Raw genomic sequence first — 72,089 nt, forward strand, 5'->3', positions numbered from 1 at the left:
CAGCTAAGCTCCTACTGCAACATGGCGCCTAAGCTGTAGGTGTATGTGGCCTGGAGGCTGGCTGTACTAACCATTGCCTGTAGACAATACCCACCAAACTGAAAATGAGTGCTGACATCGTGTGCTATTTAAAACCTCGGCACTAAAATAAAAAAAGGTGAATGTTCAAAGGGGGACTATATCTTACAGCCAATCTAGCTGAATTCATTTTCACAGCTGTTGGGAAAGCTACTCAGACCCAGTCAGTTGGCACACATAGACGTCTAACTGCTCAAGCGGACTTTCTGTAATACCATGCGCGAGGCCCCAATCAACTGGGAGTTGCTTTTAACAGAAAGTTCGAAAATGACTAACTTCTTAATTATGTGCAATAGGATCCGCAAAACAGATGCGGGATGGGAGCAGTAGTAATGCGTCATAGAGCAGTATTTTATTCTTCCGAGACCTTTTCAAATTTCAACGTAAATAAAACTATTTCAGTTTCACAAGAAGTGCATAGATTGCACATTCGTTATCATCTCTGAGTTGACTTGGGCGCCTCGCATTTGTTCTTAAAATCTATGGTCTACTACTACTATTCTATTGTACCGTGTCGAGAACGAATTGAGAAGAGCAGCTATTGTAAAAATATTTTTACTTTTGTTCTGAAATAACAATTGACATTTTAATTTCAGGGGTGTCATTAATTTTTAACTTGTCACTTGTAGCCAATGTGTCAGTTGACTTAAATGTTCAATTGAATTCGAAGTGTGTTTTAGCAGACTGTAATTTAGTTAAAAGCCTGTTTGATGTTGCGAGCGCATCATCACTGATAATTCGCCTCGGAGGCACTAATGTAACTCTGTTAATCGAACCTACTACCTGTTACGTAAGTGTATTCTGAAATATAAAGCTCGATTACTATTCCGTGAGCTCAGTTTCTGACTTGTGACTATTTTATATTCCTTAGATAACGCAACATCAAGCTGCTTCAGCCGGTTGCTATACTTCATGACGTCTATTGATTTTGTTCACAGAGCAAATAAAATTATCCGGTAGCTTACGCCTTAATGTGTACTGTTTGTTGCGGCGCGTACTAAATTTTCCCTCGCCTCTACTCTCATTGCCACCCCAGAAAACATAGCATCATCACACAGAGTCAGCGCTTTGTAGCATCGTTCCCAGCACCGATCGCTGTATTCTGCTTTGGAATCGCGTGGAAGGCTTAAACCAAAGACTCAGACGATTGTTTGACGATCTTGGATGCAGCTTCTTTGACCTCTACTATCGAGCGGAGAATTATAGGACTCCCTACTCCACTTGTATTCACACCTGGGTTTCTTAGGACAGTGTAATCCCTCCACAGGCTCGTTGAGACAAGTTGCGATTTCAGACAGGGAAGAATACTATCCTCATTAATTAAAGAGAGTAGCAATAGCCATGGCACATAGGAGAAAGAAAATGTTAATATACACTCCTGGAAATTGAAATAAGAACACCGTGAATTCATTGTCCCAGGAAGGGGAAACTTTATTGACACATTCCTGGGGTCCGATACATCACATGATCACACTGACAGAACCACAGGCACATAGACACAGGCAACAGAGCATGCACAATGTCGGCACTAGTACAGTGTATATCCACCTTTCGCAGCAATGCAGGCTGCTATTCTCCCATGGAGACGATCGTAGAGATGCTGGATGTAGTCCTGTGGAACGGCTTGCCATGCCATTTCCACCTGGCGCCTCAGTTGGACCAGCGTTCGTGCTGGACGTGCAGACCGCGTGAGACGACGCTTCATCCAGTCCCAAACATGCTCAATGGGGGACAGATCCGGTGATCTTGCTGGCCAGGGTAGTTGACTTACACCTTCTAGAGCACGTTGGGTGGCACGGGATACATGCGGACGTGCATTGTCCTGTTGGAACAGCAAGTTCCCTTGCCGGTCTAGGAATGGGAGAACGATGGGTTCGATGACGGTTTGGATGTACCGTGCACTATTCAGTGTCCCCTCGACAATCACCAGTGGTGTACGGCCAGTGTAGGAGATCGCTCTCCACACCATGATGCCGGGTGTTGGCCCTGTGTGCCTCGGTCGTATGCAGTCCTGATTGTGGCGCTCACCTGCACGGCGCCAAACACGCATACGACCATCATTGGCACCAAGGCAGAAGCGAGTCTCATCGCTGAAGACGACACGTCTCCATTCGTCCCTCCATTCACGCCTGTCGCGACACCACTGGAGGCGGGCTGCACGATGTTGGGGCGGGAGCGGAAGCCGGCCTAACGGTGTGCGGGACCGTAGCCCAACTTCATGGAGACGGTTGCGAATGGTCCTCGCCGATACCCCAGGAGCAACAGTGTCCCTAATTTGCTGGGAAGTGGCGGTGCGGTACCCTACGGCACTGCGTAGGATCCTACGGTCTTGGCGTGCATCCGTGCGTCGCTGCGGTCCGGTCCCAGGTCGACGGGCACGTGCACCTTCCGCCGACCACTGGCGACAACATCGATGTACTGTGGAGATCTCACGCCCCACGTGTTGAGCAATTCGGCGGTACGTCCACCCGGCCTCCCGCATGCCCACTATACGCCCTCGCTCAAAGTCCGTCAACTGCACATACGGTTCACGTCCACGCTGTCGCGGCATGCTACCAGTGTTAAAGACTGCGATGGAGCTCCGTATGCCACGGCAAACTGGCTGACACTGACGGCGGCGGTGCACAAATGCTGCGCAGCTAGCGCCATTCGACGGCCAACACCGCGGTTCCTGGTGTGTCCGCTGTGCCGTGCGTGTGATCATTGCTTGTACAGCCCTCTCGCAGTGTCCGGAGCAAGTATGGTGGGTCTGACACACCGGTGTCAATGTGTTCTTTTTTCCATTTCCAGGAGTGTAGTATTAGTTAACGGCAGGAGCGCATGTGGAAAGGTTCGAAAACTAGTTTCGTTTATATACGGTAAAATGCCACGTAGTAACAGGACAGAGATCAGGCTGAAGTCAGACGTTAATAGCAATGAAATTTTAAACTCCGATTCCAGAATGAGATTTTCACTCTGCAGCGGAGTGTGCGCTGATATGAAACTTCCTGGCAGATTAAAACTGTGTATGCCGGACCGAGACTCGAACTCGGGACCTTTGCCTTTCGCGGCAAGTGCTCTACCATCTTTTTTTTTCGATATAGTTCGTTGCGTTTGGTCTGGGCGGACGTCACCAGACATCCAACCAAGTTGATCGATCGTTGATTTCTTGACTCAGTGTTTTTTATTACAGAGAGCACGCAGTCCTCTGACCGAACACGCTGAGCTACCGTGGCGGCTCTTCTGAGCTACCCAAGCACGACTCACGCGCTGTCCTCACAGCCTTACGTCTGCCAGTACCTCGTCTCCTGAAGGAGAGCTTCTGTGAAGTTTGGAAGGCAGGAGACGAGGTACTGGCAGAAGTTAGGCTGTGAGGACGGCGCCTGAGTCGTGCTTGGGAAGCTCAGTTGGTGGAGCACTTGCCCTCGAAAGGCAAAGGTCCCGAGTTCGAGTCTCGGTCCGGCACACAGTTTTAATCTGCCAGGAAGTTAAACTCGGATTGTTTGTATGTCGCATAGATATATTAAAAGCGGATGGTGGAGGCGTGTTTATAACCGTACAAAAATACAATAATATACTCTAAGACAAAAAAAGAAACGAAGTATCACGAAGGAATTATCCGAACGGGACGGAAACAGGTAGATGTGATGTACATGTACAGACAAACGAATTATTACAATTTCAGAATAATTAGATCACTTATTCAAGAGACATAGCATCACAAACTGAGCGTGTCGATAACGCATTGGTCTACCTCTGGTTCTTATGCAAGCAGTTATACGGTTTGGCATACATTGACAGAGTTGTTGGGCGTGCTTTGAGGGATATCGTGCCAAATTCTGTCCAATTGGCACCCTAGGTCGTCAAAATTCGGAGATGGCCGGAAGTTGGGGAGAGATCCGGCGATCTTGCTGGCTATAATTGGGTTTGGCAAGCCTGAAGACAAGCAATAAAAACTCTCGCCGCGTGTGCGCGGGCATTTTCTTGCTGAAATGCTAACCCAGAACGGGTTACCAGGAAGGGTAACAAAACTGGGCGCATAACATCATCGACGTACCGCTGTGCTCTAGGTGTGTCGTGGATGACAACCTCAAAGGGATCCTGCTGCGAAAAGAAATTGCACCCCAGATCATCACTCCTGGCTGTCGTGTCGTATGACGGGCAACAGTCAGTTTGGAATCCCATCACAATCCAGGGCGTCTCTAGATACGTTGTCGCTGGTTATCGCGGCTACATTCGAGCTGAGACTCATTACTGAAGAGAGTCCTATTCCAGTCAATGTGATTCCAAGCCGGAGATATGTCTGGAGACACCCCAGTCGGCAGTGGGGTAACGACCTGACTGTCGCCGGTCAAACGGCCCTAAAACCAAGACTGAAGGTCTGGGGCGCCATTTCTTTTCGTAGGATGACGCCTTGGGTTATAATCCGCGGAACCCTCACAGCACAGCGATAAGTCGACGACTTTTTATGTCCCATTTTGTTTCCCTTCATTGAAACCCATGCTGGGCTTACATTTCAGCTAGAAAATGCCCGCCCCAAGCGGCGATTGTTTGTACTGCTTGTCTTCGTCCTTGTAAAACGCTACCTTGGCCAGCAAGTTTGCCTGATCTCTCCCCAACTGAGAACGTTTTGACCATTATGGGCAGACCACCCAAACCATCTCGAGATTCTGACTATCTAATGCCCCAATAGGACAGAATTTGGCGCGATATCCATCAGAAGGGCCTCCAACAACTTAGTCAATCAATACGAAGTCGAATAACTGGTTGAATAAGAGCCATAGGTGGGTTAACGTGTTACTGACTTGCTAATTTGTGAAGATCTTTGTCTTAAACAAATCATTCAATGTATCTGAAATTGTAATCATTTTTCTGTACATGTACAGTCCGCTCCGATAGCTGAGTGGTCAGCGTGACGGATTGCCGTCCTACGGGCCCGGGTTCGATTCCCGGCTGGGTCGGGGATTTTCTCTGCTTAGGGACTGGGTGTTATGTTGCCTTCAGCATCATTTCATCCCCATCCGGCGCCCAACGTAGAGTCGAATGTAATAAGACCTGCACCGAGGCGGCCGGAGCTGTCCCGCAAGGGGCCTCCCGGCCAATGGCACCAAACGCTCATCTCCATTTTTTTTTTTTTTTTTTTTTGTACATGTACACCAATCTGCCTGTTTCCGTCCATTCGGATAATTTCTTCTTGGTGCGTCGTGTTTTTTGTCTTACATTGTATCTTGTTAGGTTAGTACAGATTACAAATGCAAAATAATTTGGCTGAAGATAAGTGTTCGAGGTGGAGCGAACATGGTCATAGAATGTTTTTATAGATCCCCTGCCTCAGGAGCTGTAGTGGAACAAAATTTGAGGGGAAATTTAAGAAACGTTTCGCGTATAAACTTCTGATCATGTTGTAGTATTACGTCGAGATTTCAATTTAACAGCTGTAGACTCGGAGAGTCAAGTGATAACGGTGGGTAATAGGGATAGAGAATCATTTGAAACTGTTCTAAATGATTTATCCGAAAATTGCCTGGAGCAGCTCATCAGAGAACAAAGGTAACTTTTCGACTCAATTAGCTTAGAACAGGGAATCCGTGGTCATAAGGCCATTACTACATTACTGAATACGGCTGTGAATGGGACTGTAAATAAAGGTAGGGCGATACTGCTGTTTACCAAGAGCAACAACTGATAGAGCTCAGATTACGTGAGCAATCAACATAAAAGTTTGATCTCCAGGACCGAATGCGTTGAGCTTTGGTGGACGAAGTTCAAGAGAGTTGAACAATACACTTAAGACCTGTATGTGTCGAGCAAAGTTGTAAGTGATAGAAAAGACGCATCGTGATTCAACAGTTGCGTTAGAATGTTGTTTACGAAAGGAAAGAGAGTTTATCTTCAAATTTAAACGTACCTAAAGCCTCAGAGACAAACACAAAGTGTACGAAACCGAAATTAGCGTAAGGACAGCCAACTACTTCGCAAGTAAAACTCTATCTGCCGACCAGACAGAAAATAATAAAACCTTTGTTCATAATTTAAATCAGTAAACAATTCGAAGGCATCTGTCCAGACACTCAGTAACCTTAATGAATCGAAAAAAGAGAGAAAGCGGAAATCCTAAACGTCTTTTTCCAAAATTGTTTCACTGAGGAAGATCGCACTGTGATTCCTCCTTTAAATCATCGCACGAAAGTCAAAATAACAGATGTCGAAATAAGTGACCACGGAATAGAAAAGCCTCAGAAAACTCACAAAGCAAAGGTACTGGACGTGATGGGATAGCAGTACGATTCTCTTCAGAGCATGCGAAGGAACTTGTTCATCTACTAGCAGCAGTGTGTACCGTAAGTCGCTGGACGAGCGAATCTTTGCAAGTGACAGGAAAAAAGTGCAAGTCATTTCCGTTTTCAAGAAGGATCGTCGAATAGACGCATCAAACTTTAGGGCCATATCCCTGACCTCAGTCTGTTGTAGAATTTTGGAACACGTTTTATTCTCGCGCATTATGACATTTCTGGGGACCTAAAAACTCCTCTGTTGGAATCAACATGGTTTCCAAAAACAACGCTGGTGTGAAACACAATTCGCTCTGTTCTTCCGCGAGATCCAGAAGGCTGTAGACACAGGCACTCGGGTAGATCCCGTGTTCGTTCACTTTCGGAATGTGATCGATATAGCTCCACACTGCCACATAACGAACAAAATACGAGAGTATGGAATATCAGACCAGCTTTTCTAGCAAACAGAACACAGCAAGTCATTGTAAACGGAGAAGAATCTTCAGTCGTAAAAGTAACTTCGTGCATACCCCAAGAGAGCGTTTTAGGACGATTACCTTTCATAACATAAAATATCAATTACTTACTGCATAACGTTGGAAGTTCCATGAGGGTGCTGTCGTACACAAAGAAGTTGGAGCGCTATAAAATTGTAGCGAAACACATGAAGACCGGCGGAAGACTGACTCTTGGTACAGGGATTGTCAATTGACCTTCAACAAACACAGTTGTAGCGCACTGCATACATATGTGAGGGGGAGTCAAATTGAAACTGAACACCCACCACAAAGGGATAATGGAATGGTTCCATTCAAAAATAATCACCACACGCATTAACACATTTAGCCCACGGGCGGACGAGACGATAAATTCCTATTTCGTAGAAAGCGGTCGGCCGCTGACGGATCCACAATCTCACTCACACTTGCACTTCCTCGTCCGAATGAAACCTACGTCCACGAACGTCATTCTTCATGTTGCCAAAGATGTGAAAATCACACGGTGACAGATTCTGGTCGTATGGAGGACGTTGCAGTGTTTCCCATCGAATTCACTGAAGCGTAGCCTGCGGTGTGGGGGCGTGTGTTGTAGTGCAACAGGATGCTTCCGTACGATGGCATTACCGGGCGTTTTCACTTTATGGCGCGTCGCAGTTTCTAGAAAATGTCTCCATAGGGCTGCGCATTGATTGTGGCTCCACGCTCGAGGAGCTCGACGAACAGTGGGCCCCTGCAGTCGAAGAGGAAAGTCATCATGACCATACCGGGACTTGTGTGCACAGCTTTGGATTTCATTGGCGGGAAGATGTGGGATGTTTCCATTTTTGGGTTCGCTGTTTGCCTTCGGGCTGCCGGAATACTGTCGGACAGAATCGTCCTGTTGCATGATAAAGCCGTCCCCCACATTGCCAATCAGAAGAAGCCTGCGCTTCAGCCATTTGTTTGGAAAACACTGCAACATCCTCTGTACAGTTCGGATCTTTCAACGTGTGATTTTGACATCTCTTAAGACCTGAAGAAAGACATACGGGGATGTCGGATTCAGTCGGATGAGGAAGTACAAGAGTGAGTGCGATTGTGGATCCACGTTCTACGAAACAGTGAGATAAAGGTCTTAAGACGTATGTTGATTATTTTTTAATGAAACCATTCCACGGTCCCTTTGTGGCGAATGTTGGGGTTTTATTTGACTGCTCCTCATATTTCACTGTATTCAGGACCAGACCAAACTAAAGGCCGGTCGTTGTGGTCGAGCGGTTCTAGGCGCTCCAGTCTGGAACCACGCAGCTTCTACGATCGCGGGTTTGAATCCTGCCTTGGGCATGGTTGTGTGTGATGTCATTAGGTTAGTTAGGTTTAAGTAGTTCTAAGTGTAGGAAACTGATGACCTCAGATGTTAATGAAGTCCCATAGTGCTTAGAGCCATTTGAACCATTTGAATCAAATTAAAGACAGATCAGTGCGATACAAGATTAACTAATGCCACACACTATCTTCATACTACAGTTAAATATTTGTAAAGTCCCTATAAAAAATTACTGTCATTTGTTGCTAGCCAGCCGCAGCGGCCGAGCGTTTCTAGGCGCTTCAGTCTGGAGCCGCGCGACCGCTACGGTCGCAGGTTCGAATCCTGCCTTGAGCATGGATGTGGGTGATGTCCTTAGGTTAGTTAGGTTTAAGTAGTTCTAAGATCTAGGGAACCGATGACCCAAGATGTTAAGCCATTTGAACCATTTGTTGCTAACATGTGTTACTATCATTTTGCCGTAGCTATTGCTTAACCCTGTTTGGCCGTGTGGAGAGACTGTAGAGTTAGAGCATGCAAACACATCACCTAATAGGCCTAACAGCAACTACAGTCTGTGGTAATGGGGTCTCTTCCTGACATATATATACGTTTGGCACCAAGAGAATTTGTTGAATACAAGAAGAACAAAAACTGGAAGCAGCAACTCCCAGAAAATATTTAGGAGTATACGAATGGCGCGATTTAAAGTGGAACGGCCACACAAAACGAATCGAAGGTGAGGCAGTTACCAGACATATTCACTACAAGAATCCTTAGAAAGTGTATTCCACCCACAAAGAAAGTAGCTCGCAAAACCCTCATTCAACTAATATTTGAATGTTGCTGGTCGGTATGGGTTCCCTAATAGATCGGTATGGGACCCCTAATAAATAGGATTGAGAGAGGAAATATAAAATATTCAAAGAAAAGCAGCGCGTTTCGTTACAGTTTTGTTGCGTAAGCGTGAAAACGCCATGGTGATACTCGGTGATCTCTAGTGGCCGACGCTGCAAGAATGGCGTTCTGCTTCACAGCGTAGTTTAGTGCTGAAGTTCTGATAACATACGTTCCCAGAAGGGTCAACCAATACATTGCTTCCTTCTACATACGCCTTGCAAAAAGGCTTGAAGATAAAATTAGAGAGATTCGAGCTCACACAGACGCTTGCAAACAATCGTTCTCACGCGAACAATTCGACATTGGAACAGGAAAAGAAGGAAGTTACAGTGGTACGCCAAGTACCCTCCGCCACACACGCTACAGTGACTTGCGGAGCATAGATGTAGCTGTAGATGTAGAAGAACCCTTCCATACCTGCTTGTTATCATTAATTATTTAGTATCCTCGTCTGCCCTCGCACCAAATAAAATTAATAATAAAAATTAATCGGTCATTGACAACGTGTTCTTATACGCATCTGAAACAGCACTGAGTTCTAAAGTTCTGAATATGTATTTGTTGTTCGTTTTAATCCTGTCAACGTTCACTAGACTTTTTTTGATTCTCCTCTCTGTCTAGGAAATTTTACGTGATACAGAAAAGCTGGTTTTATCAATGAATTCAGTACCAGAAGATTAGGTAAATCCAACGATTTACAAACCAGATGCAGACTTAAAGTTTAAATTTGTTGACTAGTGTTGTTAATTACGTAATATTTACACATCATGTTTTCCTCACGCATACGTATACAATAAAATACTCTACACTAACTTTCATGAGGTATTTCGTTGAATAGTAGGAGTGTTACTTACCGATCTGCACCACGTTTGGTTCATTTTTCCGATGTGTACTATGACGTCCTCAAATATTTAGTACATTGATGCTTTCCGGTGTGGGGTTCCCAAGTGCAAGAAATCCACGGCATTAAAAATTGTAGCGAGCAGATTTTGTTCACCCAGTTGTCGACTTCATAATGAGAAAGAAAGTAAAAGATATCTAACATTCTGCTACCATCTTATCAAAATTTGTAATACGCCTGGTAAATTATTTGAATCAACATACTAATTCAGTTTAAAATCGTAAACAGTGCAGCTAGTATAAATTTGATTACACCGTCCAGCGACAGATTGTCAGCAATTTCCAAAAAGGATCCTACGACTGTAGTGGCAACACCTGCCCAAAAACAGTGTTTTGGAAGAAACAAAATAGCCGTTTATGTGCGTACATCGTCTTGCGCTGTGTCTGAATTTCGTCTGTCAAAGCAAATCGGGTATTCCCGACTAAAACTTTCCCGAAGAAGACGAGAAGCGCAGCAGAAACTGTACAAGGATACTCTGAAGATTAATCGGAATAAATAACAAATCGGTGTTGAAGACCATGAGAATATTGTTTCTTATTTCCCTCTTAAAACTCGTAAAGATAGATTGACGCGTGAAAAACAGTTGCTGAGTGATGGAACAGGCACAATAACAGGGAAAAAGCCTTTCATTAACATTTTGAAAAATGCAGGGTGTAACAGGTGTTAAGTGCAAATATATTTATAAGCAATACCTTAATAAGTATACATATCAGTGTTTTGGTTGTTTTTTTGTGTGTGTGTGTATCTAAGAGTCTTCCTGCAAACAACCCACAAATCAAACTTTACGACCTGACGTTTTCTGGACGGTCGCAACTGCATCACAAAGTGGACTATCCCTGTCAGTACAGACTACCCATTGGCATCTACCCGTGCACACTTCAACACCTGACGGGTCGTCCAGGGACAAAATAAGCATCAACGGCTTGCTCTTGCCACATGCACTTTGAGGCACTAATCAATCTAAAACCAGACTACTCGTAATGGGTATAACTATTAGTGTGAAAATGACGTAAATACTCTCGTAATGTTGTTCAGTGCACTGCCTGCCTTCACTCACCAATAAAAACACTTATACTCATTACATCCTGTACATTACATGTCAGCATCGATGAGTATACGAGATGCTACGGAGCACACGTGAGGGAACACGGTACGCAGCTGAACAATGTGGATGCAGCAGAGGCGCAAAACAGTCATGAAGGAGCTAACAACGTACACAGAGACGACAAAAAGTCCTGAAACAGCGATATGCACGTAAACAGGTTGTGGTAGTATCGAAAATGGTTCAAATGGCTCTGAGCACTATGGGACTTAACATCTGAGGGCATCAGTCCCCTAGAACTTAGAACTACTTAAACCTAACTAACCTAAGGACATCAAACACATCCATGCCAGAGGCAGGATTCGAACCTGCGACCGTAGCAGACGCGCGGTTCCGGACTGAAGCGCCTAGAACCGCTCGGCCACCGCGGACGGCGTGGTAGTATCGCATGCACAAAGTATAAAATGGTAGTGCACACTGGCTGAGCTGTCATTTATACTCAGGCGATTCGTGTGAAAAAGTTTGCTACATGATAATGGCCACACGACGTGAATTAACAGACTTCGAATGCGGAGTGGTAGTTCGAGCTAAACGCATGGACATTTCATTTCGGAAATCATTAGCGAATTCAATATTCCGAGATCCACAGTGTCAGGAGTGTGCCGAGAATACCAAATATCATGCATTACCTCTCACCACGGACAAGCAGTGGTCTATGGCCTTCACTTAACGGCCGAGAGCAGTGGTGTTTGGGTAGAGTTACCCGTGCTAACAGACAAGTAACACTGTGTGAAATAGCGACAGAAATCAATGTGGGACGTACGAAGAACTTGTCCGTTAGGATAGTGCAGTAAAATTTTGGGTTAATGGGCTATGGCAGCAGATGCGTGACGCTAACAGCATGACAGCTGAAGCCAATCTCCTGGGCTCTGACCATATCGGTTGGACACTAGACGACTGGAAATCTGTGGCCAGAGCAGATGAGTCTCGCTTTCAGTTGGCAAGAGCTGATGGTAGGATTCGAGTGTGGCGCAGATCCCACGAAGCCATGAACCTAAGTTGTCAACAAGGCACCGTGCAAGTTGGTGGTGGTTCCACAATAGTGTTTACGTGGAATGGGCTGGGTCCTCTGGTCCAACTGAACCGATCATTGACTGACACAGCGAACTGTGTAATTTCTGTCCTTTTGTTCGTGTCACGTAGACGTTCACATTCTTATCTGACACTAGCACTTTACTTCTTTAAATCAGTCTACACAAGTCAGTGCGTACTTCCTTAGTAGTCACTATTGTGATGAAACTTGCGGCACGTCAGGAGCTCGCAGAGAAATGGTTGACTTCTGTTCCGGGAAAGCAAAACAAGCACTTGTACATCTTCGCATTATCAGTCACGTGTTATTCGATGAATTACGTGCGACTCACTCTCACAAATTCCATCTACAAAATTTATTGCAAGCACCGGGAAACTGTGGCCTGACATGTACCAAATGTCTTTATGTTCAGTGGCCCATTACTTTCTGTACTTTGTTGTTCTTGAGAGCTGCGCACAAAGTATTCCCTCACTGCTCACTATCACACATGTTGCTTTATTCGCTGTATTCCGCTTATTGTCAGTGTTCCTGGATGGTGGTGATAAAGTATCAGCCATAAAGATGATTCAGTTGTAAGTAAAGTGCATACCGTCAACATATACACTCCTGGAAATGGAAAAAAGAACACATTGACACCGGTGTGTCAGACCCACCATACTTGCTCCGGACACTGCGAGAGGGCTGTACAAGCAATGATCACACGCACGGCACAGCGGACACACCAGGAACCGCGGTGTTGGCCGTCGAATGGCGCTAGCTGCGCAGCATTTGTGCACCGCCGCCGTCAGTGTCAGCCAGTTTGCCGTGGCATACGGAGCTCCATCGCAGTCTTTAACACTCGTAGCATGCCGCGACAGCGTGGACGTGAACCGTATGTGCAGTTGACGGACTTTGAGCGAGGGCGTATAGTGGGCATGCGGGAGGCCGGGTGGACGTACCGCCGAATTGCTCAACACGTGGGGCGGGAGGTCTCCACAGTACATCGATGTTGTCGCCAGTGGTCGGCGGAAGGTGCACGTGCCCGTCGACCTGGGACCGGACCGCAGCGACGCACGGATGCACGCCAAGACCGTAGGATCCTACGCAGTGCCGTAGGGGACCGCACCGCCACTTCCCAGCAAATTAGGGACACTGTTGCTCCTGGGGTATCGGCGAGGACCATTCGCAACCGTCTCCGTGAAGCTGGGCTACGGTCCCGCACACCGTTAGGCCGTCTTCCGCTCACGCCCCAACATCGTGCAGCCTGCCTCCAGTGGTGTCGCGACAGGCGTGAATGGAGGGACGAATGGAGACGTGTCGTCTTCAGCAATGAGAGTCGCTTCTGCCTTGGTGCCAATGATGGTCGTATGCGTGTTTGGCGCCGTGCAGGTGAGCGCCACAATCAGGACTGCATACGACCGAGGCACACAGGGCCAACACCCGGCATCATGGTGTGGGGAGCGATCTCCTACACTGGCCGTACACCACTGGTGATCGTCGAGGGGACACTGAATAGTGCACGGTACATCCAAACCGTCATCGAACCCATCGTTCTACCATTCCTAGACCGGCAAGGGAACTTGCTGTTCCAACAGGACAATGCACGTCCGCATGTATCCCGTGCCACCCAACGTGCTCTAGAAGGTGTAAGTCAACTACCCTGGCCAGCAAGATCTCCGGATCTGTCCCCCATTGAGCATGTTTGGGACTGGATGAAGCGTCGTCTCACGCGGTCTGCACGTCCAGCACGAACGCTGGTCCAACTGAGGCGCCAGGTGGAAATGGCATGGCAAGCCGTTCCACAGGACTACATCCAGCATCTCTACGATCGTCTCCATGGGAGAATAGCAGCCTGCATTGCTGCGAAAGGTGGATATACACTGTACTAGTGCCGACATTGTGCATGCTCTGTTGCCTGCGTCTATGTGCCTGTGGTTCTGTCAGTGTGATCATGTGATGTATCTGACCCCAGGAATGTGTCAATAAAGTTTCCCCTTCCTGGGACAATGAATTCACGGTGTTCTTATTTCAATTTCCAGGAGTGTATTTGATATTAACCTATATGGCTTGTATAACTCCGACTGCGGGAACAGAGACAGAACAAACAAGACAACATTAATATATAGGGTGTAACGGGTATAAGTGGCCGGCCGTTGTGACCGAGCGGTTCTAGGCGCTTCATTCCGGAACCGCGCTGCTGCTACGATCGCAGGTTCGAATCCTGCCTCGGGCATGGATGTGTGTGATGTCCTTCGGTTAGTTAGGTTTATGTAATTCTAAGTCTAGGAGACTCATGGCCTCAGATGTTAAATCCCTTACTGCTTGGAGCCATTTGAATTTGGGTTTAAGAGCAGATATTTCTATTGGTGACTGAGGACGTTACACTGAACAACATTACATTAGTATTTTCGTCAACTGCAGGGTAATAATTATAGCTATTACGAGTAGTGCGTTTTTAGGTTCGTCAATACCACCGAGTATATACGACAAGAGCAAGCCATTAACGCATATTTTCTCCTTGACAGCTGATCAGTCGGTGTTGAAGTATGGACGCAAAACGGTTAGTCTATACTGACAGGTGCAGTCCACTTACTGGTGAAGCTGCGTCCATGCAGAAAAGTCTGTGATGCGTTCACAGGATGACCGACGCACAGGAAAAAGTAACCAACAGACTGATGTGTGTACAATTTGTGGTTCCACATACAAAAAAATATCTGCACTTATACCCGTTGCACCCTGTACGTTCCACCACACGGAACGCTATATCTCAGTAAATTCTTGGCATTTGGAGTTAGTCATTTCCACCAATAACGACATCTGGCTATCTCTAACTTAAGTAGTCGGAAATGTGACCTCTCGTCTGCAACGACTTTATAAATTCTGTGGATCCCACGTATCGAAGGCTACCAACGAAAAAGACTTGTTGTTTAGTGCAGAGAAGCGAATCTCTTCATGGAACACAAACCTAGTGGCTGCGCATAATTCACTCAAGGATTTTAGAAGTCTCCCTGGACGTTAAGAGCTTTCAGTGATGGGCAAGATACCGGAATATCTCTCTATAGCCTATCACACGTTAGTCACCACTCCTGTCCACGACCGACAGTTACATCATATCATGAATGTAAAAAAAACTGATAAGATTCGACGCAGAAGACAATTATGTGGCGGCGGCTCACGTACACATTCTCCGAAAAGCAGTGAGGTGTGTTAGGGGCGCTGACGCCAAAGAGTCTCGTTCTTCACAGGAGAATCGCTGAAAACAAGTAAACATGATAAGGTGGGAGGTGCGACTCTTCGTTAAAACATTCAGCCTAAAGAAATGTTTCACAAACAGTTCCTAGGAACAACAACCTGAAATCTGCGACAGAAAACAGCTTAACTTGTAGCGGCCACTTGCCCCGGTTTGCATTAAATAATTTCAGCTTCGTATTATCAATTTTTGAAATTACAATTATTTCAGAAACTTTTAGTTTCATTAAATCCGTAATAAGCATATACAGTACATTCATCTCGAAACATGCTTCGCTGATAGCATAAAGAAGTTTGGGTTGGTGGATGCACCATAAAATATGTGTATTAACATTCAGTATATTTGGTATTCTTCACTGAGCAGTTTAACAAAATTGATTAAGTTTCATCCAGGAAACTGCTTTATAGAAGCGGGGTTGACAGATTTTGTTTTAAACATTACTCAACATTACTCATTTTCATAATGAAAAATGATAAATCTTTCTATCGACAGGCCATAACTAAATCAAAATACTAAATATTAAGGGGAGTGATGACCTCAGATGTTAAGTCCCATAATGCTCAGAGCCATTTGAACTAAATATTATAAATGTGGATGCCACCTACGACTCGAAACCATGACTTCTGTGATAATGAACAGTTTTGTATACACACTATAGTACTCGTAACTCTGACACTAAGCGCACGTAAGTGGCCAAACAAGGTAACGAAAATTGTATTTAATTAACTCATTTCTGGAATAATGAAGTAATTTCTTTAACTTCCGAAAGTTTCTACAGATTCATCAAGCGTTCTCTACTTCTGATTGGCTTAGATGTACCCAAACAGGTCTCGCAGACGACGTGACAATCTTTAAACCTGTACAAAACTGAAACAAGCTGGCAGATTAAAACAGTGTGCCAGACCGGAACTCTATCCCAGAACCTCGCCTTTCGTGGTTCACGTGTAACGCTCTCACCGACTGAGCTATCCAGCCATGGCTCACGATCCCACACTCTCACCAATCTCTCACAGCTACTGCTAGTATCTCTCTCCTATTCTTCAAATTCCACAGAAGTTTTCCTACTTATCTCGCTGGACTAGCACTCCTGGAAGGAAGGATATTGGGGATAAATGACTTACCCACAGCTTTGAGCATTGTTCACGGTGTGACTCTTTCACTTTGCAGCTGAGTGTGCTGTTTTTAAACTTACTGGTAGTTTAAAATGAGTCAGGAAGTTGGAACCGACTATAAAAAACTTTCTCTGCACAGCCGACTTACATTATTCATATCTGCTCTAATACACACTTCAATCAAAAGTAGATTCACAAACAATCCACGAAAAAAAATACTGTTTGAGAGTGGCTGCCAAAGCCCTGTGAGTCAACATTATTCCTCATAAGGAGTCAGTTTAGGAACTGCTCTCCGAAATATCATCCGTCTTTTCTCCGACCCTTCTTTCCATTTCTTCGCTTCATTTCCAACAGTTTAAATGGCAATGACAGCACTAGATTTTTAGCTGTATTTTAGAACTTGATACTGAAACAGCGAATTAAAGCCACCTTTACCCCTGAGTTTCTTTGTGGCTCTCCCTGCGGTATCCAATCTGGTCCAGTTGCGACAGATCCGCTCGCGTCCTGACTGAAGGCCATGTTGAAACCTAGTTCTCAATGTGGAGGAATGACAAAAAAACCAAAATTTCGTATACCACACTGACCCATGTCCAGAAATTTTGATTTGTTTACAAAGTTATGGCATTTCGTAAGCTGACATTTCTGTCGTGCTAGAAGCAAGAAACCAATCTCTTTATATATTTTCTAGAGCTCACGAACTTCAATAAATGCTCACTTCAGCCAAAACTCCTCAAGTCCTTTCCTACAACAAGACGCTTTCTGCAGTTTTTGCTCAGTGAGAAACAGGTCCTCTGAAAACAACTTCAATAGAGATTCCGAGAAGATTTTTGTGTTGGCCCAAAATGTGAAGGGGATAATTAGAAACGCTAATAAAAAGTTGCTTGACATAGAGTTATGGAATAGGGAGAGCGGATTGGGATATTCCAAAGTTTTATATTAATTGTTGGCGGGATTCTGGGAACTGCTTAGGCGGCCAGTTTCAAAGTGCCTCCCACAACCATATTAATGAGACGTGTTTTCTAAAAATCGAAACGTATTGTAACGTCTTGTGTGTATATCTACAGTGTACGCGTATGTCTCTATACATATTACAAGTGCAGTTGCGTGGAAGGAATGTTGGAAGGATGGAACCGAGTTTATGACATAACGCCCCGTCAATGATGAGCTCATTACAGACAGTGCACAAACTCATATTGGACAGTGGTGCTATGAGACGTTGACTGTGGTCATCTTGAAAGAGTTATCCAAGCTATCTCTTTTAGTGAATGTGCAAAACGACGGGAAATCTAAAGCACAATGGCCAAAATGGGATTTGAACTCAGTTTCTCCTGAATTCGATTCCAGTTGCTGTGACCCCATGATCGGTAGTTGCGTACATTTTTTGTATTGTTAGTGCAGACGGCAATGAGTGAAGTCACAGTACATCCCTAAGAAAAATGAGAAGCCAATGGCTGACTCACCACCAGTAATGTGATGGCTCAAATGGCTCTGAGCACTATGCGACTTAACTTCTGAGGTCATCAGTCGCCTAGAACTTAGAAATAATTAAACCTAACTAACCTAAGGACATCACACACATCCATGCCCGAGGCAGGATTCGAACCTGCGACCGTAGCGGTCGCTCGGTTCCAGACTGTAACGCCTAGAACCGCATGGCCATTCCGGCCGGCTAGTAATGTGAAATTGATTGTAAAGCTTATTATCGATTACTTAGTGGCGCGTACCTACTTATTTGTTCCACTGAAATGCACGATAGTGTGTAATTGTGTGCTAAAATTCTTCATGTATTCTTGCACAGAACAGGTATACAATATTGATGTCTTCCAACTCAGGCAAGGGAAATAATTATGATTATTAAGAACTCTTATGAAACAAAATGAGTTCTATATCATTCATTATTCATCGTATTGCAGATTCAAAAATGATTTGAGTAAAATTTCGAAATACATAAACCGTAAGTCAATACTTCTTTCAACCAGAAATAGTATACCAGTATTGTAAAAATATAATCAAGAGACAGAGATGATCAGAAGCAAAACAGAGGCAGCAGATGTCGGGTGAGTTGGCAAACGGAAGCTGCGCCCGGCCAAGCACATACGAAAGGCAGGACCACTACAAATTTAATCAATAGTTGATTCGCTAGATCCCTTGGGGCACAGAGGAAGCACCAGAAGAACTCTGAAGAGGTGGCTTGATGGCGTCAAGAAAAAAGTTGAAACCCCTTGATCCTGATGGCACAAAACCTCGTGATATGCAAAACTATGAAGGAGGCTATAACGTTGCAGTTGTGATACTGTTGTTACAAACACTGAATGTGCATTTCTTACGTTAAATAAAAATAAATATTACAGCAAACATTGCCAACAATACATTTGATGTTCGCTACTCTGCGTTTCGCCGTCTTCCTGTTTACTAATAATCGCTTCTCTCCAAAGTATGTGCTTTCGAATTTTTGAAATCATTTCCAGTTTACAGTAAGTTGCTTATTTGATTAAGTCTGAGCATCCAGCTTTGGGCAAGAGCGCGACGATTCCTTTAAACGGTACACAGTCGACTTCCTTCCTCACGCCTCTCCAGTACTGCCATGTTATCCGTCTCTAATGACCTTGTCGTCGACAGGACCCTAACCCTTCTCGTAAATCCTTCTTTACCTTACTTTTGATGAGATATTCTTGTTCACAGTTGAGGTAAGGTCGCTGAGACGTGACAGAGTAGTTTCGCACAGTAAAATCCCCAAGCTCCCCTCCGTGTCGTAAAACAAATTATACCCACGCGGGCAGACCCGAGGCTCCTGACGGCTGGTGCAACCGACAAGCGACAGCACGTGTGTACTTCACCAAGTAACCTTATTTCTGTTTCCGCAGCAATCCAGGCTAATGAAAGCAGTTCGTCATCGGTAGTCGGAGGAGCTAGTGAATTAACCAGCACTTTTCAGGTCAACTAGTGTTGGCAGTTTTGGGGCCCGTGTTACGTAGCCACAGAGGCGTGACCCACGTAATGGTCTGTGAGCTGTGCGTAGGCCTATATAAGCTCCGTGAACCTGGTGCAAGGCGTGTCGTCCATACCTTCGTGGACAACGGGAGTCCTCTTCGAGGTAAGCGCCGCAAATTATTTCTATCTCTCCCAACACTTTTCGCAGTTTTAACCGGCTGAGTATCAGTCTAGCAGCGGACATCGTTCTCAGTAGCACAGAATGTCTCTCTTTCTACTCCCACGTAAGTTATTATCGAAAACCAGTCTTTGACAGCCGAGTGAGATGGTGCAGTATGTTACGCGATTCTCATGAATTAAAAGATTAATTAAATCAAGATTAATAAAAAACATCGAGAGCAAAAAGGAGATCGATAACGACTAATAGCTATCTCGTTTTCTAACCTAAATGTACACGTAATAGAAGTTGATACTGACATAACATAATATACATTTTCGATTACTGAATGACACAACCTGATACTTCCCCTTTCTTTCAGTATCAAACATTTTAAAAATATTTAGTCTGTCATGTAAGCTCACCGGAAAAAAGTTATGACCCTAGAAAAACATTACAAGCATCATTTTGTTGCTGTTGTTGTTGTTGTGGTCTTCAATCCTGAGACTGGTTTGATGCAGCTCTCCATGCTACTCTATCCTGTGCAAGCTTCTTCATCTCCCAGTACCTACTGCAACCTACATCCTTCTGAATCTGTTTAGTGTATTCATCTCTTGGTCTCCCTCTACTATTTTTACCCTCCACACTGCCCTCCAATACTAAATTGGTGATCCCTTGACGCCTCAGAATATGCCCCACCAACCTATCCGTTCTCCTAGTCAAGTTGTGCCACAAATTTCTCTTCTCTCCAGTTCTATTCAATACCTCCTCATTAGTTATGTGATCTACCCATCTAATCTTCAGCCTTCTTCTGTAGCACCACATTTCTAAAGCTTCTATTCCCTTCTTGTCTAAACTATTTATAGTGCATGTTTCACTTCCGTACATGGCTACACTCCATACAAATACTTTCAGAAACGACTTCCTGACACTTAAATCTATACTCGATGTTAACAAATTTCTCTTCTTCAGAAACGCTTTCCTTGCCATTGCCAGTCTACATTTTATATCCTCTCTACTTCGAACATCATCAGTTATTTTTCTCCTCAAATAGCAAAACTCATTTACTACTTTAAGTGTCTCATTTCCTAACCTATTTCCCGCAGCATCACCCGATTTAATTCGACTACATTCCATTATCCTCGTTTTGCTTTTGTTGATGTTCATCTTATATCCTCCTTTCAAGACACTGTCCATTCCGTTCAACTGCTCTTCCCGGTCCTTTCCTGTCTCTGACAGAATTACAATGTTATCGGCAAATCTCAAAGTTTTAATTTCTTCTCCGTGGATTTTAATTCCTACTCCGAATATTTCTTTTGTTTCCTTTACTGCTTGCTCAATATACAGATTGAATAACATCGGGGATAGGCTACAACCCTGTCTCACTCCCTTCCCAACCACTGCTTCTCTTACGTGTCCCTCGACTCTTATAACTGCCATCTGGTTTCTGTACAAATTGTAAATAGCCTTTCGCTCCCTGTATTTTACCCCTGCCACCTTCAGAATTTGAAAGAAAGTACTCCAGTCAACATTGTCAAAAGCTTTCTCTAAGTCTACAAGTGCTAGAAACGTAGGTTTGCCTTTTCTTAATCTATTTTATAAGATAAGTCGTAGGGTCAGTATTGCCTCACGTGTTCCAACATTTCTACGGAATCCAAACTGACCTTCCCCGAGGTCGGCTTCTGCCAGTTTTTCCCATTCGTCTGTTAAGAATTCGTGTTAGTACCATGTAATACGTGTAATTCCGCCCCCGGATACAGTTAGGAAGTGGTTCCACAAAGTTGTGCTGGTACGTCGCGTGTAGGTTAAACTATTCGCTGAGGATTTGATCGTTCACTTCCACCAAATTACGGGGATGTCGATGTTTGCGTTTTACCCACCCATGTTCCACAGGTTTTCTATGGGGTCCTATTCAGATGGTTTTGCAGGCCAGTCGAGATGTAATAGCGTAGCGGAGGGTTCAGAAAACCAGTCACATATTCTTCCAGCCCGATGAGCTTTGCTTTGCTATCGTCGCCATTATATGCGTGTGTGAGCAGTGGCCTTTTTCGAGGAGACCGGTTGACCGGCTCCAAATGTTCGTTGCATGCACTCGCCATCACAATGCTTTCTCGCCAACAGGTTGGGGTGGAAATCCATTCACCTCCTGCCAGCGATTACTGTCGGGCTTGAAAGCGATTTCGATTCACAAGTTTTGAAACGCGTCTCCAGCCCCTCTCATTCAGAATCTTTTTCAGACCACTATTCTGACGTCGTTCAAAAATATGTGTGATTCCTAAGTGACCAAACTGCTAAGGTATCGGTCCCTGGACTTACACACTACTTAAACCAACTTATGCTAAGAACAACACACACACACACACACACGCATACCCGAGGGAGGACTCCAACCTCCGGCGGGAGGGGCCGCGTGATCCGTGACATGGCACCTCTAACCTCGCGGCCACTCCGCGCGGCTCTGACGTCGTGTTTCGTGGCCGTGTGTGTTACACCACTGCTTGTAGACACGTTGAACAATCCCTACTGCGAAACTCCAACAAAGCTAGTAACTTCACACACCTTATGGCCAAGGGTAGGGCCTAGGATGACTGCCTCTTTTTGCCTCTCTGTCACGTCCTTACATTTACCCATGTTTACGTACAATGTTCATTTGAGAAACATAAATGTCTCACTGATGTTACTTCCCTGTGCTCACGTAGAGGCAGAGAGCGAGCGGTTGACCACGTGACTCGATCGCTGCACCCTGTGTAAAGGCGTAAAGACTCATCTGTGTGTGCGCAGTGAGGTGATTATTTTTGTCGGGTGAGCCTAGATTTCACATTTGATTTCCATTTTGGAAATAACGTCCTATGTTACTAACATTTATGAAATTATCTGTCGGTGACTGACAGAACGTGACAATTACAGTGAAAAGGAACCACTTTCCTGGTGTTCTGAAAATGCTGTTTATTTGATCACAAACCGGTTTTCGAATTCGTCAAATGAGAACCGACGATTGCCTGGCAAGCCCAAATAGTATTGTCGCAACATCAAGAAATTTTTTCCTTTCCGATATTACTAACATTTACTGAAAGTCAGAGCGGGATAATGTGTTTGGTGAGTGATAACTGCCGTGAGCCATCACACAGAATCTTATACGGAAGCACTGCGCCAGTCCGTTTTTAAATACTTGTTACAAACAGGTTTTTTACATAATCGAAGTAACTCGATCCATGCATAAGGTTAAAATATTTCGGTTCAGATACCTAGTTTTCCGCACAAGATAGTATTTTAAGTAATATCTATTACTTAAAACACTAATATGAAAACGTCAATTACTTCTTATGTTCTTTGCCTAGATAATATAAATCCCACATTCATATCAAACAGATAAAATGCTATCATTTTATGCTTAGTGGTACAATCAAATTACTTTTTATTTTGGTAATATTATGGTAACATTTTCTGTTTTATGTTTCTAGTTCTACCATCCTTATTTCAACTTATTTCAGTTACTGTCTCACACACACGATATGCATGATTAAAAGGACAGGTACGCTTTGAGGAACTCTCTTTTATATCATTAATTACTGAACTATACAGTAAATTGGTCTTCAGCCTAAATTAACAGTAAATCAAATATTAAATGACTCTTAAGGCATTGCGTCATTGCGACACTAGAACAGAAACGTCACGAACTCCAGATCATGAGAGCCTAATTCAGCTGCCGAAGGCTGACATGATGTATGCGACGCTTAGCACTGGTGTATCTGCCAGCGTGTGTGTATTACATACAAGTTACAACACAAATATCAACCATATTGGATTTTTCATTCGGTGTCAGCACTGAAGTTTGCTTTTATTTTGAAGCCATAAATGAACAAATCTACGGCTTGATGTGATGTACCTCATTTTATTCATTGGCCTTTTGGTGAAACAAATCCCCAAACCTGCAGAGAAATTCACGATCTTTCAACTGAGGATGAGCATAAGTAGTAAAAGATACGTTTACTGTTCAGTGAGGCTGTGGATTTGTTGATGAACTTACATGAATGTGAAAATTATTAAATAAATGTTAGGTGGATTGTAAGTACTCTAGTTGAGGCTCAGTACTCTGTTCCCGAGATCGGACGGAGTTCGAATCACCATCTGACCATCCAGGTTGAGGATTAAGTTAGTTACCCTGGGTTACTTCAGACGAACACCGCGTCGGTTCTTTGAGTAGTCCACGGTCTATTTGGTTCGTCATCCTTTTCCAAAGCGAACTTGTGCCCCTTCTCTAATAATCTAGACATCGAGGCGCATCAAACACAAACTTACTTCCCTACTTCCTATGTAAAAAGAAATTTTGATTACATACACTATGTGATAAAAAGTATCCGGACACCCTCAAAAACATACATTTTTCATATTAGGTGCATTGTGCTGCCACCTGCTGCCAGATACTCCATATCAGCGGCCTCAGTGGTTATTAGCCATCGCGAGAGGGCAGAATGGGGCCTTCCGCGGAAATCACAGACTTCGAATGTGGTCAGGTGATTGGGTGTCACTTATGTCATACGTCTGTACGCGAGATTTCCACACCCATAAACATCCCTACATCCAGTGTTTCCGATGTGATAGTGAAGTGGAAGCGTGAAGAGACACGTACAGCACAAAAGCGTACAGGCCGAAATCGTATGTTGACTGACAAGAGACCGCCGACAGTTGAAGAGGGTCGTAATGTGTAACAGGCAAACATCTATCTAGACCATCACACAGGAATTCCAGACTGCATCAGAGTCCAATACAAGTACTACGACAGTTAGGCGGGAGGTGAGAGGCTGGTCATAAGTCACGCATCACGCCGGTAAATGCCAAACTACGGCTCGCTTGGTGTAAGGAGCGTAAACATTGGACAATTGAACACTGGAAAAACGTTGCGTGGAGTGACGAATCACGGTACACAATGTGGCGATCCGATGACAGTGTGTGGGTATGGCGATTGCCCGGTGAACGTCATCTGCCAGCGTGGATAGTGTCAACAGTAAAATTCGGAGGCTGTGGTGTTATGGTGTGGTCGTGTTTTTCATAGAGGGGGTTTGCACCCCTTGTTGTTTTGCATGGACCTATCACAGCACAGGCCCACATCAATGTTTTAAGCACCTTCTTGCTTCCCACTGTTGAAGAGCAATTCGGGGCTGGCGATTGCATCTTTTAACACGATCGAACACCTGTTCATAATGCACGGCCTGTAATGGACTGGACTGACCTGCACAGAGTCCTGACCTGAATCCTACAGAATACCTTTGGGATGTTTTGGAACGCCAACTTCGTGCTAGGCCTCACCGACCTACATCGTTACCTCTCCTCAGTGCAGCGCTCCGTGAAGAATGGCTGCCATTCCCAAGAAATCCTCCAGCACCTGACTGCACGTATATCTGCGAGAGTGAAAGCTGTCATCAAGGCTGAGGGTGGGCCAACACTATATTGAATTCCAGCTGTACCGTTGGAGGGTGCCACGAACTTGTAAGTCATTTTCAGCCAGGTGTCCGGATACTTTTGATCACACTGAATAGGACAGTGTCTTCATCATGAACGTGCATACAAGCGAGATAACACACAGCAAGAGGAATAGCACTCCAGTTACAGGGTCTTCATCGTGAATGTGCATACAAAGGAGATAACACATAGTATCAGAGACATATCCGTCATGTCGACAACTATCTAGTAACAAAGTACACGTTATGAAAAGGAATGAACTCTAAAATCGAACAGCTGATTGTCATTCCTGGAAAGAGCTTTGGATATGTCGATACAACTAGGCGAGAGGAAGAACATGATTTTCCAACGTTTAATAATTTATCCAAAATCTGCTCCTGGTGGAGGCGATCTTTTGAAGGCCACGCAACCCCGATTTTGCATAACTTGTTGCCCTCCGTCTGACGGCTTCAGAATGTCTTCCTGGTAGTTCTCTTCAGATCGCCATCCTGGTCCGTATTTCACTCTGCTTGCCCTTCTGCAATGAACAGTGGAGGTCGGTCAGTGAACACGTTGCTGTCTGAAATGGTTCTCTTCGCGAGGATGATTTACTCGAAGTATTACATTTGCAAGCTAAACGTATTGAAAGTTTGATTAGAATCGACAGTGAAAGTTGGTCTTTTAATATAAGCACGAACAGTTTCCTCATTTCCCACTGAAACTGTTCTCTTCACGATGCTGTTATTGTGGTGTGCGTACTGTAAGACCTTCGGTACACACACCATCAGATTATTTGACTTGTCGCTCTAAGTAGGCGAGTGTCAGCAATATGTCTCGTGGTCTTATCGTGGCGTGTTTATCTTCTGCCGTTAGGTCAGACGATAGAAATGGCACTTGCACACTTAGAGTAGCAGATTGACGGTGACCAACTTTAAACAGAACTTGATTAATTTTCACACACATTTATTAAAACAATAAAAAGCATAGACATTACGTAACTTGATTCTGGATTCTGTTTACAATTGATAATCTGAAGTTCCTTTGGTCTTTGTACGTTAATCTTATTCTCACATATCTCTGATACTTGACAAAGTGTCTATACATTTCTCTTCATGGCTATGTACAGGAATATGATAATCTTATTAGGTGCAGACTGAAACTTGACTATAGACTGGTACAGACTAATGTAGACTGGTACAGACAGGTGCAGATAAATGAAGACTGATTGATCGTAGGTCTGTACACTCGTTATACCTCGAGTGTTCAGGTATCACGGTGCGAGTGTGATCTGTGAGGAGAAAAGGTTCTACGTTAGCAGCAATCTCATTGGCTGCGTTATGTATTAATACGCGGATCGGCGGAAGCAGAATTTGGTCCGTCTCTAAGGCAGCGCCATCTCGTAGAGCGGAGACGGACGAGTGCTGCGCCTGCGCTGTTGTGCTTAGCGGGACGCGTTCTAGTGGGAAAGTTGTGTACGCGCTGACTACGCGGAACTATGTACACAACAGTTATATTCTACATAATCTATAGTGACGGAAAAAATAGCAATACTAAATATAGTTAATGTGCAGTAATGAAATTTCGGGAATACATTCGTCTAGGTAAGATATTTAAGTGATTAACACTGCAAGATCACATAGTAAAATATGCGCGACATAAGCCACTGCAATTGTGAAATGCTGGTACATTAACAACAGGTGTAACCCCCAGAATATTGAAAGCTGGAATGCAAACGTGCATGCATTGTGTTGTACAGGTGTCACGTGTCAGTTAGTGCGATGGTCATTCAATACAGGACGGTTAACGCAATTTTCGGATGTCGCTGGAGTTGTCGTCTGATGATATCCCATATGTGCTCGACAAGAGACAGATCTGGTGATCTAGCAGGCCAGGGCAATAAGTCTACACTCTGTGGAGCATGTCTGTTACAACGGCGGTATATGGGCGGGCCATATCCTGTTGGGAAACACCCCCTGGAATGCTGTGCATGAATGGCAGCACAACAGGTCGAATCACCAGACTGACGTAAAAATTAGCTGTCAGGATGCGTGGGATAACCACGAGAGTGCTCCTGCTGTCATACAAAATAGCAGCCCAGACCATAACTCCAGCAGCAGATCCAGTGTGTCTAACACAGATTGGTTGCAGGCTCTCAACTGGCCTCCCTCTAACCAACACACGGCCGCAGCTTGTACCAAGGCAGAACCAGCTTTTATCATGAAAACCAACAGATCTCCACCCTGCCTTCCCATGAGCTCTTGCTTGACGCCACAGGAGTAGCAAATGGCGGTGGTTTGGGGTCAGTGGAATGCACGCTACAGGGCGACCAGGTCGGAGCTGTTCTTGAAGTAACCGATTTGTAACACTTCGTTGTGTCACTGTGGTGCCAACTGCTGCAGATGCAGTACGATGCGCCAGGACCGTACGCCAAACACAATGTCCCTCCCTTTCGGTAGTGCCACATGGCCATCCGGAGCCCGGTCTTCTTGAGACCGTACGTTCTCGTGACCACCGCTACCAAAATCGGGTACAGTGGCTACATTCCTGCCAAGTATTCCTGCATTATGACTGGGCGTACATCCAGCTTCTCATAGCCCTATTAAACGACCTCGTTCAAACTCAGTGAGGTGTTGGTAATGGCCGTCTTTGTTGCCTCACAGACATTCTTGACTAACATCAACCCAACACGTCCAATCTCAAAGGTAAGTCACGTTCACAGCCGTTACAGGGCGTATTTAAGGCAAACCTGATCCGGATCCTCATTGTGGCGCTACTAGTGCCACTCTTATATGAATCGCGCGAGATCTGAATAGGCATCGTTTTTCAGATGTAGAAACACGACTACCAACTTTCGTTTATGTCGCACGTTTCCTTCTTGGTGTTGCGATTTTCTTTACGTCAGTGTATTTAGAAGATAAACATACTGAAAGCTTTATTATATTGTTAGCTTACAGAGGAATTAAACAAATACATGTACGAGGGTAATCCCAAAAGTAAGGTCTCCTATTTTTTATAAGTACATAGACCTGTTTATTTCTACAATGGTTTACATCAGTTTACAGCTTGAACATATAGCTATTTTTCGACATAATAACCATTTCTGTCGATGGATTTTTGTAGACGCTGTGGCAGTTTTTTTATGCCCATGTCATACCAGCTAGCCGCCATGCTGTTCAGAAAGTTATGAATCTCTTATTTCACCTCGTCGACAGAGCTGAATCGCTGGGACCACAATTAACGCTGACAGGTACTGTGAGACTCTGAAAAAACTCAAACGGACAATTCAGAACCGGAGAAGAGGAATGTCGAGCAAGGGCGTACACATTCTCCATGACAACGCTCGCCCACTCATCGCTCGGCAAACCGTTGCTCTTCTGCAACAGTTTCAGTGGAACATAATCACCCACCTACCCTATAGTCCTGACTTGGCGCCCAGTGACTATCACCTGTTCCCTAGGTTGAAAGAACATTTGGCCGGAAAGCGATTCAGCTCCGACGACGAGGTGAAAGAAGAGATTCATAACTTTCTGAACAGCATGGCGGCGAGCTGGTATGACATGGGCATACAAAAACTGCCACAGCGACTACAATAAAGTATCGACAGAAATGGTGATTATCTCGAAAAATAGCAAAATCTTCAAGCTGTAAACTGAGGTAAACCATTGTAGAAATAAACAGGTCAATGTACTTATAAAAAAATAGGAGACCTTATTTTTATGATTACCCTCGTATGTTTGACATACACTGTAGTTCATCATAATTACAGCCGCATATAGCTATAGAGAGATTGTCTCTATCAACAATTTCAGTACCTAGTACCTAGCGCTACATAAAGACGCTCACGGAGGTGTGGAGAGACATTGTTCCACGCCTCCTCCATCTGCAGTTGCAGTCGGTCAACGGATACAGATGGTGATTCATTATCACCACAAAATTCCGAGACTGATTTTATTACTGGCATATAAGAGACGCCAGCGCTGTAACAACGATGGCAGTTTAAACTGACATCTGTGAACAACAGATGCACATTAGACCAGTCAGTTGCGAGCAAGCTGTGCTAAGTAGCAGTCGGGTGTTCGTAGCGTGTCAACGATGTTGATTCAGGTCATCAAGACGTTCTTCAAAATGTTTTGAAGAAGAGAAGTTTGTGTGTTGTTTCCCGAATACAAACAAAGATGCGCTGACTCCTGACTCCTGCCGTGACTTGATTGAATTGTAAAATGCGAACAATTTTTTTCCGGGAAAAAATCATCAGGGTGCCGAGACTTGGTGTTATCAATACGAACCTACCAAAAAACGACAAAGTGCAAAAAATTCACATGAAACGTCAACGATTTGACAACATAACCGTCATTCAAACCAATATGATGCGCCAAATAAACCACATTCCAAAGAATGTCTTTCCTAACGATTTCACATGGTTGTATAAACGTTCTGTGCATTGTACTCAAGAAGGCAGGGGAGAGATTATGTACAAATTCTGAAGCATTCGGACCACCATCTTTACTTTTCTCTATTTTTTATTAATCCAGTTTAGAAACTTTTTGGACTGACGGAGTGTGTATCATGGCAGGCAGGTTTTGCGATATGCTGACATTTGAACAAAGGGAGAAGTGTTTACGCATGTATTGTCCTACTAGAAGAGCGCGTCTCCTTTATGACTGGCAGCAGAGTGGCCTGGATTTCTCTGGCGATATTCAATGTTCGCACAGCAAATACTTTACTACGTGCTTAAGATTGAATATGTAGAGAACAAGAAATATCGGAACCCGACTGTAATATGTGGACGAAGATTAACAATTTCGATACATTTTATCTTTATTACTGACAGTGTTATGTATTTCTCTTTTTGAACAGCAGTGGCATAACATATATTTTATGTTATTTGACGCCACAGTGCTGATATTGCCTTGTAAACTGCTGTAATGGATAAGATACCTGACGATCTTCAGCTGTGAATATAATGGTATCTATTAATAGCTCTTAGCGGTTGAACTACAACTCAACCTTTTCTTTAGATATTGACGATCTGTCGGGTACTACCTTCATTAAATGTATGAAAATTCAGGATCAGAGGGGCACAATCGGACACTAACAGCAGAAAACTAATGAGAAAACTGTCGGTTTGCAGTATATGTTGGTACAAGCCCATGGTAAGTTACTGACATGTGAGAAACCAGATGAGGTGACAGATTCCGCTAGCCAACAGTTCACAATTCAAATAGATCTTGGAGGTATTCTCGAAAGGTTTTACTAGAGGTGAAACGAGGTTCTGATACGTGTCCCATCGTCTCTCGCCGGCGAACGATTCAGGAACGTACTATTCGTTCACATCTATTAGTTTCAGCAGTCTTCATGTGACGTGTGCGTTCAGCAAGACAAACTGTGTCGGAATATTCCATTAAATTTCGGGCGAGCAGTCGCATCAATTCCACTTCTTCTTCTTGTTCTTGTTCTTCTTCTTCTTCTGATATTTTGAGCCATTTTCAGAGTCAGCTCACACTGAAGATAGCTGAACGTTAGCCAGCCAAAACATCAGAAGAAACAACGCCCGAAATTTAATGTAGCAGTCACTGCGCCGCGAAAACGTGCAGATGTGTCAGAATATTTTGAGAACATTGCATGCAGACGAGGGTGGTTGTGTCGTCCCAAAACTCACGCGACCAGTATCGAGTAACACGGGCATCATACAGGGTGTTTCAAAAATGTTCGGTATATTTGAAACGGCAATAAAAACTAAACGAGCAGCGATAGAAATAAACCGTTTGTTGCAATATGCTTGGGACAACAGTACATTTTCAGGCAGACAAACTTTCGAAATTACAGTAGTTACAATTTTCAACAACAGATGGCGCTGCAAGTGATGTGAAAGATATACACTCCTGGAAATGGAAAAAAGAACACATTGACACCGGTGTGTCACACCCACCATACTTGCTCCGGACACTGCGAGAGGGCTGTACAAGCAATGATCACACGCACGGCACAGCGGACACACCAGGAACCGCGGTGTTGGCCGTCGAATGGCGCTAGCTGCGCAGCATTTGTGAACCGCCGCCGTCAGTGTCAGCCAGTTTGCCGTGGCATACGGAGCTCCATCGCAGTCTTTAACACTGGTAGCATGCCGCGACAGCGTGGACGTGAACCGTATGTGCAGTTGACGGACTTTGAGCGAGGGCGTATAGTGGGCATGCGGGAGGCCGGGTGGACGTACCGCCGAATTACTCAACACGTGGGGCGTGAGGTCTCCACAGTACATCGATGTTGTCGCCAGTGGTCGGCGGAAGGTGCACGTGCCCGTCGACCTGGGACCGGACCGCAGCGACGCACGGATGCACGCCAAGACCGTAGGATCCTACGCAGTGCCGTAGGGGACCGCACCGCCACTTCCCAGCAAATTAGGGACACTGTTGCTCCTGGGGTATCGGCGAGGACCATTCGCAACCGTCTCCATGAAGCTGGGCTACGGTCCCGCACACCGTTAGGCCGTCTTCCGCTCACGCCCCAACATCGTGCAGCCCGCCTCCAGTGGTGTCGCGACAGGCGTGAATGGAGGGACGAATGGAGACGTGTCGTCGTCAGCGATGAGAGTCGCTTCTGCCTTGGTGCCAATGATGGTCGTATGCGTGTTTGGCGCCGTGCAGGTGAGCGCCACAATCAGGACTGCATACGACCGAGGCACACAGGGCCAACACCCGGCATCATGGTGTGGGGAGCGATCTCCTACACTGGCCGTACACCACTGGTGATCGTCGAGGGGACACTGAATAGTGCACGGTACATCCAAACCGTCATCGAACCCATCGTTCTACCATTCCTAGACCGGCAAGGGAACTTGCTGTTCCAACAGGACAATGCACGTCCGCATGTATCCCGTGCCACCCAACGTGCTCTAGAAGGTGCAAGTCAACTACCCTGGCCAGCAAGATCTCCGGATCTGTCCCCCATTGAGCATGTTTGGGACTGGATGAAGCGTCGTCTCACGCGGTCTGCACGTCCAGCACGAACGCTGGTCCAACTGAGGCGCCAGGTGGAAATGGCATGGCAAGCCGTTCCACAGGACTACATCCAGCATCTCTACGATCGTCTCCATGGGAGAATAGCAGCCTGCATTGCTGCGAAAGGTGGATATACACTGTACTAGTGCCGACATTGTGCATGCTCTGTTGCCTGTGTTTATGTGCCTGTGGTTCTGTCGGTGTGATCATGTGCTGTATCTGACCCCAGGAATGTGTCAATAAAGTTTCCCCTTCCTGGGACAATGAATTCACGGTGTTCTTATTTCAATTTCCAGGAGTGTAGAAGACAACGCAGTCTGTGGGTGCGCCATTCTGTACGTCGTCTTTCTGCTGTAAGCGTGTGCTGTTCACAACGTGCAAGTGTGCTGTAGACAACATGGTTTATTCCTTAGAACAGAGGATTTTTCTGATGTTGGAATTCCACCGCCTAGAACACAGTGTTGTTGCAACAAGACGAAGTTTTCAACGGAGGTTTAATGTAACCAAAGGACCGAAAAGCGATACAATAAAGGATCTGTTTGAAAAATTTCAACGGACTGGGAACGTGACGGACGAACGTGCTGGAAAGGTAGGGCGACCGCGTACGGCAACCACAGAGGGCAACGCGCAGCTAGTGTAGCAGGTGATCCAACAGCGGCCTCGGGTTTCCGTTCGCCGTGTTGCAGCTGCGGTCCAAATGACGCCAACGTCCACGTATCGTCTCATGCGCCAGAGTTTACACCTCTATCCATACAAAATTCAAACGCGGCAACCCCTCAGCGCCGGTACCATTGCTGCACGAGAGACATTCGCTAACGATATAGTGCACAGGATTGATGACGGCGATATGCATGTGGGCAGCATTTGGTTTACTGACGAAGCTTTTTTTTACCTGGACGGCTTCGTCAATAAACAGAACTGGCGCATATGGGGAACCGAAAAGCCCCATGTTGCAGTCCCATCGTCCCTGCATCCTCAAAAAGTACTGGTCTGGGCCGCCATGTCTTCCAAAGGAATCATTGGCCCATATTTCAGATCCGAAACGATTACTGCATCACGCTATCTGGACATTCTTCGTGAATTTGTGGCGGTACAAACTGCCTTAGACGACACTGCGAACAACTCGTGCTTTATGCAAGATGGTGCCCGGCCACATCGCACGGCCGACGTCTTTACTTTCCTGAATGAATATTTCGATGATCGTGTGATTGCTTTGGGCTATCCGAAACATACAGGAGGCGGCGTGGATTGGCCTCCCTATTCGCCAGACATGAACCCCTGTGACTTCTTTCTGTGGGGACGCTTGAAAGACGAGGTGTACCGCCAGAATCCAGAAACAATTGAACAGCTGAAGCAGTACATCTCATCTGCATGTGAAGCCATTCCGCCAGACACGTTGTCAAAGGTTTCGGGTAATTTCATTCAGAGACTACGCCATATTATTGCTACGCATGGTGGATATGTGGAAAATATCGTACTATAGAGTTTCCCAGACCGCAGCGCCATCTGTTGTTGAAAATTGTAACTACTGTAAGTTCGAAAGTTTGTCTGCCTGAAAATGTACTGTTGTCCCAAGCATATTGCAACAAACGGTGTATTTCTATCGCTGCTCGTTTAGTTTTTATTGCCGTTTCAAATATACCGGTCATTTTTGAAACACCCTGTAGGTCACAACGGCTCTGCAGAACTTCGGATGCTTGTGGAGTCCACGCCCCGACGAGTCGCTGACGTTATCGAGCCAACTGGGGTTGCTACACGCTCCTAGTTAGATGTCTCTTAATTGTTAAACACGGCACACTGAAAGTAAGCGAAAACATTGAAGTATGTGTGCCACGGCTAACAACAATAGACACCATTCAAAAAACATAACTCCACCGAAATTGCCATGAACGCATATTTTTACTCGAGGAGTGGTGGGAAGCCAAGAAGACGGCTCAACCCGCAAGCAGGATTCTTGTAGATCACTGGCAGAGCTGTAGCTGTTCTAGTTAAAAGCAGAGCCTGCTATAAAATGATGGTATACTCTTACAGCTGAGGAGCTTAGAACATACCGGCCCATTCAGCGCGAAAACGCTCCTGGTGGGTACGGACATCAAGATTTTCAGATTATTGTCGAATTACCTAGCAGCGGTGGAACTGGAATTCTGGCGGTGCTTAGCTGTTCCATCAAAGGAAGGCAGGATCTGAAAGGAGCTATAGCTCATACATTCATGATTTACTGATAGGATACTGTATCCTTTTATAATTTGTATGTGTTATTATGTATGTACGAGATGTCATGAACTTAGTCTGTGCGTCATAGCAAACTCGCCATGCGAATTCGCAAATCAAATGGTTTGTGTGACTCGAATATGTGATAGTGCGATCGTCTGAGTAAACAACAGTATTATCCATATACGGTAGATGGACATATGATTGTAAATATCGAGGCCAAAGACATAATTATCACAAAAATCTGAAGGTACCTGTTAAAATGGAACAGTTTTGCCAGAACCAACTACTCAGACACGTAATAACACCCATCCTGTATATTTTAATGTCGAGAATCCGAAAACGTGAATGTCGCTGCCGGTACACAAAACGGCCAATCAAACTGTTTTAGGAACCTCCTTCTGTCTTCCGTTTAACGTGCACAAGAAATACTCAAATTTTCGTCTACTGTACAATACACAATTATATTGTTTCTTTTCATCAGGCATTTGTTGACTGTAAATTTATATTTGATGAAAAACCCATTTTGATGTGCTTCATACAGGACTCCTCGAACCAAGATTACAGATAGAATGGTCGTAGTAAAACTGATTTCTGTAGTTTACAGCCAACTTGGTGCAAAATCATTTCAAAGTACTTTGTTAAAAGGGGCATGTTACTACCCTTCAGCTGAAATTTACGAATTTCTGTAGTGTTCTAGAAAACGTATTTAACATTGGATGAGTGCTGCTTTGCTCGCGGAAGTGAAGAATTCGCTTCTATTAAACGTAACTGATGAATAGTATTTACTTGTTTTAATCGTTTGGTTGGAAACTCTCTTGTTCATATTTTAACTTAACATTTTTGCACTAAATATTACGAATTTTCTCAGATTTCTTGTGATTGACGTATTTCAAAACTTTCTGCTTTGCATACATTATATGCTTCCCAGACAGTTTCCCAAGCCCTTATGTGTCACAACATTTATTTAATTCGCATTACTACTGTTCCGTTTGAACAACAGATTTTCACTTAAAGATGATCGACTGTAGTTTCGAACCCACGCCACTAGAAACCACAGTGTGAACATCATTTCGAGTCTGGAATCTTCGTCCAGCAGAAAACGTTGCCTAGCGAGTGTCATTATTGCGGCTGTCACCTTGTTTGATTAACTGTGACCGATACAATCATCACCCTTACTGGAAACGGTCTTCCTCCTAAGTTTGCGTCTCCGATGATGAATCCTTTCATTCTAGGTATCACTTAAAAAAACATTTCCGTTCGCAAATAGCGTAATTGTTTTCTTTCTCGAGATTAATTCCCGGTATCTAGATTGTTAGTCGAACTGGCTTGAGTGGGTGAAGATGTTCCCACCACAGTTTCGCAATAGGCTTCTCTCTTATCACTAGCGATTGTTTCTTGTATATAAAGCACACCGTTAGTCCTTTGTTGCATATTGTAATTCGTGTTCGTTTCACCAGCTTTTCCCGCTCTGAAGTACTGGTAATAGTCTTATATCTACGGGTTGTACGGTCTTCCTTTTTTATCAAACAAGCAAGCTAAGTGAAAGTTTCTGTTTGCAGATGTCGCCAGCGTGGCTCGCTCTGTTCCTTGTTCTCTGGGCTCCACACGACGCCTGTGGGGCCAATGAAAGTGAGTAATTTATTCTGCACAACAGAATAGTATGAATGAATGATTGGATGTCTATATGAAATGTAGCCTCGGTAATCCAGATCATACAGCACTCAGAGTGTACCGTTAAAGAATAACGTCTATATAAAGACTTTAAGAAGATATATTGTTAAGTTTATTAACGTAAGAGATTAACCAAAGTGTTCACATAATGTAGGGCTATATGAACAACTAAATCAGCAAAACAAACAGAAAAAGCTAGTTAATCAACTACCTGTTGTAGTCTTTTCAACACCAATCGATAGGGCCTGGTGCATAATTTTCCTCAGTCCACTTGATAAAATAGCGTTGTATTTGACGCGTTACTGCACTCATCTCCAAAAATGAAATAAGTAAATGGAGTAATTAAGATGTGATCAGTGGTCTGATATATGTAACAAATTAATGTAGTGACGCCCAGTTAACTTCATCGATCTTTACGAGCCCTACGACGGTGAGTTACAAAACTGAAACAGCTTGCTAATAGGGTGTTACCGGACACATATGAGCGATTAAATCGAGACTTTAACAGAATTCTTAACAGCTGTTGATGAAAATTATTTCTGTGTACATTTAGGAGGCTAAGAAACTTTCGGCTCTAATATGCAGAAGTAAAGATAGAAGCTGTGGAACTAATAAATGCACTCACTTTGCAGGCTGCTTTTGGTTATTGCCCAGAGCAATCATCACTCTCCTAATGGCTGTTATATGACATCAGTATGTACACACTACATAGCGCGTCTGTGTGTGTGGTATCAGATTCCACGATTCGTCGGTTTCGACATTCGTCGAATTGCAGGAAATATCAGTTCTATTTAAAGCGTAGTTGCTGTTGAGTGACAAAATAAGGTGAAATGCAACACCGCAAGGAACCTCTAATATGACTTTACTTTATTCAGCGACTGGTTTAGGTAATGTTACCGACGTCTGGTAGGATGTGATTGAATCACAGTGTCTATATCGAGCTACTGTCAGAATGTGGATTACTATACATTATAACTGGCATAGCCTATGAAATCTGTGAACTTTACAAAAAATAGGATCATCTTTAAAAATCGTAGTACGTTTGTAAGCCGCGGTATGTACAATGTGTATGTGCTGCTTAGCCAGCACAACGAACTGCCATGTGGTAACATGAATCAGTTGATTGTGAAGTTGACAAAATTCATACGTCATGCCAATAATAAATATAGAGAAACAAACGCTTATAATTTCTAGTGATTTGCGGCACATTGTTAGCCATATGACTCAATTACGTTGGCCAGATGATGATAATACTATTTAAACTAGTTGTTCAATAAATTCATACCGCAATTTACTGGCGGTCATGTCTATCTTTTCCAAATACTTCGAATCTCTGGACCAGCACTTACAAAAAACATATCAAAACCGAATTTCGTACGCTATGTTATCAATACTATTTTTTGCTTGTAACAGCCGTCCGACAGCTGGTCGATTAAAGGTCTGCTTGAAAATATCTTTTAATTTGAGATCGGTCTGAGCTGGTGCAGTTTTCCTCTCTAAGTAACTGTCTCAATACTTTAACGTGATACAAGTTTTTCATTACAGAAAAAGTGGTGTGCTACTTAGGTAGCTGGGCTGCCTACAGAAATGGAAATGGACAGTTCGAAATAGAATACATCCAACCGGAACTGTGCACGCACCTGGTGTACGGTTTTGTTGGAATAACTTCTGCAGGAGAGGTCAAAATTCTTGATCCGTGGATGGATCTTCCAAGCGGAAAAAGTAAGTGCAATCTGCAAGCACATAAAATGTACTGCAATCATTTACATCCAGAGTTTTGGTGTGCGTTCTTTAGTGTGTGTGTGTGAGTGTGTGTGTGTGTGTGTGTGTGTGTGTGTGTGACAGAGGGAAAGAGAATGCTTTTCACGTCCTTAAGCTTCAATCTTTTACTAGATTCTTTGCTATTTCCTGGAAATATCGGTGACAAATTTCTTACCTCTACAAGAATCGTTTTGAAATGGGTCATACGTGCTCCAACTAAGCTACACTAGTCAAACAGAATATCATCTTACGTAGAGTTATTGACTGTCAGTTATTTAAATTGCATCAGCGACTCCAAAACTCGGGTGGTTCCTTAAGGAACGCCTTCCCTTCCCTTTCCTCCTACAATCCAAGCATATACTTCCTCCTCCGCTTATACGGAACGTAAAGCTTCGCTCTTCTTTCCCAATTCTTTTAGTTGCTATACAAAGTAACGTTCAAGATTAATAATTATTACTTCGAGAACTCGACAAGCACACTCAGCGATTCGATTCTCAGGGCGAATACGTCTTGTAGACTTATCATAGAAACTTTGAGGGATCTACATCTACATCTGCATCTACATTGATACTCTGAAAATCACACTTAAGTGCCTGGCAAAGGGTTCATCGAGCCACTTTCACAATAATTCTCTATTATTCCAATCTCGAAGAGCGCGCGAAAAAACGGAAGTGCGAGCTCTGACTACTCCTATTTTATTATGATGATCGTTTCTCCCTATGTAGGGCGGCGTCAACAAAATATTTTCGCATACGGAACAGAAAGCTGGTGACCGAAATTTCGTGAGAAGATTCCGCTGCAACGAAAAATACATTTGTGAGAAATTCACGAATGCTTTTAGTACATAGAATAGGCACACAATATCTTGTCAGTATTTTCATGCAAAGACACAATCACTGTTGTTAGAAACGTAGAAGATTAGTGGAAAGTGTACTCTGGCGGAATAAGCTCATTGGCTTGCTGAAACAGCTACAATTACACCTGTCCTAAATCGAAACGAACATTCCAGACAGAACATAAAGAATTATCTTCAAGATGACACTGTGGTCTCATCAGTAACCATGACATCGGGTGCTCTGTACCAACTGATTCTCTCTCTTCACGAATTTACCACGCATATTAGATGATACCTCGGTGATACACGCATAGTGGAGCGTATGCTTGAAGATTGTTATGGGATGTTTCAACATTAATGCTTCACGATTTTAAAGAATAAATGTTTATAAGGAACAGTCCCAATCCCTGGCTAGTTGTAATCGATTATTTGAATTTTTTAAAGGACATGATATTCGCCGTTGACTGTAGAAGTCAGTTATGTCACTGTCCGCCTCCACGCCTTTGGACCATTTTCAAGTGGTAGTAAAGCGAAGGACTTTGCTTCAGCGCAAGTCAGACTTTAAAATACTCCGACTTGTATACTTACCGTCATCAAAAGTTGGCCATTTCACTGTAGAAATTCAGTTAACATCAGACGAGTGCGAAGCTGTGTACGCCGTGAAAGATGTAAATTACGTTAAATGTTACCAATGTTAACATCATTCGCGTAAATCGTTACAAATCGATGTTATCACACTATTTACACGTAAAAGTCACATCTTCAGATAGCTTTTCATGTTATGAAATGGTATGACGACCAACTACAGTCCGCAGCTCGTGGTCGTGCGGTAGCGTTCTCGCTTCCCACGCCCGGGTTACCGGGTTCGATTCCCGGCGGGGTCAGGGATTTTCTCTGCCTCGTGATGACTGGGTGTTGTGTGATGTCCTTAGGTTAGTTCGGTTTAAGTAGTTCTAAGTTCTAGGGGACTGATGACTATAGATGTTAAGTCCCATAGTGCTCAGAGCCATTTGAACCAACTACATAGTGAATGTAGCACCCGGTTGCTTCCTTGGACAAATACACATATCATCTTTAAGCAGTCTTCTTCGGAATGCGAGTTCAGTATCTTAATCATTCCGCCATCTCGCTCGACGTCGCGATTCGATACTTAATTATGACTCATCTTGTGCGTGGAGACGTTGTTGCTCTCTGCTGAAGGAGCTGAGTCACTCTTTATCAGATGTGAACAGTTTTTACTCGCCGTACTCAGACAGTAGTGTCATAACTTCAAAAGAAACGCTGTACATTGTTATTGAAATTGTCAGCTCCAGAAGTTGCATCACTTTGCCTCTAAGTCGAAAATTGTCTTCTCCATTCATTGGGCAAGTAGAAAGATATTTTCTGTCTTCACCAAAAATGTTTACGTGTTTACGTTTAATCTCGTTTGTTTGTAAAGTCAGTTTCCAACCCTTACACTTTAACAGAGTAAGCCAATCGTTGCAAACTGATCGCCTAGTATCCTTCGTCCGCAGGGTGTCTCTCCAAAGAATCGTCAGGGGAACTTGTGTTTCAGCAGATATTTGCAATGGAGTTTTTTGTAACTGGAGACAGCCCAAACAAATAGTGCTCACACTTCTTTCGTGCTACTCCCAGTGTCGAGGGAATGCGTCGGTTTGTTTCCCGTTGCAAACAAAATAATTTTTAAGTGGAATATTACAGGCCCACTCGAACCTGCCAGGTTAGCCGAGAGCGCTAATGCGCTGCTTCCTGGACTCGGGTAGGCGCGCCGGCCCCAGATCGAATCCGCCCGTAGGATTACCGACGTCGGCCCGTGTGTCGGCCAGTCTGGATGTGGTTTTTAGGCGGTTCTCCACATCCCGCTAGGTGAATACCGGGCTGGTCCCCACGTTCCGCCTCAGTTACACGACTCGCAAACATCTGAACACCGCTTCTCACTAACCTTGCCAAATCCGTTCCTAACCGTGCCGACCCCGCGAAACTGTGGGACAAGGCATCAGCAAAAGAAAGAAACAAAAGAATTACATGCCCACTCGATACATCGGTCCCAAATTAGTCTTGTGTGATATTTATTTCAGCTATATGTATTAACAGGGACAGTATAGAATGAAGAATATCCAATATTCAAAGCAGCGACAGCACTGCCCTGGCCAGCCCTGATTGCTGCCGCCAAGCATGCAGCGCTGCTGAGGCGCTGCTGTATTGCTGTCCCTGTTAATACATACCGGTAAAATGAATGTCGGAGTAGACTGATATGGGAGTGCTGTATCGAGCGGGCACGTGAAATTCCAATTTAAAAATAATTTTGCTTGTAATGGGAAACAAACCGCCGCTGTCTACTGAAACTGGCTGTCGAATGAAAGACATGACGACCAGTAACCGAAACAAGAGAGAAAAATACGCCTGACGACTCTTAGGAGAGACTTTATTTGTGATAATATCCTCCACATAATAATCGTAATTTTTCTATTTTTACAGACGGGTATAATCGATTCAATAGCTTGAAATCAGCGAACACCAAAACTCTTATTGCTATCGGTGGCTGGAACGAAGGGTCAACGACTTTCTCGGCTGTAAGTAACAGAGCACCACAAAACATGTAGCACAGCCGATGCCCCGCCTGGAAGGTGAACTCATGCTGTTCCTTTTTGCGACTGCAGGTTGCGAACGACCCCACACTGAGGGCGAGGTTCGCGCAGAATGCAGCAGCTTTTGTGGGCAAATACGGCTTTGACGGACTCGACGTGGACTGGGAATACCCGGCGAATCGCGGCGGAGCAGCCTCCGACCTGGTAATTCAGAATGTCTTAACAATAGCACTTCTGTTCAACTTTGAAGCACAAAAGCATCCATTACTTGTTTTTGTGTGAAGCTACTTGTGGCAAGGATTGATGCTTTTGCACGACTTACCAGGATTTATGATTAATTGAGGCTTGGGGACTGATCTTTAATATAAAAATTTCAGTTTTTGACGTTGCCTGTTTGTCTCTTTCTAGTGATTTTTCTGACAGTTCTTCTTGTGACATATAGCAAAATTATGATCTGATGAATCATTTTTTTCTTATTTAGTATGCTTTCATTTCTGTGATTTCTACGTACAAGTCAGTTCTCTGTTGCATTTAAGAAAAAGTTGGAGCACTTTCGTCCGTCATTTTCGTAATTTTTCTGTTGAAAATTATCGCCTAGGGCCATTTGTCTCTGTTAAACGGTGAAGTAAGTACTTACTTCTTCCAATCACAATCCTTTCTCTTTTCGCTTCAGCTTTTTCCCTTTTTCCCCCTTTCTTTATTATTTCTGATCTCGCGCTTCTCCACGTCCTCCCCCCCTCCCTCCCCTCTCCTATCTTTTCTCTCACGTCCATTGCTGTTCCGCAGTCTAAATCCACCCGATTGTTAATTAACTTTCATCTTCTACTCTTCACAAACAAATATAAACGTCGTTCATTTTCCGTTATAGCTATTCCAGATTTTACTATTCTGTCTTAAATATTTGTGAGCGAGTGTTAGATTTCATTCTAAGATTTTTTAACACATTTGTCACAATAATATACTGATAAAATATGAAGAATGCCCGGTTAGCTTAATAGAGGGCTTTATGCCGTAATCTTAGCAGGGTAAATATATCAACAAACAAAACGTACTCTACAACCTTATCTACGTAGGCACCTCCTTTAACAAAGGCTGACATGATATATACTTGAAAAATCTTTTTTTTTTCTTTTCATTCTAAGAACTAGCCTCCATTTATTTCGCAGCGCCGTAAACGTCGTTGCTGTTAATATCTGGTTTACATCCAGTTTTAACACACCTGAAATTCGTTGCGCACAGCTGCACAGTAACTGCGTTCCAGAAAAAATCAGACTTACGGTCAAAATTTTCTGCCCCAGGTGGCGTTTGTTGAGCTGCTGAAGGCGCTGAGGACGGAGTTTGACAAGTACGGCTACATCCTGAGCGCCGCCGTGGGAGCTGCCCGCAATCTCATCGGGACTGGATACGACGTGCCGCAGCTGTCCAAGTGAGTCCAAATTCACACGTCCGGCTTACTTATTAGATTCATAGCTACTTTTTTGTCTGTTACCATGACGGTTCACTGCTAGGACATTATTTACCGTGCATCACTTGTCATTCGGTATTGGGGATTTTGTGCTTGAATCTACGGAGTAACGGTTTTCTGTCAGAAACCAGATGGCAGTTATAAGAGTCGAGGGGCATGAAAGGGAAGCAGTGGTTAGGAAGGGAGTGAGACAGGGTTGTAGCCGCTCCCCGATGTTATTCAATCTGTATATTGAGCAAGTAGTAAAGGAAACAAAATAAAAATTCGGAGTAGGTATTAAAATCCATGGAGAAGAAATAAAACTTTGAGTTTCGCCGATGACATTGTAATTCTGTCAGAGACAGCAAAGGACTTGGAAGAGCAGTTGAACGGAATGGACAGTGTCTTGAAAGGAGGATATGGGATGAACATTAACAAAAGCAAAACTAGGATAATGGAATGTAGTCAAATTAAATCTGGTGATGCTGAGGGAATTAGATTAGGGAATGAGGCACTTAAAGTAGTAAAGGAGTTTTGCTATTTGAATATGAATAGCAAAATAACTGATGATGGTCGAAGTAGAGAAGATATAAAATGTAGACTGGCAATGGCAAGGAAAGCGTTTCTGAAGAAGAAAAAATTTGTTAACATCGAGTATAGATTTGTCAGGAAGTCATTTCTGAAAGTATTTGTATGGATTGTAGCCATGTATGGAATAGCCATGTATGGAAGTGAGACGTGGACGATAAATAGTTTGGACAAGAAGAGAATAGAAGCTTTCGAAATGTGGTGCTACAAAAGAATGCTGAAGATTATATGGGTAGATCACATAACTAATGAGGAAGTACTGAATAGGATTGGGGAGAAGAGAAGTTTGTGGCACAACTTGACTAGAAGAAGGGATAGGTTGGTAGGACATGTTTTGAGGCATCAAGGGATCACCAATTTAGTATTGGAGGACAGCGTGGAGGGTAAAAACCGTAGATGGAGACCAAGAGATGAATACCCTAAGCAGATTCAGAAGGATGTAGGTTGCAGTAGGTACTGGGAGATGAAGAAGCTTGCACAGGATAGAGTAGCATGGAGAGCTGCATCAAACCAGTCTCAGGACTGAAGACCACAACAACAACAACATTGAGCGAGGGATAAATCACTTCCTACTTGTTGTCCTAATCTCTCTTATCGCACTCTTTCGGCCCCTTCGTGAGGTACGAGATACTGTCAGCAGGACTGTGGCACTGTCTTCCTCGAATAACTGTTCTCTAAATTTACCCAAAAAACTTTCGCGAAAGCCAGATCGCTTTTCTTGTGAAGATTCCCGATGCGGTTGCCCAAGCACCTAGGTTTTGTGACGGCCTTACCATCCTGTTAGGATCTTAGCTGTGTGCCTCTGAATTCGTTTGATGTCTGCGGCCATACTTACCTGATAATGACTCCAATCGATCGACTAATACTTCAGAATTGATCGCACTAGCGTCTTGTATACCACTTACATTACATGTGCAATGCATTTTCCCATAATCCTTGCAATGATTCTAAGTCTTCTAACCGCCTTCTCTAATATTTTGCGTGTTCGTACCATTTTGTACCTCTTCTTAGTGTTACCTTTAGATACAATTGCTATTTTTTCTTCAGCGCCCGACCGGTCGCGAAAAGGAAACCACAGCGAAAATCAAAAACTTTTATTTGCAACATTTAACTACATCTTCCAGATACCGCGTGGTACCAACTTTCCAATACCCTCGTCGTAGAAGGCGGCCGCCTGTGCATTCCACCAATTCTCTACGCTGGTCTGTGCCAAAATACTGCCCCCGTAGCCAGCAGTTCGTGTGAGCAAAGAGATGAAAATCGGAGGGAGCCTAGTCTGGGCTGTGTGGTGGGTAATCAAACACTTCCCATCAGAAACGCTGAAGCAGCTGCAGCGTGTGGCCGAGCATTGTCATGAAGAACAGTTACTAATGACAACATTCATCTTCGCTTCTTTTTAACTGCCCTTTTTAGATGGTTTTCTTAAATCGCCCGATCTACTCGCTGAACAAGATCGTCGGCTGACACTCACTTCCTTCCCTGACCGCCTGCGTCATTTAACGTCTGAAAGTCCTGCTTCAAAGTTGCTGCACCGTTGCTGCGCTTTGCTGTCACGCATGACAGTTACGTTATGTGGGCTGCATGAAACCAGGCGGAACTCCTCAGTATGAAGAAACTGAATGACAGAACGCGCTTTACGCTTGGTGGGAGACCCTGTTGTTCTAGGAATATTTACGCGCTCACTGTGCGCTCAGGACTGAAAAATGCCGCGTGACGCGTTGGCCTGGCGTACTAGAGACACTGCGTAACACTTTGGTGCAAAGCTTCATCAGATTTTCACAGTGGTTTTAATTTCGCGACCGATCGGACCTTGAAAAAGAAAAGCTAGCGCTTATATTTAAAACGATGAGAATTGTTTCATGTTAACCACTAATAGTGTAACTGGATACTATCGGGTCATTTCTCTTTTTTATGAAGATTGTTTTAAATTTATCCATATTTTAAAAGAGCTACCAGTCATTACACCATGTGTAAATCTGCTTCAAGTTTTCTGCCTGTTCTTATGATTGTTCAATGACGATGCTTGACTGTTAAATGGAACTTGAATTACGTAACCATTACGGCAGCTCACTTGAACCTCTCGATACCAGTAATATTCTACTGCGTTTCTGTGAAGTAGTTGACATATTTCTGAGACAACATTCAGATTTGATTTCATTAATGTAGAGGTACTTTGATACATCGATATGTTTGTATTGCAATGATATTATTCTTATGTATATTCTTTCTTTTGTCACTATGATCTTTGACGTACTTGTAACTCTTGATTTTTGGGCGCGTAAGCGGTTATTAGTTAGAGAGTCGGACCTTGAAAAAGTCAAGTCTTGGACGTCATGTCGGAAAGACGCATATTGTAGTTAGCTTATAAAATGTGAGGAAGATGTTTTCAAGTATGTTTTGTATTGTGAAGCGATGTTTTGTGTGTTTCGTGATATTGCAACAAAAGCAATAAAAAGGAAGTGTAATTTAAATTCGGAGTGCTGATTATTTTTTACATCACCATTGTGCTAACTTTCTAAGGTTTAATCTTCAAGAATGGTTTTTGAAACACACCTATAAAACTTTTGAATATCGCAGAATAAAAACCTAGGCCTCTTTGCATCCGAGCTTGGAATCATAACCACCTAGATTTTCGACGATTGAGCCATGATTTTACAACGAGACCAGCGTGGGAAACACGAAAAGATGAGTGCCTAGTTTATTCATTATTACATGAAATGACTTTATTAACTGTGCTCTAATGACACCTGCCACATAATAACTCTGTTGTTGCCCGAAAATGCAGTGTTTAGCAGGTGAGCAACACCACAATCATTATTAAATTTTGACCTTTGTTGTGGTAGGGTTGTTAGAACTGTAGACAACAGCATCGTTGTCCTATCTGACTAGTTGTTTATGTATATTGAGAACGTAAGATCTTTCTTTACTCTCCTTTGGGGCACACCCGATGTTATTTTTGACGCTGTTGACCATTCGTTAGGGATGGGCTATGATCGCGCTCGAGAAACGCGCGACGCGACGAGAATTTCTCGGGTACGCTCGAGAAGTTGACAGTGCTGCGCTCTCTGAGAAATTGCGTAAACCTTCGGTACACGAAGCACTGAGCCGCAGCGGTCGTACTCGTCGTACGTACGTGCTCGGAAAACTTTGAAATTCTGTGATTGATATCAACTGTACTACCGTTATTAATGTTCACTGAAGTATTAGTGTATGTCTCATAAGACAAAAATCATAGAATTGTTGTTTAAAACAAAGCACAGAATTCGCATAAAACAGAATTTTTATTCTTACAAAATAAATTACCTTGTACATTCTGCATGTATGCATGCATGCTTAAACGTAAAAGAGAAGTGCTATAGCCTTTTACATACAGAAACTGCGTACATGCGTTTACTTACTGAAGAAAGAAAGGAAACAAAAGTTGTTCAGCAGAAGGCATTTTTACATCGCATTGCTACACTGCCGTCGATTTTTGTTTAGAAATATGATTTTATTAACCAATTGGCCTTTTAGTCTGCTTCTTTGTTTGTTTATAAGTAGTCCTGTTTTCGAAAATATTCTTTCACTGGGAACAGAAGTTGCAGGTATTGCAAGATATTTTTTTGCCACGACAGCTAGACCTGGGTAACTGTTTTAATTTTTTTCCAGTAGTGTAAAGGATTATCCGCGCGTTGTAGGTACGGTTCTTCCAAATATCGTTGTACTTCCAGGTCTATGCTATCACAACCGCTTTTCATTAGATTTTTATTGGAAACCTCTTCATCGAAAGAAGCCCATAAGGCTCTCTGAGCACTATGGGACTCAACTGCTGAGGTTATTAGTCCCCTAGAACTTACAACTAGTGAAACCTAACTAACCTAAGGACATCACAAACATCCATGCCCGAGGCAGGATTCGAACCTGCGACCGCAGCGGTCTTGCGGTTCCAGACTGCAGCGCCTTTAACCGCACGGCCACTTCGGCCGGCCCGAAGCCCATAAGGAACTACTGGCGTTTTGTACGACATGGTACTCGTGGCTAGTGTCGTTAGCGGCCGAATGAGTAGATCGTACGGTCTCTACCACGTTTGTGCACTCTGTAATTAGGCTTGCAACGGCATGTTTTGAATGAATGGGATTCGTAAATGGTAACGTTTTGAATCTTGGGTCGAGAACTGTGGCAATGGCATGTACTTTGTTAAGCCTAGCCGGGCTGTTAGTGAGCTATGCAGACGTTGCTGTAGCTCTTGCGCTGTCGTGGTAGCCCACTTCCCATTGGATACGGTTATGATTAGCTGCCTGATCATTGGAATAGCTTTCGAAAGAGAGGTGTAGTTTTCAGTTGAGATTTCACTTGTTACCACTTCAAATGGCTCCAGTACACATAAACATTCGCTCAAAATTCGCCACTCGTCAGCTGTGAGGTTCTCTACACCGGAATACAAAGTTGATAAACAGGCTGAAATGCATTCCTTTTGCTCCACTAGACGTTGTAGCATATAAAACGTACTGTTCCATCGGGTTTCGGTTTCCTGAATAAATTTATGAACAGGTTTTTTCATTAGTTCCTGGATCTCATGGATTTTTTCATTAGCATTGCAACTTGTTTTAAAATAGCTAACAATTTTTCTGGCCTTTTCCCGCATTATGCAGAGCTGACTGTTGCTGTTCAAAGAACTTTTCACAGCTAAATTGATAGTGTGTGCTAAACAACGCACATGTTGCATATCTACGTTACCACTGTGAATAAGTTGTACGGCCGCCGTCATGTTACTGGCGTTGTCAGTTGTGATGCTTACAACTTTGTTTTCAATGTTCCATTTTGAAATCACGTTATCTAACGCCTCACTAATATTTAGCGCTGTATGCTTTTCCGGGAAACGGAATGTCTCGAGAGCTAAAGCTTTCAGGCACCAATTAGTGTTAATGAAATGACCAGTTACAGCAATATATGCCTCACTATTGAGTGAGGTCCAAATATCGGTCGTTAAAGAAACACAAGTAGAGTCTTCCACGGCCAAGTTTACAGTCTCTTTCTGTTTATGGTAATCGTCCTCAGTCATGAGGCGCAACTTTTTTCGGTTTGGTATCGAGTATTGTGGGTCCAACAGTGAAACAAAACGTCGAAAACCAGTGTCCTCGACGATTGAAAGCGGTTGAAAATCGTCTGTTATCATGGCCACTAGTGCTTCATCTAGCTGTTGTTATCGTTTAGTTCCCTCTATGAAGAGAAACGTAAGATTTAGATCAGTGCTCCTGCGAGGGGATACGTTATGCTCGACAACTAGTCCAATAAAATTACATATCGTATCGTGCAAAAGCTAGGATAGTATAGGTTTGATTTTGGGGTATGTTGTAGATTATCGGTATACGATTAAAAAATCAATTTTTTTAAGCGTGACGGACCGCTTCGGACACTATCCGAACTTTTGCACGGAATTCACCTTTTGTACCATACGTACCTGGATATTTTGTCTGCCTCGCACTATTGGAAGAATGAGCCTCTGTATCCACGGACGTCGCTGTTTTATTGCTCGATAAATTGTGCAGTTTAAGATGTCTAATCATGCCCGTTGTATTTTTTGATACATTACGGAGATTTTTACGACAAATGTTGCAAGTAACGTTATCTCCATCCTCCGTAAAGTATTGCCAGCACCATGACGTTCGTATTCGAGTGTCCATATTGATTTGAATAACAAATTTACTCGAATGAAACCTGAGACATACTAGTGACGAGCACAGCGATCGTGTTTGTCTAGCGGCGGCATTCAATTCATAAAACAACAGCGGCGGGGCGTATGTTGTCGCAGCCAACTGGCGCGTAGCGGCAAACGCCGCCCAGCCATTTCTCGTGAGCTTCTCGAGAACTGCTTGAGAACTAGAAGCTCGAGAAATTGTCGGTGCGCTCGAGTCGCCGCGCCTCGCCATCCCATCACTGCCATTCGTCACTCAGCAACGCCTTCTGGATTCTAGTAGTCAATTGTGTACCTATGGATGATTGTATCTTGATTAATAACCAGCGACATGGTGGTGTCGAAAACCTTTTAAAAAATCTAGGAAGACGAAATCTACCCGTTAAGCTGCATCTACTGTTTGCATGATATCGTGAAATCTGTAAATCTGAAGAGAGTTTACACTATTTGACATTTAAGGAGTAAGAAATGCAGTTTACGGTATATTGACAACCAAAGAACGATACAAGCTTCTGCATCAGCCCAGTAGAACAGATGAGGCACGAAACCTACTGCACAACCATTTTTTTAGGTATCTCGACTTCATCAACTTGATGGCATATGACCTCCACGGTTCCTGGGATCAGAAGACCGGTCAGAATGCTCCTCTGTACGCCAGCTCAGCCGACACGACCGAGGCCGAACGTCAGCTTAATGTGGTGAGTTTCTGTTCGGTTAAAGTTACACATCAGAAAATATGATACGGGATCAATGCAAACTACTTTTTTCTTGTTGGTTCCAGGACGCCAGCGTTCGCTACTGGATACAGAATGGTGCCGATCCTTCTAAGCTCATACTGGGAATGGGGACCTACGGGCGGACGTTCACTCTGAGCAGTGCTGCCAACAGTGGCGTCGGCGCTCCTGCCAGTGGTCCTGGAAACGGTGGGCCGTACACCTACCAACCTGGCATGCTGGGATACAACGAGGTAAGCACCCAAGCGTTTCCTCCTTATGAAAGAAACACCTACTAAGCGCAGTTTTCGAGGCATCTGTACCACCGGTACGGAATAGTCGATGCCAAGTTTTCAGTTTCTCATTTTGAGGAACCCGCCAGGTTGATATATTTCCTTTATACTTCACCAACTGGCCTAGTGGACTTTTGCACGCAATGCAAGCAATCGCCTTCTGGTAGTTGCATGGGCTCTAACCTGGCAGTTTTGATGGCACGGCACCAAAGCGGAATAGACACCCGCAAATGTGTCTTCCCTATTACTACATGAAAACCTCAAAAATTACGTCTTATTAAACTATCACCCACTGTACTTGCAGCACCAATCGACTCGGAATTTTGCGAATGACCCAGAATGACATCAATTATGGAGGAACAAAAACATGATTCAACCATTCAGTCACGTTGAATGACAGAACAGAGACCTATTGCTCGAGTTGTGGAAGTATGTTTGCTCGCTGTTCATTTGCACGCAGGACTCCAACTGATCTAAAATTAGGCAAAAGTTGATCAGGCAGGCCATGGCCACACGTTTCATTTCTCGGAATTCATATGTACGTCTCATGGTAGACGTAAGGGAACAATGGTGGTGGTAACATGGATCCTCCGGCACGAAAATTTCGGAAAGTATACCGCACATGTCCACTTTCCATATGGTCATTTTAGTTATTTGCCTCCATCCACCTTTCGCCTCGCCAAGGACTCAAAGAAAGCTGGTACCTGAAGACCCAGGTTCCGCCCCGAGATCTCCACTGCATTTTTATTGTTTGAAATTGCGGTAATGGTTCCCCTTTAAAAATCGACACCGAGGGCCGAAAACACGTCGTGCTATTTCGCTGCAAGTCTTTCATCCCAAAATGCTTGCGGCAAGGAGTGGAGCAGCAGTCGATCGGTAGGCCAGACAGGATGACAGCAGTGTGTAGCATATTTCCTTTCACTGTGTCTCTTCTAACAATTAACGAACTTCAGTAGATGATCACCACAGGATACGTGCCTCTGCAGCCGATGTGGTGTTAGACTCAGATTTGAGCAGTTCGAGTCCTGAAACGAAATGAACTTTCAGTGTGGGCAACGGGAAGAGAGATGATGTTAGAAAACCGCTATCTCCAGAATTTCCTCCGACGTCCTGAATGAAATTCCAATTCTCTCTGCAGTGTCTCAAGGAGTGAAGGCATGTGACACTGTTGATGTTGATCCGTCCTCCGGAAGGACACATCAAGCAGCCTTGGTGCTATACGAGAAGATTAGGTTACGAGGCGGCACCAGGTTTCATTCTCTCTCTTCTCTCAATCAGCGACATCAGTCACCAACAATAAAATACGACACTTAAACTTGACATGCACACATCAGTCACCTACAATCAACATACATACGTAAAGATACCAACTTCACACTTCGTAAAGGAAAGGTCCCATTATAGAAAACTTTCCAGGAGCTGGACCTATTTCTAGGAACCTCCCACGAAAATGCCCTAAGAATGTACTTCACTTTACCGGAAAATCACTGTGCTTGATAGCCAGAGGCGTTAGGAGCTTCAAGTGTTTGAACTAATTAAAATCCTAGAATAACAAGAATTTCACAACATAGAGCAGATCTGATAATGGTATATCATATAGATAAAGAGCTGTTTCTCTTACAACATCTTGAACCTGAAATTGAGTCAGCATATGAAGCGATATCATATATAGCCAGTTCTCTTCCACCTAGCTCAAATTCAGATTTTAAAAATGGAATCATTAGATTTTCAAAATTCCATAATTCACCGCTGATTGCTGCATATTCTCTTAACCTAACTGTTGATTCAGGGAATCGATTCCAATCTAATCTAGGTTAACTACTCCAGAATAACATGTATTTTGCGTCGCCAAGTTGAATTGTAAGAAAGAAACGCCCTCAGTTATCAAAACAAAAGAACCAATTCTTCAAACCTTTTTTTTCACTGTTTAATTAATCGAATGTTTATGCGTTTAAAAGACACACCATCAAAGTCTGTCAGCTGCTGTAAGACAATGTCAAGACGCTCAGTATAGTTCTGTAGAACTTCTCGAGTTACGGATAGAACCGCCTTTGTGGGTAACCAATTAGATACAGCTGTGTTCAGCTATAAAATATAGCCATTTAAGGCAAAGTAGTGTTAAAAACCTGTTGATGTTCATTTGAAGCTTGTGATTTTAATCTAATTGATGCAAATTGTTTATGATAATCATAGATTGTAACTTATAAGATAACTGTTTCCGGGTTTCACCCAGCGTACTTCGCTTTATTTCAAAGAGAATTTCAAGCAATATGTATAAGATACGTATAAATTACAAATCGCTAACAAATTAAAGCACTTCAGATTTTATGAAATATTTTACCGACCTAAAACTTGCAATGCTTTTGCACAAAGCATATATTTCATTATTAGCAACCTGAAACTCACGTTACATAAAAAATTCCTCTCATTCGTAATGAACTGCATTATCTCGTATTTGTATCGTAAATAATTAATTTCAAACGGAAAAAGGTGTGAAAGGAGGCTAGTCAACGGCAGTTCCATTATTTAAATCGGCGAAGCATACACGCGACCGGACTAATTTACATTTAGTGCCAGTGTTTCCCAAAGAATTTTTATTACCTACTTTTGTTTTCTGACCACAAAACGTTTAACATGTCGTAGTAACCCTGTGTTGCCATTAATTCTTGCAGATATGTGAGAAAATCATGGCAGGAGGCTGGACGGTAACGTGGGACGACCAGCAGAAGGTTCCATACGCGGTGAGCGGCAACCAGTGGGTCGGCTACGATAATGAAGAATCCATCAGAATAAAGGTACGCTACTCTTAGTGCTAAAAGCAAGTGTCCGGTCGTTCTTTAGTACTTTTGTTACAAAAAGCACACAGTAACTGAAGCTACAATCTTAGTTGTCCAAGCTTACCACTTCTTGGGGACTTCCACATTATGTCCCATAAGTGAACTATGTAGTGACTTGTAGCCACTTGAGAGCATATGACAGTAGAAATTCATGCGAGCTGTTTCTGAAAGCTTTACAGAGAACATATCTATTCGTTCACACAGACTATGAATATTATCGCTCTCACTGTATCGTCTGTCGTTGCAGAAAAAGCGTTTATAAAACTGGTATTTTACGGTGAAAAAACACTGACTAGATTCGTAAAATGCAAATGTAGACACATTGAAACAGTGTTTTCTACGAGTTAACACTGCAGCGACCAGGAATCAGGCAATATATCTGGTTCAAAAATGGTTCAAATGGCTCTGAGCACTATGGGACTTAACTTCTGTGGTCATCAGTCGCCTAGAGCTTAGAACTACTTAAACCTAACTAACCTAAGGACATCACACACACCCATGCCCGAGGCAGGATTCGAAACTGCGACCGTAGCGGTCGCGCGGATCCAGACTGTAGCGCCCAGAACCGCTCGGCCACCCCGGCCGGCAATATATCTGGCTGTCATTCGTTTTCTATAGATTCACTTGCTCCATTAAGATAGAGTGCATCGTATCTATGGACTACACACATTTTTCATTGGTTCTACGACGTCCCAACCACACGCTGGTACTTCTCACATCTACGTGTCACTTGTATTACTTCTGGTGACTGGAATTTTGACCCATTATTGTAACGTATTAGTCTTTGTAACATGTCCCATAGAAATCTTGCATTCATTGGACGTGTATCGATGAGCTACAGTCTGTAGCTGATAATATACTCCTAACCCGCTATATCTTCACAGAACGAAATTCCGTCTCTAATGACCTCGATGTCGATGGGACTTAAAAAACTGTAATCTTCCTTGCTTCGTACAACAATGCTGTCTTATCTTAAGCAGTAGTATACTCCGAAAGTTCCCACGCATAATCCTGGTCCCCCTATTCGTAGAACAGATACACTATGTGATCAAAAGTATCCAGACACCTGGCTGAAAACGACTTAAAAGTCCGTGGCGCCCTCCGTCGGTAATGCTGGAATTCAATATGGTGGTGGCCCATCCTTAGCCTTGATGACAGCAGGCCTGACCACCAAGAGCTGTTACAGGACGATTTGATTCACGGATCCAGTTATATGGCTCCTTCCGTGTATAGCGATTTTACCCTATGACGATGGGGCCTGAAGATCGCATCAATGTAATGCCGAAACTGGTAGCACGTAGAAGTTCATAAAATAAAATAAATTTCTACAATACATACGGCTGTTGGTAAATTATTGCATCAAGAAGTTCATGCCAGCCGTCGTGCCACGATCCAAAATGGATCAACGAAGGTTAATACATTTATGCCACTGTGAGATAAGTCGGTCAGTGCTTTCATGGAAAAATGTTCACAGTTTCCTGTGGAACAATGGCTGTACATATGCGTGCACCTCTTCGTCAAAAACAAATCCTTGGCCGCAAATGTCTTTGTTAGGGGTTTCAAAAATACGTAAATCTTAATGGAAGATATCGGGCCCCTATGGAGGCTGCGTTAGGGGTTCCAAATGATACTTCTGCAGCGTAGTCGAAACAACATTGGCAACACTGAAAACGATGTCAGTGCCGTCTAGCAGTAAAGGACAGAAGCCAACAGCTGCCCTACTGCAGCACATAGTCTCCGAGGGCTACCGCTCCAGGCAGCTGGCGCGAGGTCCCGCCGACTTCCTTAATGTATATGGAGGAGGTACCAGATAAGAACAAACTTTTGATGTAGAGTTAATCTTTAAAGGGCCTCAAGAAAATGCGGGAAAAAGTTACACAGAAAAGTAGGTCGCACCGGAATGGGCTGGACTCGGACAGCCGGCAAGTGGATGTAGCCCATGCTAAACTGACGCTGAAGTCGGCCGGAATGGGCAGCGTGCTAGTCTCACCTCCCACCACTGACACGAGATGTCACTCGAAGCGTCAACTAAATAACATTTGTACCTCCTGAGAAATTTGCTGACGTACGCTGAACGGTTAAGTTATATCAAAGTAATGATTTTCAGCTACTTAACGTTGTCCTCTGACTTTGAATCGTAACTCTAGTTTCTCTTTTAGTCGCAGTACGCCCTCGCGATGAACCTGGGCGGCGCCATGATCTGGAGCCTGGAGACAGACGACTTCAGAGGTCTGTGCGGCGCCGGGAAGTACCCTCTGCTCAGCACCATCAATGGCGTGCTGCGAGGAGTCAGATCACACAACAGCACTGCTGCCACGGTAAGTCTGCGGGTCTCACGTAACTCGAATTGTTTTGTTATCACGGGTACTAGCTTACCTGGCATCAAATCTCATAACATTCTGATTCAGTAGCCTCCGTCTCAGAAATAAATACGACTGCTAACCAGTCAGTACCTGAGGGTAACGGACACACATTGTTAGGTCTGCGGGCATCTTCCAGGATAACGAGCAAGGTATAGTGGAAAAAATTACTTTGAACACAACAGGCGAACTAAATGTGCAATGAATTTCATACTGACATTTTACTTTGGCACTCCCAAATGCCGACAATCAAACAAATAAGACTGTCCAGTCCATCACTGAAAGAGTCAAGTGTATTCGGTGTGACACTCAGACGCATTTCCTTAGGGTGACCCACACTTTCCACCCGACTTACTGACGGCTTCTGCGTTCGGGAGGAGCGAGGTTCAAATTCTTTCTGTTTCCCATGATTTTCCTAAATCGCTTAAGGCAAATGACAGGAAATTCCTTCGAAAAGTATGCATCCCATTTCCTCCCCTCTCCTAGTCTAATCCCAACTCGTCGTGAACGAGATATTAAATCCATATCGTAATTTTTTGGTGGTTACTGGTCACATCCAAAAGCAGGCATGGTTAAACTTGAGGTAACTATTTGTAACAGACGCACGATGATGTTCACCAGTGGTTATGTCTTCACACTTTGGAGAAGTACTTCACATCTATCTGTCACATACTGCCGTGCACCACTCAAGCTTTTCAAATTCCCTTCGTTCCCTCTGAACCAATGCAGCCTGTCTTCAAGAGACGTAATTGAAGAAACGAGGCAGGTCTCCGCATACACAAGGAGCTGAATGGTGAACACAATGGAACTTAATGATGCATGCACATGTTGACGCTTGCTCGTTGCGAATATCTACTCAACACTGTCCATCCCCCCCCCCCCCCACACACACACACACAAATGGTTCAAATGGCTCTGAGCACTATGGGACTCAACTGCTGTGGTCATAAGTCCCCTAGAACTTAGAACTACTTAAACCTAACTAACCTAAGGACAGCACACAACACCCAGCCATCACGAGGCAGAGAAAATCCCTGACCCCGCCGGGAATCGAACCCGGGAACCCGGGCGTGGGAAGCGAGAACGCTACCGCACGACCACGAGATGCGCCCCCCCCCCCCCCCACACACACACACACATACACACACTTTCTAGACATACTATAATCACAAAGTGAGGGGATAGAACTAGAAAATGAAACAACAATTAAATACTGAAAGCACTGTTCTTTGACAGTAGCAATAATAAGTAGTCGTTCTGTGAGCAGTCGTCCGTCCTGTGAAGCCATTACTTGTGTAAATAAACCGAATTATTAGGACTTCCTTTTTTCTAACTAATCTACCTTTGCGACAATGTTCTACTGTTCGCAAAAAATCAGATTCCACAGATAAAGCAATTTTTCTGATTTTCTTTTTATATCCGTAAGTCTTGCTCTACACTAGAACGGCTAGCCGATTTAAAGATTGCACTTAACTCCAGAGAAACAGCTGTATCATGGCGAGTTTATGCAATTCGTCAACATAATATGTAAACATTTCTCCTAGAAATACATTCAGACATTTTTTCCAGAGATACTCTATTTTATCTTTTACTAGCTACTGTTCAACGGTAACAGTGAGTCAATACACACATCCTTGACGAGATATAATGTGATAGCTTTGAATGCACTGAGAAATTACGTGCCCTACTGACGCTTGCATTCCGATGTACTTTGTCACTTAACCAAGTTTGGTTCCTACAGTGGCCGAGAATACCCTTGGACAACACATTTGTCACTCATAACGGTGTGGTGAAAGTGACGTTGAGTGACACTCGAGAACTTCACGTTCGATTTCCAGTATCCTAGAGATCTTTTTTTGGTGGAACAGCACATCATTCGATCTCGTAACTGATTAGCAACCTGAAGGATGCACACTGGCTCCAGTTTCGAAATCTGACAATAACAACTGGGAGAGCGGTCTGCTCCAAAAGCGAAGTGCAATGACGACTTAGGCAGAGGACTAGAAGTGAGCAGTCAACAGAACAGTCCAGTTTCATACAAGTGCGGTAAAACTACGGACTTAAGTAAGAAAAAGTAACTGTCCTACACCTTCTACGTCTCCCGTGTTTCCAGTGCAGAAATTTACACAACTGGCCATTAAAACGGCTACACTACGAAGATGACGTGCTACAGACGCGAAATTTAACAGAAAGGAAGAAGATGCTGTGATACGCAAATGATTAGCTTTTCAGAGTATTCACACAAGGTTGGCGCCGGTAGCGACACATACAACGTGCTGACATGAGGAAAGTTTACAAACGATTTCTCAGACACAAACAGCAGTTCACCGGCGTTGCCTGGTGAAACGTTGTCGTGATGCCTCTTGTAAGGAGAAGAAATGCGTACCATCACGTTTCCGACTTTGATAAAGGTCGGATTGTAGCCTATCGCGATTGCGGTTTATCGTATCGCGACATTGCAGCTCGCGTTGGTCGAGATCCAATGCCTGCTAGCAGAATATGGAATCGGTGGGTTCAGGAGGGTAATACGGAACGCCGTGCTGGATCCCAACGGCCTCGTATTACTAGCAGTCGAGATGACAGGCATCTTATCCGCATGGCTGTAACGGATCGTGCAGCCACGTCTCGATCCCTGAGTCAACAGATGGGGACGTTTGCAAGACAACAACCATCTGCACGAACAGTTCGACGACGTTTGCAGCAGCATTGACTATCAGCTCGGAGACCATGGCTGCAGTTACCCTTGACGCTGCATCACAGACAGGAGCGCCTCCGATGGTGTACTCAACGACGAACCTGGGTGCACGAATGGAAAAACGTTATTTCTTCGGATGAATCCAGGTTCTGTTTACAGTATCATGATGGTCGCATCCGTGTTTGGCGACATCGCGGTGAACGCACATTAGAAGCGTGTATTCGTCATCGGCATACTGGCGTATCACCCGGCGTGATGCTATGAGGTGCCATTGGTTACACGTCTCTGTCACCTCTTGTTCGCATTGATGGACTTTGAACAGTGGACGTTACATTTAAGATGTGTTACGACCCGTGGCTCTACCCTTCATTCGATCCCTGAGAAACCCTACATTTCAGCAGGATAGTGCACGAGTGCATGTTGCAGGTCCTGTACGGACCTTTCTGGATACAGAAAATGTTCGACTGCTGCCCTGACCAGCACATTCTCCAGATCTCTCACCAATTGAAAACGTCTGGTCAATGGTGGCCGAGCAACTGGCTCGCCACAATACGCCAGTCACTACTCTTGATGAACTGTGGTATCGTGTTGAAGCTGCATGGGCAGCTGTACCTGTACACGCCATCGAAGCTCTGTTTGACTCAATGCCCAGGCGTATCAAGGCCGTTATTACGGCCAGAGGTGGTTGTTCTGGGTACTGATTTCTCAGGATCTATGCACCCAAATTGCGTGAAAATGTAATCGCATTTGAGTTCTAGTATAATATATTTTTCCAGTGAATACCCATTTATCATTTGCATTTCTTCTTGGTGTACCAATTTTAATGGCCAGTAGTGTATATTTCCATCAGCTACTTTTTACTACATCCATTTTTTGAAACTTGTATGTCAATTTTTAGCCGTTTTCGTAACATTAAAATCTGGTTGCAGGTTTGGAACACACCGACCGCTAGCAGCAGTGGCGGTAGCAACGGCTGGGGCTCCAGCAGCACTCCTGGAACAAGCGGCACCGGCAGCCCGCCTGGAAGCAACGTGACGGCGGCGACGCCGGCGACGCTGTGCAGGGCTCCGGGCTACGTGAGGGACCCGTACGACTGCGGCGTCTTCTACTACTGCTCCGCCTCCTTCGGCGCCTACGCCGCCAGCAGGTACCAGTGTCCCGCCGGACTCGCCTTCGATCCCCGCACGTCCATCTGCAACTACAGAAACCTCGTCTCCTGCTGACGAGCTCTTCGGCTTTCCGCGACTGTATCGCGACACGCACTGTGAACGACAGAGCGACAACGTGGAAAAATTGATCATCAACAACAGAAACCAATTATTTATTTCAGCGTGAAAACTATATGTGGGACAGACCACTGGAATAGATCGAGTTTCTGTATTATTGTTAAGATAATTAAATAAATACCTTTGTTACAGTGAGTACCTACAGTGAGAATTATAAATATTGATAGATCGTAGTCACGGCTATGCATATCAGAAGTGATATTCCAATGATTCCATTACCAGAAAATTGCAAACGTTTTGTCTAATGATCGCAGGAAATACATCAGTACCAATGGCAGACTATCATTTTCGATTCCTATAGAATAACACTTTTCCTATTACATGAAGTGTGTTTCTTCCACTTTCAAAATAAACATAAAGACGTAGAAATACTAATTGTGGGAATATGTGAACCGTTATTTGGAGTACGCCTATGGAACATACATTCATTAGCAAATATAGCTGAGTAGTTACACAGTGTCTCTGTTTTTGGCTATTAAAAAACATTTATGTAGTTATGTATTATGATTAGGATGTTATTTTCCTACAGTTTTAACTCGTATCTCTGTTTTAAAATTGTAGTAATAGATGCAAAAGAAATGAGTTTTCATACATTTCTAATTTTATGGCAACTTTTTTTTCGGGATTTTGGGTACTGAGAAAAACGGTGTTTTGCGTAACGGGCGGACCTCAAATTCCAAAAATTTTAACTGTAAACACGGCCAATACAAGGAGCTGCAAATCAAAATATGGATATTTATGGCAACTGTTGCAAATCCTTTCTGTTTTCTGTAACTTTTGTAGCATTTTTTCCTGAATCTCTTTTCTTTCTTTTTAATGATTCTGTATTTATATTGTATTTAATATAATTATAATAAAATATTTTTTCTTTTATTTTGTGTTTTTACTTGTGAAAATTTTTACTGTTGAAATTATTACAGTAACCTCCGACGAGCCCGCCCGGTTGGCCGTGCGTACTAACGCACGGCTTTCCCGGAGTGTGAAGGAGCGCCGGTTCCCGGCACGGATCCGCCCGGCGGATTTGTGTCGAGGTCCGGTGAGCCGGCCAGTCTGTGGATGGTTTTTAGGCGGTTTTCCATCTGCCTCGGCAAATGCGGGCTGGTTCCCCTTATTCCGCCTCAGCTACACTATGTCAGCGATTGCTACGCAAACAAGTTCTCCACGTACGCGTACACCACCATTACTCTACCATGCAAACATAGGAGTTACGCTCGTCTGGTGTGAGACGTTCCCTGGGGGGTCCACCTGGGGCCGAACCGCACGATAACCCTGGGTTCGGTGTGGGACGGCGGAGGGGTGAAGTGGACTGCGGTAATCGTGGTGGGGCTGTGGACCACTGCGGCTGCGGCGGGACGGAGCTTCTCCGTCGTTTCTAGGTCCCCGGTTAACATAGCATAAAATAACCTCTAACGACGGAAACCCGATTGCCTCACAGCACTTACTTTGTAGAATTGCTGGTAGTTGACGTATTCCTCTGAAAGACTTCGCTACATATGCTGTAAAGAGACCAGCACTTAACACATATCGAGCCCTACTCTTTACAACGCCCGCCTCTGAGCGTTTAGTGTGTCTGGCTGCCATGCGAAAGTCCCGGGTGCAATTCGCGGTACTGCCAGGAATTTTTCCCTAACGGGAGGACTGGAAAGTGGTGAACTCATCCCCGTGAGGCTAACTGAAGAGTAACTGGAATGAGAAGTAGCAGTTCCAAGGTATGAAAACCAGACGACGACTCTCCTTTGCACATCCAAATGTCGCCATCTGGCAAAGGATGATACGGCGACAGTCAGACGTCCTCTGCTACTCTGAGCGTGGTCCCCGCATTGCTTTTTACGGTTTACAACGGATTTGCTATTAAGTGCCTGGAGAGCAATTTTATAAATTTACCATTACCTCTTTGCTTAATGTTTTGGGTACTGGTGAGGATACATACAGTTGTTACTATCATTCTCTGTACGTGAATTTCAAAATGAACCAGTCTTCAACCCGAAGACAGATGTGAATAACACCGCTCATTTGACGTGGTCGTAAGGAAGATGGTGTGCGCTTGTCTTTCACCGACTCGGTCAGGCACCTACAGAGGGACTTTGTAAAAACTTATACGATGCATTCAAGTAAAACAAATGGTTGAAATGGCTCTGAGCACTATGCGACTTAACTTCTGAGGTCATCAGTCGCCTAGAACTTAGAACTAGTTAAACCTAACTAACCTAAGGACATCACACACATCCATGCCCGAGGCAGGATTCGAATCTGCGACCGTAGCGGTCGCTCGGTTCCAGACTGTAGCGCCTAGAACAGCACGGCCACTTCGGCCGGCAAGTAAAACAAATACACAACATTGTTATAGTGAAAGTCACAATAAATACCAACCAACTATATCAGAAACTGAGATCCCTATTCTAAATCATTCATTTCGTCTCCAGCAGCCTTTCGCCCAAAAAAAAAAACAACAAAGTATCGAACAGCTGTGAAAGGATAGATCATATTTTTACACGATGGAACATACATTCCTTACCAAACATAGCTAAGTAGTTACACAGAGTTTCTGTGGAAGACAGACTTGGGACCAAATACACTAACATTTGTGAAATTCAAAAAGTATAGCAGAGATTAGTTACATGACAAAATCTAAATGATTTGGATTACAGAATTTTACTCGAGTCTGACACTGAGCATTCACTATGCAGTGACAATCTACTGGTTACAATCAGAGACACTGTTGACATAAAATCAAAGAGGACGTAAATATGTGCCTGGGGTATCTCCCTCCAAGTTGTTTGTACGAGAATCCATAAAGCGTCAACACTATTTGTTGAAAGTCAGTGACTCTCTATTGCCCAAACATACACCTTTCAGATGCGATATTTCTGTTTGACCCACCCATTGTAGTAGGTGGCGAAATTCTGCTTGCATTGTGGGAGTGTATATTCTATTTCTGGAACAATGAACACACAAAAACAGAGAAAAACACGAACAGTGTGTGACAAGAATGTCATGAAGCGATATTTTTGTATTCAGTATGCCGAAAGTCGAATGCATACCTAACAGAAATATCTCACCTGAAAGGAGTGCAGACAACACTACAGAATATAGTAAACTACGGCCTCTTGAACGTGACGTCGTGCTGCTGGAGCGCTTCATGCCAAACTATTAGCAGAAAAAAATTGATAAAAAAACCGGTGAAATGACTTGTGAAATGATTTATCTAAAAAAAAGATATAAAATAGATTAGAGAAACGTTTTGCACGCCCTTGAATGTTGATGGAAATCATGAGCAGCAGAGGGCGTATCGGTTGAGAATATGATTCAGTGTTTAGTCTACTAGTGGATATTTACTGTACGTGTTTAGGAGCATCACGCAAAGGCACGTTAAGTGTTTCTCTATTCTATTTTATTTCTTACTTTTAGGCAAATCAGTTCATAAAACACTTGACTGTTCTTTTACCAAAAAAAAATTTTTTTTTCAAGTTCTGTTCAGAAAGTATGGAATATAACGTATTTTTGATACTTCATTTACGTAGTGAGCTGCAGCAGTTGGTGACATTTTTCAGTTTTGCCACAAATCATTAAGTTTTTCTTAATAACCCTAGTTACAGTCTAATAGCGTATCTTCTGTTAGGTTCTGACCTTTCGGACAAAAAATTTTCCCTCTAATCAGTAATTAATGTTTTCTTACTTACTCTGATTACTTTCAAGAAGTTTTATTTCAGTTATTTATCTACCGTATGGCAACACACATACAAAGTTTACAAAACTACTACACGTCAACATTTAAACACAGCATAAAATAACGCAAATGACAAAATATATACCGATATCAATGTCCTTTAAATATTTTGTCACACCACTCGTCGCTGTCAGGGTATCTTCAACAGGACAACTGTAGGCACATGAGGGGCATGTTGATGCAACATGAGCAGTTGTCTGTCGTTCCGCACCACATCCCAAGGTATTTTGGAAGCATGTTGTGATGAAGTCTATCTCTCCCAAAATAGACATCTGTGTTCCAATCTAGTGGACAGGCAAAAACATGCAATTTCTGTTTTACTTGAGTTTGGGTGTAACTTCCAATTACGGAAATATTGACTTAAGATGTCTATATCAGAAGTTAGGATTTCTTCAGTTGCTTCTAAGGTTTTGTGTTGGGTGGCTATTGCCCAGTCGTCCTTTTAGCCAAACTTCTGGGTTGGAATATGAGGTATATACACTCCTGGAAATTGAAATAAGAACACCGTGAATTCATTGTCCCAGGAAGGGGAAACTTTATTGACACATTCCTGGGGTCAGATACATCACATGATCACACTGACAGAACCACAGGCACATAGACACAGGCAACAGAGCATGCACAATGTCGGCACTAGTACAGTGTATATCCACCTTTCGCAGCAATGCAGGCTGCTATTCTCCCATGGAGACGATCGTAGAGATGCTGGATGTAGTCCTGTGGAACGGCTTGCCATGCCATTTCCACCTGGCGCCTCAGTTGGACCAGCGTTCGTGCTGGACGTGCAGACCGCGTGAGACGACGCTTCATCCAGTCCCAAACATGCTCAATGGGGGACAGATCCGGAGATCTTGCTGGCCAGGGTAGTTGACGTACACCTTCTAGAGCACGTTGGGTGGTACGGGATACATGCGGACGTGCATTGTCCTGTTGGAACAGCAAGTTCCCTTGCCGGTCTAGGAATGGTAGAACGATGGGTTCGATGACGGTTTGGATGTACCGTGCACTATTCAGTGTCCCCTCGACGATCACCAGTGGTGTACGGCCAGTGTAGGAGATCGCTCCCCACACCATGATGCCGGGTGTTGGCCCTGTGTGCCTCGGTCGTATGCAGTCCTGATTGTGGCGCTCACCTGCACGGCGCCAAACACGCATACGACCATCATTGGCACCAAGGCAGAAGCGACTCTCATCGCTGAAGACGACACGTCTCCATTCGTCCCTCCATTCACGCCTGTCGCGACACCACTGGAGGCGGGCTGCACGATGTTGGGGCGTGAGCGGAAGACGGCCTAACGGTGTGCGGGACCGTAGCCCAGCTTCATGGAGACGGTTGCGAATGGTCCTCGCCGATACCCCAGGAGCAACAGTGTCCCTAATTTGCTGGGAAGTGGCGGTGCTGTCCCCTACGGCACTGCGTAGGATCCTACGGTCTTGGCGTGCATCCGTGCGTCGCTGCGGTCCGGTCCCAGGTCGACGGGCACGTGCACCTTCCGCCGACCACTGGCGACAACATCGATGTACTGTGGAGACCTCACGCCCCACGTGTTGAGCAATTCGGCGGTACGTCCACCCGGCCTCTCGCATGCCCACTATACGCCCTCGCTCAAAGTCCGTCAACTGCACATACGGTTCACGTCCACGCCGTCGCGGCATGCTACCAGTGTTAAAGACTGCGATGGAGCTCCGTATGCCACGGCAAACTGGCTGACACTGACGGCGGCGGTGCACAAATGCTGCGCAGCTAGCGCCATTCGACGGCCAACACCGCGGTTCCTGGTGTGTCCGCTGTGCCGTGCGTGTGATCATTGCTTGTACAGCCCTCTCGCAGTGTCCGGAGCAAGTATGGTGGGTCTGACACACCGGTGTCAATGTGTTCTTTTTTCCATTTCCAGGAGTGTATAAATTAAACAGGAGAGGAGCAAGGCTGGATCCCTGTGGTATCTTAACCACATATGTGTCTTTGCATGTGTATAAGTCAGGCACGTGCGAAATTGCGTAAGGTTGCAAGTATGTACGTAATGAAATTGTATACTGGAAAGGAGTAATGTAGCTCTGATGCATGCACGGCAGTCTATGTCAAAACCGTGCACAGACTGCCGGCACTGTGTGATCACGAAACACTGAAGTAGTAACACATTTTGTGAATGGGTGCCGCGCGTTGTGACCGCGTTGTTTGAGGCGCCATGTCATGGATTGCGCGGCCCCTCCCGCCGGAGGTTCGAGTCTCCCGCGGGCATGGATGTGTGTGTGTGTGTGTGTGTGTGTGTGTGTGTGTGTGTGTTGTTCTCAGCAGAAGTTAGTTCACGTAGTATGTAAGTTCAGGGACCGATGACCTTAGCAGTTTGGTCCCTCAGGAATTTATATACATTTGAACATTTTTTTGTGAATTAAGTATTACTTTGTGGAACAGTACACAGAGATTTCACAGTTGCAAGATTAATTTCAGAGGCAGGTCAATACACATGTCGTGAACATTGTCAGGGGTACCAATGGAAGCAGATTTAGTATATGAATTTTATTCATAATAGTCCGACGCAGAACTTCCAAAGCACCACATACGAATGGAACGTGAAATGGAAGAAATGCTATTCATACCGAAAATACTAACGTAAGGTGGCTTGCGCATTTTAGATGTAGATGCAGATGCGCACCGTGCCAGAGACTTATAACTCTGGAATCAAATGAAGATAGACAATCCTAACAACGTATTTGCGACATAAGGCTAGGAGATCGCCTACGTGGTCATTTCAATCAGTACACTTCAAAATATTCAGAGAAATGTTTTGGCATATGGCAGCTAGAAACAGTTGGTTTCATCGAAGCTACACAACGTGGCTGGCTTTTCTCGACATAACCAGACAAAGGCCGCTACACTGAGAAGCTGATGTTTATTCCAAGGCCAGCTACGGACACATTTACAGGTCTCGGACCTCTGTCATTGAGATTTTACTGCTGTGTACGGATGATCTTCCCTGAGAACCCCGTTCTCTTGTGAACGTTACATTTGTATCGTCACGCTTTGAAACGGAAGATTTCTCAAGGGCGCCTCATCGTCAAGGTTCCCGTCAAGCAGTGCACTGAGGCCTCGTCCACGCCGTCACACTGCTCAGTACGTAAGGAGCCCTTGGCATCAAGGCAGTGGTCGGGCTGAGCCTCACGCAATCACTGATGGGCTACGGGCTGGATTGTGAGCGAAGTAGGGGCACTGTTTGTTCGGTGCGCCGTAGTATGTAGGGTAGTTTACATCGCCATCAACTTCTTCTCTTTTTCTTATCGTAGAAAATGAATGCAGAATATACGGGAATATCTTCCCAGATGGCCCAGTCGAATGAGGGAGCGACCATGTCCGAGCCCTGAAATTCCACGAAATTGTTCAAATATTTTCAAGAACAGAATATTTGGTTTTGTTTTCAGTGACACTTTCTCATTTACAGTAGGGCTCCTACTGGCGCTAATTTTCGGAAGGGTATATTAAAATGTCTTCGAAAGACAAAGAAAACGACGCACCGCGAAGGAATCGTCCGAATGGGACGAAAATCGGTAGATGTGATGTACATGTACAAACGAACAAACGATGACAATTTCAGAAAAAATTTGGTGATTTAAGAGGAAGAGCTTCACAAATTGGCCAAGTCAGTAACACGATGGTCCACCTCTGGCCCTTACGCAAGCAGTTATTCGCCTTTGCATTCACTGTTAGCGTTGATGGATGTCCTCCTGATGTATGTTGTGCCAAATTCTGTCCAAATGGCGCGTTAGATGGTCAAAACCCCGTGCTGGTTGGAGGACCCTTCCCATAAAGCTCTTAATTGTGGAGAGATCCGGCGACATTGCTGGCCAAGGTTGGGTTTGGCATGCACGAAGACAAGCAGTAGAAACTCGCCATTTGTGTCTGAAATGTAAGCGCAGGATGGCTTGCCATGAAGGGCAACAAAATGGTGCATAGAATAGCGTCGACGTACCGTCGAGCTGATAGGCTGCCGTCGACAACCGAAGGGGTTCCGCTATGGAAAGAAATGGCGCCCCAGACCATCACTCCTGGCTGTCGACCTGTATGGCGGGCGACAGTCAAGTTTCTATTCCACCGCTGTCCGTGGCGTCTGCACAGACATTCCACTCCTGTCCAGGGCATCTTCAGAAAGGTCTTCGCTGGGCGTCGGGACAGTTCGAGGTGGGTCTCATCACTGTAGACAGTTCTTCACTCAGTGAGATCCCAGGCTGATATCGTGTTGGAGGCGCACCAGACAGTAGCTCTCATTCTCAAGGAGAGACAGTGTAATGGCACAGTTCGTCTGAACAGGTCCAAAATGTGCTAATTTTGATATGAATTGTGTACGCCATATGTGTTGTCAGTGTAATGGCACAGTTCGTCTGAACAGATCCAAAATGTGATAATTTTGATATGAATTGTGTACGCCATATGTGTTGTCAGTGTTAAGCGGCACAGAGTGTAGTTCAAAGAACTTAAATTAATGATTTGTGGTAGCGAAAGAAGTGACTGCGAGAATAAACTCTGTGTAGGCGATGCTACTCTTTGCTGATAAAGCATCGTTGACACTGGATTAATGATAGTTTTTACCGTGGCTTGAGATACTGGAACAGAAAGACGTGCTGTCGGAGCGGATCTAATTGTATTGTTGCATGGCAGCCATTTCGGAATTAGCTGAAGAATTAAGTTTATTTAAAAGTGGAGGCGTAATATCTTGTGATCAGAAATACGAACGTGGTTGTGTTCTTAAAGACAACTATCGCATAAATAAATATTTATTCAAACGTGAGCTGTTTCCTCATTTTACAAATTTGGAAATTTGTGCTTCAAGTTTACATATAGGCACAATTAGACATTCTTCTCTACAGCGTTATCAGCCTGTATGCGATCTGGTTCCGCCGCAGCAGGCCATCTTTGCATTGGAACTGTAATTTACTTATAATTTCTCCCCCCCCCCCCAAAAAAAAACTAAGACAACTACTACACTCGTACATCCCAGGCTGTGCTACGAGTGTAGGTGGCCACGCATGTCTACGGTGAGAAATAAACTTAAGTAAGCTTTTCAGGAGAGCGGCGTGAAACAGCAGCGATGCTGAGTGAGCAGACTGCAGCTTCATATCGCTACCATTTGATCATAAAGGAGACAGTACGAACTTACGTCATACAAGTAAATTTACGGAACATAGACACAGCTGGACTAGCTTAGATCCATTTAAGTATACTTTTAATTAAGCGGAAAAACTTCTTTGTGAAGCACATTTACTAACTTGAATGAATTTTATCCATAGTGAATGCTGTTGAACTCCGTGACTGTTCCTTTATAGGGTGTAGAAAAATTTCCGCTACCAGTCACAATAAAATATCACTTATTCGTCACACAACCGGTTTCGGGCTTGTGCCCATCTTTAGGTGTTTACACATTCATGTGCATGTTTGTATTGCTGAAGATCAATAAAGATGAAGCATCATTATTAATTATAATAATGATGCTTCATCTTTATTGATCTCCAGCAATACAAACATGTACATGAATGTTTAAACACCTGAAGATGGGCACAAGCCCGAAACCAGTCGTGTGACGAATAAATAATCTTTTATTGTGACTGGTAGCGGAAATTTTTCTACACCCTACATTTGCTAACTTTCGAGTAAGATTCATTCCAACTTTAACATTACAAGTTTTATACACACTGAATTAATATCAGTTTCAATTTATCTCCCGTTATTTTCCTGTTGCCATATAAAAACAAACACTTTTACGTCCCCACAATGTCCATGCTCTTCTTTGTATCATAGTAACTCTACTACAAGACACACACACTATGTGATCAAAAGTAACCGGACACCCGGTTGAAGATGACTTACAAGTTCGTGGAGCCTTCCTTCGGTAATGCTGGAATTCAATATGGTGTTGACGCACCCTTACCCTAGATGACATCTTCCATTCTCGCAGGCATACGTTCAATCGGGTGCTGGAAGGTTTCTTGGGAAATGGTAACCCATTCTTCACGGAGTGCTGCACTGAGGAGAGGTATCGATGTCGGTCGGTGAGGCATGGCACGAAGTCGGCATTCCAAAACATCCCAAAGGTGGTCTATAGGATTCAGGCCAGGACTCTGTGCAGGTCAGTCCACTACAGGGATGTTATTGTCGTGTAACCAACCCACCACAGGCAATGCATTATGAACAGGTACTCGATCGCGATGAAAGATGCAATCGCCATCCCCGAATTGCTTTTCAACAGTGGGAAGCAAGAAGATGCTTAAAATATCAATGTAGACCTGTGCTGTGATAGTGTCACGCAAAACAAAAAAGGGTGCAAGCCCCCTCCATGAAAAACACGACCACACCATAATACCACCGCCTCAGAATTTTACTGTTGGCACTATACACGCCGGCAGACGACGTTCACCGGGCATTCGCCATACCCACACCCTGCCATCGGATCGCCAAATTGTGTACCATGATTCGTCACTCCACGCAACGTTTTCCACTGTTCAATCGTCCAATGTTTACGCTCCTTACACCAAGCAAAGTGTCGTTTTGCATTTGCCGGCGTGATGTGTGGCTTATGAACAGCCGCTCGACCATGAAATTCAAGTTTTCTTACCACCCGCCTAACTGTCATAGTACTTGCAGTGGATTCTGATGCAGTTTGGAATTCCTGTGTGATAGTCTGAATAGATGTCTGCCTATTACACTTTATGAGCACCTTCAACTGTCGGCGGTCTCTGTCAGTCAACATACAGTTCGGTCTGTACCCTTTTGTGCTGTACGTGTCCCCTCACGTTTCCACTTCACTATCACATCGGAAACAGTGGACCTAGGGATGTTTAGGAGTGTGTAAATCTCGAGTACAAGCATATGATGCAAGTGACACCCAATCACCTGACCACGTTCGAAGTCCGTGAGTTCCGCGGAGCGCCCCATACTGCTCTCTCACGATGTCTGATGACTACTGAGGTCGCTAATATGGAGTACCTGGCAGTAGGTGGGAACACAATGTACTTAATATGAAAAAGTATGTTTTTGATGGTGTCCGGATACTTTTGATCACATAGGACCGGGCGTGAGTCGTGCTTCGGTAGCTCAGATGGTAGAGCACTTGCCCGCGAAAGGCAAAGGTCCCGAGTTCGAGTCTCGGTCGGGCACACAGTTTTAATCTGCCAGGAAGTTTCATATCAGCGCACACTCCGCTGCAGAGTGAAAATCTCATTCTGGAAACATCCTCCAGGCTGTGGCTAAGCCATGTCTCCGCAGTATCCTTTCTTTCAGGAGTGCTAGTTCTGCAGGTTCGCAGGAGAGCTTCTGTAAAGTTTGGAAGGTAGGAGATGAGATACTGGTAGAAGTAAAGCTGTGAGGACCGGGCGTGAGTCGTGCTTCGGTAGCTCAGATGGTAGAGCACTTGCCCGCGAAAGGCAAAGGTCCCGAGTTCGAGTCTCGGTCGGGCACACAGTTTTAATCTGCCAGGAAGTTTCATATCAGCGCACACTCCGCTGCAGAGTGAAAATCTCATTCTGGAAACATAGTGTATTACTGAAGAATTTCATTTTCAGCCTTTTCGGTAATTATTCTCGGGATATCATCCAATTAAATTAGTTGATATGTAGCCGCGTTTTGACAAAATTATTACGTGCTATTTTCTGGGGAAATGTCAGAATATTACATGATACGTCCCAGATATCTGGTGGTCGGCATCCGCGCTGGAGACGCGCGAGGTCGGCCAACCTCAGCGTACGCATTGCACAGCTCGGATGTAGTAGGGGCGAGAGGGCGGTGTGGACGGGGGGGGGGGGGGGGGGAGGACACTGGAGTTGAATTGTCAATTACTCATCCGGCCATCCCGATGTAATTTGAGTTTGCGACTCATCTCTACGTAGTTCGTTTGATGTTTGGTTTGTTGGTACGGTGTTGAGGAACTGAACAGAAAGGTCGTCATTCCTTAGGTCAAGAGATAGTTCATAAATTTGATCGAATTATGAAAATAGGAGAATTGGGAAAATCCAGGCCATGGAAACAATATTGATGCAAGAGCAGAGAAATAATTTAAAGAGAAGTAAACGTATGTAGATCTTAAGTGACGATTGATCTCACAGTGCTTATCTGTGACATCCGACCCCCATCAACCCAATTAAGGGCGAAGACAGTTACAGAGTAAAGAATGCCGTCTATCCTGGAGATTCGTAACAATAAATGTGAGAAGGCTAAAAGCGTAATGGATATCAGTTGGACCGACAATAATAAAATAAGGCGAGAGAGAAATAATGAGGTCGCCACGTGAGTGGGGCCAGATGAGTGTCCCAAGGAGCTCTGCATGCGAAGGGGCTCTCCCTCTCACAGCCATCTACAGCTCCATCTACGTCTACATGACTACTCTGCAATTTAAGCTAAGTTCCTGGTAGAGGATTCATAGTTCCACCTTCATACTATTTATCCACCGTCCCACGTGCGAACAGCGTGTGGGAGCACTGATTTCTCTTACTTTACTGCAATGGTCATTTATTCCTATATACATGGGCGACAACAAAATATTTTCGCAGTCGGAGAAGAAAATTGGTGTTTGAAATTTGTTGAAAAGATCTCGGCACAACGAAAAATGCCTCGAATGAAATGTATACGCAGTTGTGGAGATGGATAACTATAAGCTGTATAATGGAATGAGAACAATGAAAATTTGTGCCGCACCGGGACTCGAACCCGGATTTCCCGCATATCGCGAGCGGTCGCCTTACCGTTTTTTTTTTATCTTTCTCTTTTTTTAAGGAAAATTTGTGCCGGGACGGGACTCGAAACCGGATTCCCCGCTTATCTCCTGCGGTAGCCTTACAATTTTTTTTTTCTGTCGCCTTACCATTTTTTTCTGTTTTTGCTACCAACTGTTTTTTTGTTGAAAAAAAGGGAGAGATGTTTGGTTTGCTTGATTGCAAAAATAATTACTTCATTTCTTCTACCTCTTGTATACGAAAACGCAACAGTAAATATTAAAAACAAATGGATCGCGCGGGAATCGAACCCGGGCAGCCTACCGAGATTTTTTAATATTTTTTAATTTTTTTTATTTATTTACTTTTCTTAATTGTTGGTGAGGAGCAAAGTCAGCGGCAGACGGTAGGAGCCACGGCGGGCAGGGGTCTAATTCCGAGGCCTGGCCTCGATGTCTCCCCCATCCTACCACCTATAATAAGCAACAAAAACAGGGGAGCCATACGCCAAAGGTTACGACGATAATAATAATTAAAAAGGGTCATCTTGCCTGCTGGGATCACCTTATCGGCCGGCCGCGGTGGCCGAGCGGTTCTAGGCGCTTCAGTCCGGAACCGTGCGACTGCTACGGTCGCAGGTTCGAATCCTGCCTAGGGCATGGATATGTGTGATGTCCTTAGGTTAGTTAGGTTTAAGTAGTTCTAAGTTCTAGGGGACTGATGACCTCAGATGTTAAGTCCCATAGTGCTCAGAGCCATATGAACCATTTGAATCACCTTATCGAAGCGGGCG

General features: G+C 44.2%; 1 protein-coding gene across 1 annotated transcript; it reads left to right on the top strand.

Moving 5' to 3' along the window:
* Window positions 1-35,568: 35,568 nt before the first annotated feature.
* LOC126259605 (chitinase-3-like protein 1) lies at window positions 35,569-59,688 on the top strand. The gene is made up of 11 exons (XM_049956516.1): window positions 35,569-35,609; window positions 35,690-35,759; window positions 37,347-37,523; window positions 40,876-40,970; window positions 41,058-41,189; window positions 42,284-42,411; window positions 49,263-49,389; window positions 49,473-49,658; window positions 52,370-52,492; window positions 54,694-54,852; window positions 58,519-59,688. Exons 2-11 carry the CDS (start codon window positions 35,690-35,692, stop codon window positions 58,810-58,812), a joined length of 1,491 nt encoding a protein of 496 aa, XP_049812473.1. The 5' UTR covers window positions 35,569-35,609; the 3' UTR covers window positions 58,813-59,688.
* The last annotated feature ends 12,401 nt before the right edge of the window (window positions 59,689-72,089 follow it).

Source organism: Schistocerca nitens, chromosome 5, assembly GCF_023898315.1.
Source record: "Schistocerca nitens isolate TAMUIC-IGC-003100 chromosome 5, iqSchNite1.1, whole genome shotgun sequence".
Taxonomy (NCBI): Eukaryota; Metazoa; Arthropoda; class Insecta; order Orthoptera; family Acrididae; genus Schistocerca; species Schistocerca nitens.

Excerpts from the sequence above, each read along its gene's own strand:
- LOC126259605 (XM_049956516.1), top strand. The coding sequence starts at position 35,690 with ATGTCGCCAGCGTGGCTCGCTCTGTTCCTTGTTCTCTGGGCTCCACAC. Across the intron at positions 37,524-40,875 it reads GGATCTTCCAAGCGGAAAAA|ACGGGTATAATCGATTCAAT; the intron begins GTAAGTGCAATC and ends CTATTTTTACAG. Across the intron at positions 40,971-41,057 it reads GGTCAACGACTTTCTCGGCT|GTTGCGAACGACCCCACACT; the intron begins GTAAGTAACAGA and ends TTGCGACTGCAG.